The sequence below is a fragment of the Nipponia nippon genome, unplaced genomic scaffold, assembly GCF_047370975.1.
Source record: "Nipponia nippon isolate SJK-2023a ecotype South Korea unplaced genomic scaffold, ASM4737097v1 scaffold_4, whole genome shotgun sequence".
NCBI classification, from domain to species: Eukaryota; Metazoa; Chordata; class Aves; order Pelecaniformes; family Threskiornithidae; genus Nipponia; species Nipponia nippon.
Window position 1 is genome coordinate 39,674,090 of NW_028262358.1, and position 71,563 is coordinate 39,745,652.

The 71,563-nt window shown below is 42.3% G+C and overlaps 1 protein-coding gene across 2 annotated transcripts; it reads left to right on the forward strand.

Moving 5' to 3' along the window:
• The first annotated feature begins 4,067 nt into the window (after positions 1 to 4,067).
• On the forward strand, positions 4,068 to 43,672 carry ADSS2 (adenylosuccinate synthase 2). Of its 2 annotated transcripts, none has more exons than XM_087776462.1 (13): positions 4,068 to 4,374; positions 20,991 to 21,093; positions 23,624 to 23,692; positions 24,451 to 24,501; positions 26,760 to 26,826; positions 30,010 to 30,117; positions 30,418 to 30,499; positions 32,318 to 32,444; positions 35,292 to 35,446; positions 35,887 to 36,011; positions 37,079 to 37,176; positions 41,979 to 42,128; positions 42,892 to 43,672. In XM_087776462.1, the coding sequence occupies exons 1-13, from the start codon at positions 4,207 to 4,209 to the stop codon at positions 42,942 to 42,944; spliced, it is 1,356 nt and encodes a 451-aa protein (XP_087632588.1). In that variant the 5' UTR covers positions 4,068 to 4,206; the 3' UTR covers positions 42,945 to 43,672. The 2 variants fall into 2 exon arrangements, with proteins under 2 accessions (XP_087632588.1, XP_087632589.1); XM_087776463.1 differs by lacking the exon at positions 4,068 to 4,374 and adding an exon at positions 5,376 to 5,405.
• The last annotated feature ends 27,891 nt before the right edge of the window (positions 43,673 to 71,563 follow it).

Below are 71,563 nucleotides of genomic sequence, written 5' to 3' on the forward strand. Positions count from 1 at the left end.
ATGTGGCCTGACATTTTCATTGCCAAGGGCTATTTCTTCAATCTATACTTTTCCTGAAACTCAGAAATTGCTTACAGTAGGAAAAACAGTGTCAGAAAAGTATTAACATCGTTCAGGAGTTCTTCAACACAATTAAGAAGTATTAATAAGGAGAAAGAAATAGCTCTCTATGACCCATCGGCCATGCTGAGCATTAGCTAATAGTCCAGTTGGCCTTCTTGCTTGTTACAGCATTTTCCCATCATTCATGCCCACCCTTGATGTTCTGAACTACTGAAGTTCTTACCTAAATTCTCCTCTAAACTACTTTGTGTGTCAATTTTTTAAAAGTACATAATCAGAATATGTGGGATACTTCATCAGCATAATTGAACACATACAGATGTAAAAATTCTGCGTATCTCTTCAACACATCTGAATGAAATGCAGATCTCGCACTGCGTCCGTTCAGTGTTTAACTATTAAAAATTCCTGTGTGAGTCTCTTGCAATTTATTGGGAGGCAGGAAATGCAGTCATATGAAAAGCCTGAATGTACTCAAATTAGAGTGAAATTTGTGATAAATGTAACTGCCTCAGTTCTTCGTGTCCAGTCAATAACACTGAACAATTCAGAAGACAATACAACCTAGACTTTATCAGTGTACACGTCTACCATGGGTTCAGTTTTACAAAGTCAGTCCCATATACCAGCTTGCTAATGCCAGAAAAGGCAGTCACATTCCTCCGTTCCTTGAACATGAACTCTTGCCACTTCATGCCACCTCTGAATGCCCACCTGACCTCTCACAGAGCGGATTCGGCTTGCTCAAATAACAAAAAAAAGTTAACATAGTCCATACATGTTAGAGGGAGAAAACAGTACTGTAACACTGCATGCTCTTGCTGGTTTTCTTGCTTATAGTAAATGAGCCAAAATAAGTGCAATCGGTAGTTTCTGCATAGTTTTATTCTAAAGTCTTACTTACACTACAGCAAATGCTTGTTTTTGACAAGGGGCATTGGACACCAGTTGTGTTTGTACTTTGGTCAAGAGTTACTATGTTTTAGAACTATACTATAAATACAGCTAGTGAATCATGTCAATAAAGAGCATTTAATACCTTTTACAGTATTAGAATGAAAGCTTCCATTTACTTTGCAAAGAAAAGGGGGTGGAGGAATGACAGATCCATAATACCATATATTAAATAAAAATTGTAAACCTTGCAGTACCAATCGGTATTGATTAGATTGATCTTCGTTAAATACTTAGAGGTTTTCTGGAAGTGAAGAGTTGGGCTGAGGCTATGAGGTTCAACGAGGTATGAGGTTCAACAAGGCTCAGTGCCGGGTCCTGCACTTGGGTCACAACAACCTCGTGCAACGCTACAGGCTGGGGGAGGAGTGGCTGGAGAGCTGTCTGGCAGAAAAGGACCTGGGGGTGCTGGTTGACAGCCGCCTGAACATGAGCCAGCAGTGTGCTCAGGTGGCCAAGAGGGCCAATGGCATCCTGGCTTGTATCAGGACTAGTGTGGCCAGCAGGACCAGGGAGGTGATAGTGCCCCTGTACTCGGCACTGGTGAGGCCGCACCTTGAGTACTGTGTTCAGTTTTGGGCCCCTCACTACAAGAAGGACATCGAGGTGCTGGAGCGTGTCCAGAGAAGGGCAACAAAGCTGGTGAAGGGTCTGGAGCACAAGTCCTACAAGGAGCGGCTGAGGGAGCTGGGGTTGTTTAGCCTGGAGAAGAGGAGGCTGAGGGGAGACCTTATTGCTCTCTACAACTACCTGAAAGGAGGCTGTAGCCAGGTGGGGGTCGGTCTCTTCTCCCAAGTAACAAGCGATAGGACGAGAGGAAACGGCCTCAAGCTGCACCAGGGGAAGTTTAGGTTGGATGTTAGGAAAAATTTCTTCACCGAAAGGGTAGTCAGGCACTGGAACAGGCTGCCCAGGGAAGTGGTTGCATCTCCATCCCTGGAGGTATTTAAAACACAGGTAGACGTGGTGCGTAGGGATGTGGTTTAGTGGTGGACTTGGCGGTGTTAGGTTAACGGTTGGACTTGATGATCTTAAAGGTCTTTTCCAACCTTAACGATTCTATGATTCTGTAAGTTCATAGTTTTCTTCACTGGTTTTATACCTACCAAGAAAACATACCAAAACATGAATCTCAAAACTCTTCTACACCAAATAAAAATAGCAGAACAATGGATTTGTGTGCCTGAGACCTCTTTGGGAAGTGGCATTACACTAATACCACATTGCTAGGACACTACCACGACAGGCTCAAATTTAGAGATTCGAGGGAGTATTTGTGTTGGCAATGGTGAGGTGTTAATATGATTCAGCTATACTGGAAAATCATATCCTGGAAGATGGATCTAGACCATTGTTTGGGGAGTCACGAGAGGATCTATGGCCTTGGAAGTGAGTACACTAAAACAAAGTTTGCCACTGTGTCAGCAAGACTGGAGAAATCGACTTCAGCAGCTCCTTGTGGCTTTTACTGACTTCCCACAAGTGACTTTTAGTGACTTCCCACAAGCACAGAGCTTGTGGGAAATACAGACATCATGGCTATGGGTTTTTTTAACACAAGCAGACAAAAATATTAATACTATGGACTATACGGAATGCTTAAGGAACTATTTGCTCTTTGAAGTGTATACACACAGTTGCCTCATATCATTTGCAAATTGCTCAACATCTTTGTACTGAACTACTTTGTCATTGCATCTCTTCGCACTGACATTCAGGATTTAGATGCTTTCTGTTGTTTTTTGAAAAAATCTTCTCTGTTAACTTTGTATTTAATTCTCCATTATATATCTCCCTAGCTTTACAAGAGACAGTTAAACTTTTCTCCAGTGGCTTTTAAAGATCCTCAAATTCTTGGTAAGAGTAAACCTGAAGGAGCGAAGCAGCCGCTAAAATCAAACCCTGCAACCTGCCAGACAGCTGCAGATTGTGACTGCTCAGTGACTCAGGTTTTTGAATAGCTGTCTTAGCAATAATTACATCATTCAGATTTATGTCTTTTTAATAGCTACTTTACAAAAAGAAGTCTTCCCCCAGGGGTGTCGATTCTGTGAAGCAGGAAAGAATGAAAACAGCCACTGAGACATCAGTTCCACTTCTAAACCCTGAAGTATGCATGATGAAGGCATTTCTCTGCTATGGGTTTTTTCCATTATTTTTTTTTCCTCATGAATAAGCTTGGGGCCACGTTCCGTTGCCGCTGGAAAAAATGCCCTTTTCGATTTAGCCCCTGGTTCTACAAACACTAATCTACATTCTTATCATTAAGCCAGCAAAAGTAACCACGTAGGCAAAGCTGTGATAGACTGCAAACGCAGTTTGGAGGCTTGACGTCTGTGACAGGAGCCAGAGAGCAGACGTAACCTGAGGGGGGACGGGGAGCCGCAGCGGCACGCAGCCCCCCGGGCTGGCAGGGGCCGGGGCACCCACTCGGGTCAGGAGCGGTGCGGGGACACCTGTAGCGCGGCGGGCTGCCGCGTCCCGGCGAGCCAGCTCTGGGGACGGACACGGGATCTGCGGCCACCACACCCAAGGCCGCCGCTTGAGCACATTTCCAGCCGAGGCCGGACCGGAGCCGAGGCCTCCCCCCACGCCTCGCCTTAGCGCCCCTGGCCCCCGCCTTCCACCTCCGCGAGGCGCAGCCGCCACCCAGCCAGGGCCGGGCCGGGAGCGCCCGCCGGAGCGACGCCGCCGCCGCCCCTCCGCGGCCGCCCCCTCCCCGCTCCCCAACCGACAGAGCCCCGCGGGGGCGCACGGGGCAGCCGGCAGGGCGCCGTCCTGCCGCAGGTGCGGCCGCGGAGGACTACGCGCCCCGGCATGCACCGCGCCGAGCCCCGCGCGGCGCCCTGCGCGGGGGAGGCCGCGCAGCGCGCTGGGTAATGTAGTCCGGGCTGCGAGGCGCGGGGAAGCGGCGCCAAGAGGGAAAGAAGCCGCCGGGAGCGGCGACGGCAGCTCCGGTTTTCCCGCGGGGGAGCGGGGCGGGCCTCCGCCTGCGGGCAGGGGTCTGCGTGGCGGGGAGCGGCGGGGGAGGCCGCGCTGGCGGGGCCGGTAGGCGGCGGCACCTGGACGCGGCAGCGGCACCACCGCCCGCCCGCCCGGGAGGAGGAGGCGGAGGCGGGGGGAGCGGAGCCGAGCCGCCGCGCGCTGCCGCATGTGCCTGGAGCGGAGCCGGAGCGGGCAGCGCGAGCCATGGCGGAGCATGGCGCCCCGGCGCCCGCCATCCCCAACGGCGAGTGCGCCGCCCGCCTCCCCGGCAACAAGGTGACCGTCGTGCTGGGGGCCCAGTGGGGCGACGAGGGCAAGGGCAAGGTGGTGGACCTGCTGGCGCAGGACGCCGACATCGTCTGCAGGTGCCAGGTGAGGAGGCAGCCGGGGCGCGGGGGAGGCCGCGGGTGTCACCTTGAGGCGGGCGGCCCCGCCGCCGGCCGCCCGCCCCGCCGCCCCGGCGCTTGTGCTCGCCCCCGTCCTCCCCCGAGCGCCCGCCTCAGCGCAGGGCCGGGCGGCCGGCGCCCGGTGAGGCGGCGGGGCTCCCGCCGCGCGGGGCGGGCGGCGGCGGCGGGGCAGCGAAGCCCTCCCCGGCGGGGCAGGAGCCCCTGGCGAGATCCCCGCGGCCGGGCTCTGCAGCCCTCCCGCTCCTCCTTTGTCCCCGTCCCGGCGCCGGGGGGAGGAGGAGGAGGCGGAGGAGGAAGGCGCCCTCCTCGCCGCCGAGAGCTGGCCTCCAGCAGGCGGAACGCGCCCGGGGTCGCGTCCCCCCCCCCCCCCAGGCTCGCCGCCGCAGCGCTCTTTGTCTGGGGGGCGCCGGGAAGGGGCCGCGCTCGGCGGTTCCGGCAGCATCGCCGCCGGCAGCGGGGCGAGGAGCCCTCCCCGGCGGCGGCGTGGCCTCGGCCGCGCCGCCCGCGAGCGCCCTCCGCTCTCCCCCCTCCCCCCCCCCCGCCCCGCGGCGGGCAGCGCGGGCCCCCGGCGCGAGGGCGGCGGGCGGGTGCGGGATGCACGTGAGGCTGCGCCCGCGGGGCGCCGCGGCGTAGCGGTCTTCAGCTGAAACTGGCTCTTCAGAGGCTGGCCTGGCCTTGCTGCAGGATCAGCGCTGTGCCCATGAAACCCCGTTTTCTTCTGTTTAATTTTTTTCTCTTTCTTCTCTGTTGCTGTAGGGAAGCTTTATCTCAGCAAAAGAGCAAAAAAAGTGAGTCTAGCCTGCAAGCACAGTGCTCTTACATGCCTGCGTTCAAACAGCACAGATCTCGGGAGACTTTTTTTTTTTTTTTAACATTTCTAGTGTAGTAAGTTTATACAGCACAACATAACCAACTGAAGCTATGTATGTTTTTTTTTTTTCCTTTAAGTTAAGAGATACAGCAGCTTAAAATGCCTACAGCATGTGCAGACGTCATGTAAGTGTCGTTATCTGTATGCTTTGGTTGAATGCACAAATTAAATTTGTTCTTAAATAAATATGTTTTGGAAGAGCGTACCATTTCCTGAAGAGTACAAACACTGGAGCATTGTATTATCTAACGAGAACTGCAAGTAAAACTGGTGTTTTCAAAGCCAGGTCAGTTGCAAAGCTGACAAATCAAAAACTTAAGAACTTAAGAGCCTTTAATTTTGAAGTAAAGAAACATATTCTTAAGTAGGTGTTTTCACAATTGAATAATTTTTTCCTTTTTTTTTTAATAAAATCTGATGTGATGCTGTGGCATGGTTGCCTGGCTTTGTGGGTTACCAAACACAGTGACTCAGTTTGTCCTTTGCAACTTTGTCCTTGAAACTTGAAGGGCATCTAGGTGAGCGGGTATGTTTAATGCTAAGAAGTTTTGCTGGGGAGAAAGAGGCAGACAGTGAATTTTTGTGTGCACGTGTTTTAATGTGTTTGTTACTTCTTTTGAATCAGCTGGGTAAAGGATCAAGAAAAGGGAAAAATTATGATGCTGTCTCAGGCTTGAATTTCATGGCCACTTCTGCCATTTCTAACAGCTTGTTGCTCCTGCTGAAGGAAGGAGTTTTTCTTCCTTCTTTCTTCCCTTTCCTGTTGATGACTGTGCTGTCTGAGTCTCCTCCCATGCACTGACTCTGGCACTTGAACACTTCTAGAAGTTGATTTAGCTCACCAAAATGGCAGGAAGCTATTTTTTGTTGTATTTACTTTCTACTGTTTTAGTAAATAAAACTGAATTTAATTGGCTCAGAGGACCTCAATGAAAAGAGGAGAGGGTAAGCACAAAGAACAATTTCTCAGAACGAGAGGGGAAAATAGGAATAGTCTCCTTCGGTGGTACTGAGCTGTTAAATCATCTTGCTATGTATGCAAGCGTGTTCTTGATGGTTTTGTTACTGCTGGTAAATTAGAGTATGACCCTTGTGCTTTTCATAGTGGTACAGGTCCAGAAAGAAAGATTGTAACGAACTTAGTCTGCCCCTTGCTAATACCAACTTTCTGTAATTGGAGCTTCTGATTCTTATTTCGCTGTTACACTCTTATTCATTCTAGGATGGTTCTTTCTCTTCATCGTGCCACAGAGTCGCTAGAATGCCTGTGGATGAGATCAAATATTTCTAGCGCGTTCTTGTGAAAGATTTATTAGTACGACTGTTTTCTTGGAGGACTTTGGAAGTTGTTGTAGCAGGTCTACAATGTCTTGGAAACTTGCATTGTATTTGCAGTGAAACAGTCTAGTGTGGCTTTCATATCACTGTCCCTGGTTCTGTGAAGATGCAGAGCATAAAAATGGTCCTGTCCCAGAAGCAAGAACTGACTATCGCTTACTTTTACGATGCCTGTAAAGGCATTGCAGGAAGTTGTACTCTGAAATCTATGGCCATACCTTCTTGTCTGCTAGGTAGCAGGTGTGCTAATGACTTCAGTCACTTCTTTGACTAGCTGACTGTGGTACCTGGAACGAGGTGCTTGCTTAGGTACAATTAGCTGAATGAGTGTGTCAGGAAATAAGTTGTATTATGGCTTTACTACTTCTAAATACCACCCTGCAAAGTATTTTGTCTTGGGTTTAGAGGTTGTTGAAAGGAGTCTTGTGCTCAGAGCAAGAGCATGGTATTTTCTTTTCAGGAGACAGATTCACATTTATCAGTAGTAGTATTACGGTTTCAAAAACAACTGTTAGAAGAGACTAAACTAAAATTAAAATACATCCAGGGGCTGCATGTATGTAGTTGCTAATACAACTGCACCGGCAACTATGATAGTTTTCTGAGGACGCTGCTAGTACAGAGGGTTCAAATGCAGTTAATAGAAACATATCTATGTGACAGGTGAAGTATGTACTTGTTCTTCCACTGTTAAATTTGAATTGGTCTTCATTTACCTCTAAGAGATGGCTGGTAAAATGATGCTATTGATAAAACAAATGCATTGGTGAGACTTTTGCACTTAAACCTACATCTGGTCTTTAGTGGCTTACAGAGCAAAGTCTGCTTACCTCCTATCACATAAATCATAGACCAGACAATAAAACAGAGCAAGGGTTGGTTTGAGATTCAGGAGTAGTTGCCAGAAAAACTGTGCTTTTGTGTTTTTTGATTGACATAGTTTCCTCTTGGTAAGCAGCTAGCCTTGCCACCATCAAACCTGGCAATTTTTAAAAGTCTATGTTGTATTTTTGTCAATTCCACAGCTAATGGAAAGTTAAAGGAAAACATTTCTTGTTCTGATTAAGGGACTTCCTACCATTCCAGAATGCGACCAAATTAGGGAATTTAATTACCAGAGTTTTATTTGTTAGCGGACATGGGACTGGCAAATTAGTGTAAGCAAATTACATTAGATAATCATTTGATCAAAACAAATACTTTTTATCAAAACAGTACGAAAATATGCTATATATCTCTTATATTAACACCGCCCCCTGCACCCAATCTACCAGTGTGTGCAGTACTGCAAAAAGATGTCTGCACTGCATGGTTCTGTTCTCATTTACTCATTTCATCTGCAAAGTTTTGGTCACTTCCTGTTCTTGCTATTGGAGGTAGCTGGTTTATTTAGAGCGTATAATTCACACAGGTGAATAAGATTTCTAAGTCTTCAAGTTCTTTTTAAGCCATGCTCCTTATGCTAAAGAATCCTTTCCTGCTTCTTCAGTTCTGTTGTGCATCTTGGTACTACTTCAGAACAGACTCGCAGCTTCTTACCAGATCTTCTCAACTGATTTCAGTATGGTCTGCCTGTGACTTACCATCGCTGCTCTGCCTGCTGTGGGGTCACGCCATTCCTACTCCCAAACTGCTAATGCGCGGTAATTGCAGTGCGTGGACTCTTCCTACTCCCTTTTCCTCTTCCTCCCGGCAAACAACAGTGTGTGTAGTGAGGCCACCGCTGATCACTTGGTATGTGGCAGTTACAGTGCAACAATTAGTAGAGAAGTTTTCAGTGTGCGGATTCTTGTGATTAAGCAGTTACGTTGATCAGCTGATAACTGCCGACTGAAGTCCTCAGACCAATGCTTCCTAATACCTCCGTATCATGTCTGTATATAGCCACTTTCTTTTAAAAGCTGGAATTTTCTTATCTTTTGTTCACCAAGCCCACTTTTTTATTTTTCTAAATATTCTCGTTTGAAAAGGTGGTTTAGTCTAGAGCCTTTGCAGGCCATGCAGAATTAGGAATAGCAGAATCAGTAGCTAGAGCTATTGGTGCTTTTTTAGCTGCTCAGGCATTCGATATGTGATGTCTAGCTAGAGCTCTCATTTTTTTAAGTGCTGGGTGCACTTTTGGACCTTGTAGTGGTTGGCAGCATGCCAGTAATGTGCTCTGGTGAGGAAAGAGAGGTCAGTAAAATGAGTTCTTTGGCCTGCCCCATCAGTGAATCATACGCTTTACAGACCTGCTTTAGAGCATCACTGACAGGTGATCTCTTGTTATTGTAAACAATCACACAATGTCTAAATTATTTCAAACAGAAGAACAGTTGAAATCTGATTTTCCAGTTCATAAAGTTTGTACTGTTAACAAAGGAGATCTTAATAGCACTAAAGAGCAAATTACAATTTGATCTAATGGTTTCTTATTGTTCTTTCAATCTTACTACAAAAGCTTACTATGTGTGTTTGGTTGGTTAAGATGCAGTGCTCTATAGCAGCTTATTAAGAATTTGAATAAATTTTTTATTTCTGCTGTACTACCTCACACATTTGGAAGATGTTCTCTGTAAATATTCCCAAAGTCACTTTGTTTTTCATGTCCTTTCTTAGATATCCTTGTGAAGTGTAGCAAACATCGGTGGGGTTTTGTACACTGAAGCAATGTAGTGCTGGACCAATCTGTGCTTTCAACATTTTTCTTGTTCCTTATCTGCCTGCCTCACTTGATCTCTTTTATCTCTGAGGGATAGCTTGGTCTTTATTTTGGGCCTGGATAAGGAATCCTGTTCCCAACCTAGCATATGTAGGCATTGCAACAGTATAAGGTTTTGCAGATCAGGTGAAACTAAGCCAAAACCAGCTCTAAAGAGTCTTTCTGAATATTGTCTTTCAATAGCAGTTCTTCAGAGCAAGTTCTATCAATATAGAGAAATGTATGGAGTTTTTTGAGATTAATAGACTTGAGTAAAGTTAATGTTTTCTTTTATTTGTTAGGAGAAAACAGGTAAATGTGTAAAACATCATGTGCTTATTCTGTCATATTCTGCCTCAAACCACGCTCTTGATCTTGCTCTGATGTAACAATTCTTGTACTACACGTTCAAAAACTTCTGAAGTCTAGCCAAAGTTTTAGAAACTTGTATTAAGTGTGTAATGTGATGGCTCCTTGAACTAGGTTTAGATCTTAAAAACATGAACGGATTGTTAGGGAAGAAAATTGCTAGCTGCTGGATGTTGTTTATACTGATATCCAGGAGTAGGTTACACAGTAGAGTTTGTTAGCTGCTAATTCATTGCAGGCGGAGGGGGGAGAAAGCAAGAAATTAATCCCAGTCTGGGATGTGAGAGAATGAATTAGTTATCAAAACCTTGGTTTTTTAATTATTTTTTTTTAAGGAGGTGGTCTGAATTCTGAAGTTCGAAATAGATTTTTGGCAATATGTATTGAAATGAGAAGCAAATAGCCTAATAATTGCAAAGCTATGTCTAGTTAGGGTACCTCACAGGGGTTCAGATATGTCTCTTCGCTAGACTGATCAACTTTTTAAAGGTGTGTTCAGCATTCCCAGAATCTGATTGTGGCAAGAAGGAGCCTTTCTTATGTTTCTTGTAAGTAATGGGAGTATCCAGATTTCTTGATGTATTTTTGACTTTTCATCTAAGAGTTAAATGAAAATGTTTACAACCATATGATGCCAAAGCAACATTGACTTGCTTCTTGCCCAACTTGGCAGTCATTTGTATAGCTAGCTCAGAAACAACAGTGGTTGCCCTGAGCTAGAAATGAATGCTGGAATGTGGTAGCAATAAAAGTAAACTGTAGAAAAAATTATGCACACACACATCTGATGGGGAGAGTTGAAAGGAGTGTATGGCCTCTTCCTTAACGTAGCATAAGATAACATCTCTTTAAACTAGGCAACTAATTTCTATTCTAGAGGAGATAACTTGAAAGACTTCTTTGCTCTACCCTGAGGCGTCATATTTTTGAGATAGACAGCTTGGCATGATCACATCATAAGAAAAGGCAGTGATTGTCATTGTAGACTTTTTGGGCAGATAGTTCTCTTAAATGCATATGTCAGTATTTCAGAGCTGCTTTATATACTTTAGTATCAGTATAGAGAGCCACTCACAATATGCATTTAATAGTAATTTCAGTCTGTTTTTCTAATAAATCTTTTTTTCCCTCTGCACCTCCACTGTTAGGTAAAGTTGCAGTAGCATAGACCAGTCTTAGCAGTTATGAGAGTACTGCTGCAGGTGAGGCTTGAACACATCTTGTCTTTATGTGTTCAAAACAGATTTAACTGTTGTGGTGGTTATACTAACGTCTAATCTGCCCTTGACTAATGAAGATATGCTCTGAAAATAAAATGCATATTTTCAAACTTATGTAGATCTAAAATGGAGAAAGATATGTTGTTGTTCCTCCATCTTAGTTTCAAATGCATTGTATTTTTAATGTGTTCCTGTAGTGATTTCTTACTTGCATGTTCTACTTCTGTATGTACATATGCCTCATACTTAAGCGTATGCTTCCTTGGCTAGCACACATGGCACGCATTTACTCTTGCTCTTTGTGCTCTACAAAAAGGTTTTAAAAAGCAGAGAATGTCGTATTTATTTATTTATTTATTTATTTATTTATTTATTTGTTATGAGGAGTAGTATTTTTGATTTCAGTTTATGAACAAGCAACTCTGCTTTCCTTTTTGGTTTTGCTGATTATCCAGGTTCGTACATTAATGTTTCCTATTAGACTGTTTTCACTTTTTTCAAAAGAAGGAGGGTAAAACCACAAAGTTTGAAACTAGAATGAATTTAAGATTAAGAGTGAGGGTCTTTCAGTGAATGATGGATATATTGTGTGTACATTTTTTCCTGGGAAGAGTCCCATGTGCCAGGAAAATGGAAGAACTGCAAATCCTTCTCCCTTAAACTGGAAGGACCAGCGGTCAATTCCTTTGCATATTTTTCAGGTAAACCAGTGAGATTGGCTGCAAACCCAGAAGCACGGAACTTTTCTGAGAAACTCACTAGAGGAAAAAGTTCTGGTTCAGGATTTCTGTATAAGCATTTGAGTATGGCTTTGTATAATTTTCGGTCTTTTTGAAAAATGAGATTCCATGCTTCCTCAATTGTTGGTCTCACTTGGCTTCAGATTAAGTTAGCAGGCATTGCGTATAAAATGTACTGGAGCTTGTAACTTCCAGTTTGATTTGATGTTTGTTTTTTTTTTTTTGGTTTTTAATTTAAAATGTTTATGTCCTTGGTAAACATTAATACTGTTAGTATGTTTATGGAAAGCCAAGTAAGTTATTCTTGAATAAATGACTTCTTAGGAAACATTCTGGTTGTACCTTCATATTTAGCAAAACCCAAAACAAAACCCCCGGTGGTGGTTATTTCAACTTCAGTGTTCTGTTAGCTGAGTTTTGGTAGTGGCTGGTTAAGCACTGTAAACCTGAAGTCTTACCTGATAAGCTTTCTTGCACTATTTTAATTCAGCAGGAGAATAATCTTTTTGTCTAAAAAGATCATCTCTCTTTAATCCTGACAATAAAGGTAGTCATCAATTAGACTTTGTGAAGACAGGCATAGGTCATTACTATTTTGTCAAATTAACTTCATTAGATTATCAAGACTCTGCTATAATTCCAAAAAAGATTGGCTCTTATTTGTCCAGTGAATCAGCTCAATACGTGAATGTTCCCTGGGGGCTTTTGACTAGTACAGCAGTGCAATTCCAGAAGAAAAAATGCTGTTAAATATTATTGTGAATGCTCCTTCTCCATGCTTTATACACGATTTGGAAACTGTTCTGCGTGGACAGAATGTAACAAGCGGAAGAGCTCTTGTGGTATGGGAAGGTTCAAAGTGAGAAGACTTGTCTTGCTTCAGGTTGTTCATACATTCTTTTGAGTTTACCAGTCTGGTTCCAGAATGCACCTTTCTAAGAGTTACACTCCTGAAAGTTGTTTCAGTCTTCAGAGCTATAAGGAAAAAAAATCATAAAACTGTAGTCAGGTACTTGAATTAATATTGTTGCTAGTTCTGTTCAGTTCTTTACCCAAAATACTTTAGCTGGCAGTTAAGATATTTAAAAGCTATAGAATGCAAGAGAAAATAAGCCATTTCGCATAGAAATGATTTACCTTAAAATTACTGTAGCTGTCCTATTAGAAATACTGTTCAGTCAATATGTTTAAAATATTAGTATGCAATGTCTTTGATTCTATTGATTAGTCTTCAGTATGTTTTCCAGTGATGCTGTCTGGACCAGGGTACAGTATTGCAGTAACTGGTGTGTTTGTGTTACGTGCATGAGTGTATTGTTTGTGGTAAGTATTGCCTTCCAGTGCTTTTTGATAGCGGTTTTTGGCTAGCAGGAGTCATTTGTTCGATTGTAAAATGTCAGCTGCAGATAATGTCTTTTTTTCTCCCAAATTAGTATTTTCAGGCACTCAAAACTATTGCAAGAAGGGTGTTTCCTAAGAATGTTTATCAAATGGCCCCCAGATGTGCAATACTTGCAGCTGCCTTTGCTATCTTCTGCCCCCTCTGTGCATGTGTAACTGATTCTGTTCACATTTGCCAGGATAGGTATGTTTTAGAATAGTATCTTCTTTTGTGTGTAGTACTGACCAACCTATCTAAATTGAATATATGGGTGCAGATTCTTGGGTGTGGTGCTTAAACTGAGAAGGATTTTTAGGCTACTTAATCTTCTTTAGCAAGCTGAAGAAAAAAACGTGTGTTTTTTGTTTGCTTTAAAAAAAATATTTCTGAGAAGTTTACCACTGTAAAAGGAATATTTCAAAAGTGGTATTTCATAGGGAATGTTTTTTGGAATGATGCTTCTAGAAAGCACGTAAATATGGGGTTTTGTTACCACGGTTGCTGTTGTTCTAACAGTACTTGTGTGATGATTTGTCTATTAGCATGCACCTTTCTGTCAGAGTCCTGTGTACTTAGCCGTTCTACATGTTGAATAGCTTGGATATTTCATGATTACCAGCTAGCGGTCAGGGATTGTATGCTTTTTCAAGGAATTGATTTAAGCATATCATGCCAGTAAAATTGGAATAATGCCTTTTTAAAAAGCTTATGCATTTAGTTATCTTACAACAATAGGTATTCCTTAAAATATTATAGATTGGGTAATGATCTTGTGCCTGAGCTTACTTTCACTATTCCACTTAATGACTTAAAATAGTGTAAAATAATAGTACAATTTAATAGTGTCATGATCATGAAAGGAGAAAAAAGGCTACTGTGTCTTAATAGGATTTTAAATTGTTCATCCATCAGAGCATCAAACTAAAAATTCCCTAAACTAAATCCATATACTGAAATGCGTAGGTTGATGCTTGTTGTTCATGATGACTTTCACACTGCGTCTCCAAATAAATGGAAAAAAATTTTTTCATTCCAGTCCAGCTGGCACCCTTTTGAGCTGGATATGTGCAGAAGTTTTTAAAAAAACCCAACACAACAAAACAATAACCATACAAACTCCCCCAAAATAACCCAACAACTCTTTATTTAAAGAGTACTAGGAAACTTTCATGGCTGAGGTAGTTTTTTGTTTTGTTTTGGTTTGTTTCTTTTTGCATCAAGGCTATGATTAAAACAGCTATTTCTAAGATGCCCAGCTTCATAATTCCATGAATTGTTTGAACCGATATTGTTGGGGGAAAAAAATAGGTGTTTGGTTCTCCCTTCACTTTGAGCAAGCTCATGTTTTTCCCTGATATCAGCACAAATGTTCAGTGTCACCTGGTGGCAGTTACTCCTCCAGCATTGCTGGCAGCAGCGTAGGCAGCAACTGGTAATCTGGAAACTGGAGACTGGGTCCAACCGTGGAACCAACCACCCTAACTTTGGTCTGCTGTTTCAAAGTCTTGAGCAACAAAGGTGGGCCTAGGTCTTGACTACAATGCAAAGTCAAAAGTTAAGGAGGGACAGCATTGTATTACTTTCTATTACAAAGTTCATGCTCCTGGCAGTTGAAAAGTTGGGGAAATTCAATTAGAGACACAATTTAACATTGTAATTTGGTAAAGCTGTAGGCTGCTGAAAGGGCTGAGCCGTTGGTCACCAAAAAATCCTTAGGGAGAGGAGAAAGAACTGTTCCAAATGCTGTGTTGAAAGATACGAGGCGAAAAAACAGTGCAAGGAAAAGAGAAAGGACAAACAAACTGAATGCTTTTAAATTTTTTTAATCTACCTCAAAATACAGTGCTAAGAAGTTTGCTGACTTCTGAAAATCCAATTTTGGAAACCTCAGAGTATGCTAAAACTGCAGTGCTGTGCCTTGATAGAGATGCACAAATAAATGGTGCTATATCTAAGCAAAGCATGCTTGGGACTTCAGGAGCAGTAAGCCTGTGTTAGCCTCTTGATAGGAGTATGGTGTGTTGTTACTGGTTCTTATTGCCCTTTGTTTTGGGTAGCTGCTTTGTTGCTAGATGGAGAATCTGTTTTATGTTCTGTTCTTTAGCAAGGCGTGTGCCTATTTTTCCTATATACTTAGTTTTCTGCGATGAAATGAGCCCAAGTCCAGAGGCTGTTTTCTAATGTAAAGAAAACCCAAAGATAAATGATTTGGCTTTTTTTTAAAATAGCACTGTGTCTTCTAAGTGAGCTTTATTAGGACTTAAGGGAGAAGATTGTTTATAGTCTTACCTAAATAGCCTAGTAATAAGCCAATCTAGAGAGATATTTCAGTATTAAATCAGCAAAAGTTAAGCATTATGCGTATTAAATTTACTAAGTCCTTAGTCTCTGGTGTGATATTAACAAGAACTGATTTTTTCTAGTAACTTCCAACAATATACTTCCAGTTCACAGTATTTGAATGCTAGGTGATTCAGCCTTTTGGGCAATAAACACCTATTTTTCTGTTGTGTTTGTTGTTTGACTTTGTGTCCTTGGTATGTTTCAGGGATGATGCTGTACTAAGAAAATTTTCAGGTAACTAGCAGATACCTTTTGGCATGAATTCCAGAATGAAAAGACTTCAAATAAAAAACGTTGGGATATTCTAGACTGTGTCTATCGAAATGAGAAGCTCATGGCATGTAAGGATTCTGCTGTATGTATCCAAACTTGAAGGATGTGCACAGGGGTATACTTAAGTATGCAAAAAACCAATTTATCTCCTCTGTGGTAATTGTATGCTTAAGAAAATAAATATACGCAGTTGTTGGAGGATAAAAATCAGAATTAATTTTCAGTGATTAATGTTTAGAGTATTATGAATTTTTTATTATTTTTTAAATAATAATTTTTTTCTTAATAGCTGTTTCACCTGACAGAGACATGAGGTTTGGGGAGGAGATAGGAAAAAGGTTCTTAAATTACTTTTAAGAGAGACAGTCTTATTTAGGTTCAAAATTTTGATTCTGCTGTTCTGGCAGATGATCCGAGGGTTTACAATCCTGTATCTGATATTGTAACATCCTGTGAGATGCAGCAGTGAAAAAAGAAGAATTTTCACAAAAACGTTTTTAGGAAGCACTTAAAGAAACAAGTGGAGTTTTTTGTGTGTGTGGTTGGTTTGTTTGGTTTTTTTTTTTTTTCCCTCCTTAATAATATGTTAGATGAGTGGGTTTGGACACCCCTCATATCAGAGCATGGAAACCATAGAAGCAGAGGGAGAGAACACAAAACTTTATGAAGTTTGTGTTTAGCAGGTATTTAGGCCTTGAAAGCTCTCTTCTGGTCCCACCTATACTGCCTATCTTGAACTGATTTTTTGGGTCTTTTGCAAGTTTAACTTGCGTAAAAATTGCTAAAAGGATCTTTCTTTTTCTTAAAAGGGCTTTCTTGCTTGTCTTTTGCAGTAGATCTTTGTGTCTTTGCTGTCCTTCAGAAAGCCTCTTTTGCATAATTTTGGAATAAAATATTGCATTGCAATTTAGTATTGCAAGTTAAGTCTTGAGTCTGTTAGACATTCCTGACTATGTCATGCTACTTAGTCTTATTGATTATCTTTCTACTTAATTTTTGTTTTTTTTAAATCCACACGATATTATTTCTCTTACTCTGGCAAAGCCAGCTCTGCCTTGGCTGCCTGACCTCCTCTACAGCCTGCATTCTGACTTCTGGAGGGGCTTCCTCTGCTACTGTTCTGCAGAATGGGAAGAAAGCATCCCAAGTGAAGAAGTTTTGTTCAGAGTGCCGCTGGTGCCTTCTTGTACCACTCATGTATAAGAAGTCATTTTTTCCCTCCCCCCAGTCCTTTTGTGCAATCCATCTATTTGTAGCTGAATCCAGAGTTGCACTGCTGTAATGAGTGAGTATGTTGGCTATGGTACACTTCTTGGCTCAGCTGAAGGAAATCTTGCTGTTGTGCAGGGAGAAAGGGAAAAGGAGTCACTGCTACATGCACGTAGTGTATTCCAGACTGAGCAAGAGCATCTTTTGGTCTTGCCGTGCACTTGGCCCCTTTGTGTTGGCCCAAGGTAGGTGTTTCAGCTTCCACGTGCCTGGGGGGAGAACTCCTGTAGTTTGGGTACCTAGAAGTTTACTGAGATATGGTAGAATGATTACTATATTTAGTTAACCAGGGAGTATTGCCAGCCTCAAGAAAGGACTTGTATATATTAATTTCCCTCTGGCAAAAGCTTTATACAATGTATTCAAGATCATCTGAGCGTGAACTTTGTTTAACTAATAGTGAAAATAAATTCCACAGCTAGTTCTCCATTAGTTATGTTTAAACATTTGAATCAAAGGAGTGTTAGCTTGAATGACCTAACTGGTCCCATTTGGTTTAGTGTGATCAGGAAGGAGGAGCAAGAAATCCAGATGGAAAGCACCAAAGCCAGGAGTGACTTCACCAGTTTATATCTCGAGTTATGCCCAGAGGCAATAGTTGCCTCCATTATGAGGATGTTGGCGTTATCATCAGTTTCTGGGGGAGATAAAAAAGAAACAAACCAAACCCGAACCCTATAACCTAACAACAGCCCACCCCTCCACCCCACCACCACTAGAACGCTGAGTTCAGGTTTCTGTAATTAGAATTGTTTACCAAATTCGTGTTGTGCAATGTCTGAGCACACAACATGTGTACACTTTATTGCTAGTTTACTCAGTGAACAGTGTATTTTAAATATATTACAATTCCTAACTGTGTTACTATACACTTGCACTTCTGCAGTTAGGGTAGAGCTTACCTGTAAATCAACAGCAGAATTTTGAAAACTGAATTGATAAAATGCTGTTGTTTTGATACTCTCCTAAAATATGGTTTAAAATTAAAAATATTTTTCAAAATTACACATTTTTACAGAATGACATCCAAAGCAGGGTGGCGACTGACTTACTGTTCTACCAGACAGCTACTATCAATAGCACTTTGGGATTGAGTCTTTTCATGTTGTAGGCATCATAATATTATAAAAAACTAAATTCTGAGATTCAAATTTGGGTCTAATCTGAAAACAAGCATTTGGAAACCTTGAGGTATTAGTATGGCCTAAGAGTGTGTTCAGATGGCTATTCATCACACAATGTCAAGTTTTCTACTTTAGTCTCTAGCAAAATCCCTTAAAGTATAACTGCTCACAGTAACATGTAAACCTGCAGAAGTATATGTAACTAGCTTGCTTCTGGATGAAGTATGAGCTGTGCTGTGTGTGTAGTTCAAGGTTTAAAAGGTAAAATACCATTTTCATTCTGTCAGCCATGGGGTATTTTTCAATGAGCATGGAACCGACACACCTTGGCAACACACAGCAGTGCAGGGGAGAAATCTTGACACCACCAAAAACCAGCAGCTATGTTCTCATGATTAACGGAGTCTGAGTCTGTGTGCTGTACACCTTGCTCAAGCAGATGTGACAGCTGAACTTTAAGTCAGGACGTCTGAATGGCACCAGTAGCTTGGCAAACTTTTAAGAGACTAAGAATTTATTGTTAATCGTGATCTAATCTCTACAATGGCCCAATTTTTCTTTCTCTTTATTTGACATTCATGATGCTAGAAAACCTTTTTTTTTTTTTTTTTTTTAAATAAATTGAGAAATAAAACATGAAATTAAATCATCCAGTTAGTAGGGGATTTCAAATGAATTGTCATTCACTAATCTTAGGGTTGCTTATGCAGTGGGAGAGTTTGGACTCGTCTTCCCATTTGTAAACTACTACTACCTCAGTCCTTCAGTGTTGCACTTAGACCTATATGTTGAATTTTCATTTAAATGTGTCTAGACTGTTAAATTTGCCTAGACTGCTACTACTAGTGGATCTAATAGAAAGGAGTGATTTGAAGGAATCTGATGAGGAAGAAGGTAACTACCACTTTCAACAGATGTACTTTACTGTAAAATGCTACTTTAGTACATAACTGTTCTTTCTTCTCCAAGAAAGGTTTTGCTTAGGTTCGCAAACACTGAGTAGAAAATCAATGTTTTTTTCTTACTAAAAAAATCTTCTGTATGTATATACCTTAATAGTTCTTAGAATTTTGGAGTTTTGGAGTAACTTGCAATAGCTCAGGAGTATCAGCATTGCATTTCAAAAATAGTTGTAAATTATCTACCTGCTAATGTAGCTGGTTAACATCCTTTTAAATCAAAGATACAACTGTAGAGTTGGTAGACCTCTAAGTAATCTTTCTTAACAGCTACTGTTGAGTAGAAAGGATGGGAGGAGGAAGGTTATTCCTGAACGTTTATTATTTTCATAAAAGAATAAACTTGAAAGGCTTGCTTTATTTATGCATGCAATGTGTTTCACGTGTTGTAAATCGAAAATTTGGCATTCTCTGATTAAGTCAGATCATTTGCAGTGAAAACCATCTGGGTCCAGAAATCTTTACAACTACTTCAAGATACTGTTCACTACATGGAAAAAACTCTACATTATATTACTAAATCATTTAAACTTTTCTTAAATTCAGACATATCCTTTGTTGGGTGAAGGTTTGTAAGTCTTCCCTCTGTTTCCAAAGGAAGTGGAATGGCTGTAAGTCCTCAAATAAATAATGCTGAAATTACGAGAATTTTCATTGCTAACTTCACCGAGATTAGGCTTTTACCTGTGGCACGTGTGTTTATATACTGGCGCAAATGTTTGATATCTAAGAATATTCTTTATTTGTAATGTCAGATATATGGCTTTATGTATTGCATTCGTGCTTTGTAAATGTTGTTGAAGTAGTGAGTAGCTGTTGAGTCCATTGCTTAGAAAAGATCTTCTCTGTTACATTGTTCTGAAATATTTCAGATTTTTAATTCTATAGATTAATATTTCATATAGTTTCTTATTTCTTCTTCTTTTCATCAAATGCCTTTCTTCAGTTTGTCTTGTGCTGAAAGAAGGATTAGATTAAAAGTCTTTCCTTTAAGGCTTTCCTTCTATGAAGTAGTTTATTTGTTTCTGGTGCAGGGTGCCTGTAAAGGATGTTGTGACCAACAGATCCATGTTGTATGTAACCTTGTCTTACAGAAATGACTGAGTCACAAGAGAGTGTAAGCTTATTTTCAAAAGTACAACAAACAAGAACTGGGGATATTTGGCAACTATTTTTGTAATCTTTTTAGTTTCATAAGCTTATCTTGACCCTCTTTAAGACTTGGTCACAGACTTCTTTTTGTATTTTAGACATATTTCACAGTTTAACAAATCTCTTAATACTCTCTTTGTGGTAATGAAAAAAGCTAGAAGTGTTAAGTGTTAGTTTGATGTAAGTGGTTTCTGGTATCTTATGAAACCACAATCGTCTTAGTTGCCTCTAGATTCACTCCTTAACAACATGTTTCAAATGTAAATGGCTTGTACTATTACAGGCCTCTCTTATTGCTGAGGAGGTATAGAATGAATAAGTTAACTTTGCCGGTTACTATTCATAGAAAAACACCAAAAGACTGAACCCAAAATTCGGAACAACAAGCCTGCATGTTGCCAAACAGCTAGACTTATCTTTCCCAATAACTATATGGTTTTATATACTCAGTTTAACTGGTGATTTTTTTTTTTCTTTGCTAAGGTTACAGTTCCACTTCTAATATTTACTCTCCATAACTGTAATAGGAACCTAGTAAAACTGATGATGGCTCTTATAAATGTTTGCATGTTCCTGAAACACTTTAGTCTTATTCCAAGCTTTTGTACCTCTGATGAACCAAAGTACTGTCCAAAGTCTGTATGACAGATAATACTGGTGTTGAAATTGTCAAGTTTTACAAAAGAAGTTTGACTGATTTCCTGGGAGGAGGAGATCTCTGAAAGATCTTTTGTCAGTAACAGAGATGCAAGCTGCAGAATTGGAGCTGGAACCAGTCTATTCCATCTCTATATTGTGTGTTCATTTGTCTTTAGTATCAAAAACTATTAAAACTTTTCTTCCCCCCCCCCCCCCCCCCCAGGGAGGCAATAATGCAGGGCATACAGTTGTTGTGGATTCTGTGGAGTATGACTTTCATCTTCTGCCAAGTGGGATCATCAATCCAAAAGTCACTGCATTCATTGGTAAGTGGGACATCTCTAAAAAATAGACAATACTGTAGTTATAGACTTCTGACATATTAAAATAACAAACTATTTCTGAGGACATACAGGATCAGGATTTTTCTTCCTCAAATTCTCATAGGCCTGAACTGCTCTACTGTCTTCTTAATATTGTCTTAACTCAACTGTGAAGTTTGGATTATGGAGGTTTCTTTTATTGTCTTGGATAGTTCATCTTTGTTCTTATCTGTCCTATCAATGCAAACAGCTAGCTGCCCAGCATATCTTCATTTTCCCATTCCCTCTTATTTTCTCTACCAATTATTTCTTTTATTCTCAGAATTCCTCCTCTATTTTAATCTTTAGCCCTGCTAAGTAACTACCAGTACCTTTTGAAACATAGATCTTTCCTTCCTTTTCCATTGGATTGTGAAATGAATGCTGACTCCAAAAGACTTCTGCATTATATAGTTCTTACCAAGAAGTCCTCTCAGGAGAGTACATTAGAAGGTTTAGGGCAGCAGCAGTACTGTGTGATATCAGGATCTATGATCTGTTTGCTTTCTGAAAGGGGGTTTAGATTGTTCTGTCTGTTGTCTCTACAAGCCTACTTACTTACCCCCCTCCCTCTCTTGGAATCCTGTTACCAGTCCTATGTGTTTGGTTTTTTTATTTTTCTTTGGATTGCTTGTATGACCAACCTATTTAATAATGCTGTATAGCCCTTAAAATTTCCTTCTAAAAATGAAGGTAAATATAAAGCATGTCTACACAGAGTAATAACTATGCATGTGCTTGTGTGTTGTTTCACAAATCAGGTGAGTCTCTGGGTCACTAAAGGCTATGACCTATCAACACTTCTATCCTGCTTTTTTGATACCCAGAACTCCTGTCCCTTACACAGTGTGCTTCTCCAAATCAAGACGCTATTGCCATGCTCTTCCTATCACTTTTTCCTGCATATCGCATTGCTTTGAGCCTGTAGTCTTGCCTCTCAGCTTGGTACAGGTGCCGAGAGTAAGTGGTCATTGACAGTTTGCTAAACAGCATAGCAATTAAAGAGCCTCTGTCGCTAGTTACTTGATTCATAAACTGTCCTTGCTGAATTCTTGGGTCCAGCTTGTAGTGACTGTATACTCGCAGTCAGCACTAACTCTTTACTTGATGGGAATTGGTGGTTAATTCCCTCTTTTCAGCTGTTATATTGTGACTCGATAGTGGGATAGTTTTGGATAAACTTGCCCTGCCTAATACTTCTACAGCAATTGAGCCAATGGGCATGGAAATAGATTCCCTCTGATGAAGGGGAGGTTGGGATGTTAACTGCTTCTAGTTTTGAGGGCTGTGGCAGATGATACTACTTTTAATCTCTCTTGGATGTGTTACTGTATTATGTTTCTTTAAAAGAAACATTTTATTGCTTGAAAACAGTAAAAATGGATGCCCATTTGCCATGTTTTGTTTGGTGAACTCAGGGCTGAATAGGAGAGACCCCATCCTTTAAAAATACAGTAGGTAGGAGAGAGCTTTTTGCAGATCCTCTTGTCTGTATCTGCTATCTCTTGGTCTTGTCTCTTCTGAAGTTGTTTGTTCTAGCTTCTTTTAGGTCTGCCTTGTGTTTAAAATCTCCTTCAGAAAAAAATTTATCTGGCTTAGGATTCCACTGAAAGGGCTTATAGGTTAAAAAAAAAAAAAGGGCAAGGGCAAAATGATTGGAGTATTGTAATAGATTATTACTATTGATTAGGACTGTACCATGAAGGTTATAGTGAAGAAGTCTTAAATACTTTGTATTTTGGTGTTTAGAATGCTTTTATCTATGTGAAATTAGGTGATATGCAAATAGTTTCAAATGGCAGGTCCCTTCATTCTTTAACTAGATGTTATCATATTGATAGCTTTGGATCTACTGAGTTTGGTATGATCTTAAGGTGGTTCAGTTTTGCTATATGGAAATGCTCCTTCTTCGGCACTCAGTGATGCTGGTTAATTGTATGAGCTATAGTCTTTTTCTGAGCAATGTGACAGCTGTAGGAAAGTGAGCTTGCTTTTGATAGATCTTTTTCCTCTGTTATTTTTGCTAGTCTGTTAACAACCCCAACTCTATATATGGAATATTCTGTGTCTATTTACAGCAGAAGGGCGCCTGAGGAGATGCCAGTGTTTATAATGGTGGTAGAAAAGTGCTAAGCTTTTAAAAAACAATAGCATTGTTAAAATGAAATACAAAGAGGGAAGTTAATTTTAGATATGAGGAAGAGGAAGTTGCATTCTGGACTGTCCCACAATGCTGTTACTGTTTGTCCTGATCTAAATTGAAAGTTTGAGTTTATTAAAAAGATTAAATGCATGTAGTTAGAAAGGCATACTTTAGGTGTAAATCAGTCTTTTACAGATGAATTCTTAGGAATAAAAATTGCAATGTCTTGAAAGTTTAAAAACTTAAATAAAATACTCTGCATATAAAACATGAAGTGTGTTGGAATTGTTTGGAATATTTTTTTCCATGCTCAACATAATTCATGAAGTTTTGTGTAATGTTTTTTTTCAGGGAATGGCGTTGTAATTCATTTGCCAGGACTCTTTGAAGAAGCTGAAAAAAACTTAAAGAAAGGAAAAGGTGAGAAAATTTTAAGATACTACTCTTAAAATAGTTTGTCAGGCCCTCCTCAAAAGATTTAGATAGAGGATAGTAACCTCTATAGAGGTTACGTACAGTGTGTTTTTCCAGAACTCTGTTTAGCTGCTAGTTTCTGACAGGAGTCTTGCTAAAAGTCCCAGGGCCCTCATGGGAAGACAGACAAAAGGAGTCTCTGTACTGTTTCAGAAGAGAACATGTTCTAAATATGAATTATCTGCAGACATTTTTCTTTGCTTAAAGCAGTGAATTTAAGAAGTGAAACAACTTGTTGAAAGTGTGTTACTTGCTTACAGTCGTTTTACCTCTTACGATATTAGTGTACAGTTTGATGATACATGTTAATGTAAACAAATGCTGTGGTAATTGCTTCTTGATTCAGAATTCAATTTTTGGATACTTTTATGTTTATGGCCATGCTTGGCAGCAGTCTACTATAAGTGAGGTAAACCAATGGTCTAGATTATTCAAAACCAAAAAGCTACTAACTGATTGCTGAAACTGAGGAACTAGTAGAATAGCTAGAATTCTTCCTCAGAATAAGCCTGACTTTCTCAGCTTTATAGGCTGATACCAAGTTTTAATTATTGAAATCTACTTTTTTTCCTCTGGATCATGATTGCTCAATCTTTAAATAGATTGACTGAAGACTAAACATGAAAAGTATTTATCCTTTATACATCAGAAGACAAAAATGCTATACAAAATGTAATTTGAACTATTTAATTTTGTCTTTTAAGGGCTAGAAGGCTGGGAAAAAAGACTAATAATTTCTGACAGGGCTCATATTGGTAAGTTCCTGTTTGTGGCTTTTTTTTGTTGATTATTTTTGTTAGTCTTTGTTTGGTCTGAACTTTCCATGGCAGTAAAAGAATGACAATTTTTACTCATCTCTTTGTATAGGTATGTACTTTTCTTTGGATTAAGTCTCCATATACTGCTTTCGTTTATTGAATATCCTAGAAAAAAATCGTTCACTACTCAAGACCCTCCCAGGTTTATATTCTAGTGACTCTTTAATCCTATTCCGTAAGCATAACCTAGCCAGGAGAGCAGGTTCGCTTTCCAAGCCAAAGATTAGATGTGCAAAGCAGTCAAAAAGTAGCTCAGAAGTTAATTGACTGAAGGATTCATTTCCACTTCTGGTGTAAAAGCAGTGTTGCTTATAGCAACTTTTCTGCTGGGAAACCACATGACTGGGCATGACTTCCAAACTAATGGGCTCCCTACCAAGTAAAATGCCACATACTTCAGAAAGAAGGCCTTATGGGAAGGACTCTATAGGGATGGAGAGAATGGCTGCCCTCCTCGCAGGGACCTCATCAGTCAAGTGTTGATTCCAGCCTATGTTCCAGACAACTCTGCAGTTCAGAGCCTGGAGTAAAATAGTGTTTAGAGTCCAAACCACCAACACAGAGCGTCAGAGGCTCTTCCTGTATCACTCCTAGGACATCTTTATTACCTAAATTCATCCTTTAAATTAGATCTTTAGATATTGTAATATAATAGATATGTAACTGCATGTATTAGGAAATGGGCTTCTTGCTGCTCTGGTAGTCATCTGCTGAAGATGCAAACTTTTTAGGTCTTTATCAGATAAAAGCTTGTAACACCAGAAAAATGGTTTTACTTTTGGTTTTGTGTTTGGTATTTTGGCTGGAGTTTTTTTGTTTTGTTTTAAACTGATCTGGAATAGCTTAGTGAGTGAACATTTTATTTCAGAATAAACATGTTTTTACTTTGGAGTAACTACTGAGTTCGAAATAGTTAAGTAACTGTTCCTAAGTTACTAAAATCCTTTCTGAGAGTAGAATCACTGTAGGTGAATTACTTGGAAATGACTAGATTATTAGAAAAACTGTCCTGTGATGATTATATGGCAATGGCAATACTGTGAAGTTTTCATAGCTAAACAGGTCCTGAGTAAAAAGGACCAGTTATTGACTGTCACTCATAATCATTCCACCTCTTAACATAAATGAACTTTCACAATGCTTCTGTTTAGAAAGTGTTGATGACAGTCTGGAGATCTGTTGCCACCCTAAATATGCCTTCTGTAAAATGGTGATCTGTGAATAAGTCTGTAACAAAAGATCAACCAAAAATAGGTTCAAGCTGCTGGGGATGATCTAATCCTTTAAATGATGGGGATGTGTGGAAATAAACACAAAAATAAATTGGTAAAGCAAACAAGGAAAACCACTCTTGTTCTAGAGAGACTAGAGTAATTATTAAATGAGTCTGTTTCTTGCAAGTTTTCAGTCTTTCGTCTGTAAAGTGTAGATTAGTTGTTTAACTTTCAGGAGATAGTACTTAAGAAAAATAAGCTGGCTTCTGTTAACCTGTAAACTGTTGCACCACTGTTTATATTTGATGTGAGTCTTGTCAGATTATTTTTTTTTTTGCTTTTATTGTAGACAAAGAATTGGTGCAAGGAATACTTTGTATAGTCTTTGTCATTAATAATATGTAATGCTTTAAAAAGAATCGGGGCTTGTGAAGATTGACTTCTGTTTACATAACAGACATTGGTGGGAGCTTTTGTATTTCCAAATGTATTTTAATTCGTGTCGTCTAAAACATAAAAATATAATGGTGTAAGAAATCTTTAGAATGAATCAGAATGTTTACTTAAAGTTCCCACCTGAAATTTCAGCAGTATGATGTTTTTTACTATTAACCTGTTTCCAGGATTTTTTTTCAACTGCATGTTTTCTTTGTTTGTTGTCCACACATTCTTTTGGGCCACTACAAACTGAAATGGCTTCGTTATTCTGTGGGAGGTGTATACACAGTCTGCAAGTATTTTACAAAATAAACACTTAAAAAAAAACAAACAAGTCTCTGAAAAAAATGAGAACTCTTCCCTGTGAAAAAATGTAACTTGTAAAAGAGGAGAAGAAACTCTTGTCATTTTATTTGCCTCTCTTCAGTGTGTATTTTTTTGTTTTCCACATTGATAAACAGGGCTAGAGTTGGTTTGAAGAAATAAGTTACTGATATGGTAATTTGTTTCACACAAATTTTCTACTTATTTTTATTTTCTTAGTATTTGATTTCCACCAAGCTGCTGATGGCATCCAAGAACAACAGAGGCAAGAACAAGCAGGAAAGAAGTAGGTAGTTTTATTTTGTCAAACATAGGATGACTTAGTACAAACATACAACTTAATACATTGGATTTCTATTATTGTTTGTCATCGAGTTTAAAAAAGTATTAATTATCCCTGTAACTCTTCAATGCGGGGTATGCAGGGATCATTTCTTACTCTTTTCTTCTCCAGAGGCTAGCAAAAGATTATATTCTTAATGAAAGGGTTGTATCTTGATATTTTGCCTTATGAAAAAAGTTCCTGGTTCCTTATTTGCTTTGTAAAAAAGGTTCCTGCTTCCTAATGTTTTAATTGTTTACTGGAGCTATTTGTTTCTGTGAAAATATATTTCTGTTTATGAAGATTGAAGGACCCCTTTGTCGTCTCCAAATAACTGGAAGGTCTGATATGACTAATTTGGTATCTCACAATGCTTCATTGTCAGAAGTGGCATGTAAATGTTCACATTGTCTACTAAATGCTGCTCCTGACTTTCTGAAGCTTTTGAAACTTTGAGAAACTAGCTGCTGTGTTTCGAACTTGTGATTTCCAAGCAGCTCGCTAGTTCTTGGGGATGGGGAAAAAGCCGGCAGAATTAACTGTTACATGTCTACAGCTGGAAAGTAATGCAGCACTTACAGATTTCTGAGATACCAGTAAACTTAATCTCTCTTCTTGGAATTTTGTCTACGTGGATGAAAAGTAATTCAGTCTTCCTTACTGAGACCCGTAAAAGGTATCATCCATGACAATAACCTTTAAGAGTGTCTGTTTGGGGCATATGTTGCTTCACACAGGTTGCTATTGAATGATAACTTGTCAGTTATTCTTACACTGGGTTATTTTCACACTTGACTGTGCTGTACCAGCTGTCTCGTTACCTGTTATGTAGGAATTAAAAAGTAAACAGGAAGAACATGCATATATATATATATATGGAAGAATATACATATATTTTTTCAATGGGCCAGTATATGTATATCAGCTATTCTTGAATGTTTATGGAGCGCAAGCTAAAATTGTTATATGACAATATTTGCAATTAAAAACATTGTCAGTCACTTAGCTACTTGTGAGAAGGAACCACTTTATTAGTGTTAAAGATTGTAAGGGAAAGCTCAATGAAGAAATAACCACTTTTCTCCAATGAATTGGTTTAAAGAAACCCAGGAAAAAAAGTTACATTCAAAGCTGAAAAACTTAAATCACTCTTAAAAGTGCTGTATTTCTTCATTCTGTGTGGTTCTTGAAATTCTGCAACAATCATACAGTTTTCAAGCTTGTTAAAACTGCTGATGGATTGAAAGTACTAAGCTATCTATTTCCTCCAAAATTTTAAGGCTATTTAAGTGACTGTAGTGGGGGAAGTACTACTACAGGCTGGCTAAGAACGGGCTATCATAAACTGGTTATCAAAAGACTGTCTTCTGTTTGTTGAGAGCGGGGTGGGGAATTGAAATAGCCTGCTAGCATGTCTAACTGTAGATTTGACTGCATAGCATATTTGGTATTAAAATTCTTTTGTGTCTAACACTTCAAAGTTGATCACTATAAATAGTAAGTTTATTTTTTTAACTGAATGCTTTTATCTGTTCAAACATAGCTCAAAAAAAGTCATAAGTAAGGCTCATGTAGCTTCCCTTGCAGAAAGGTTATAGAAAAGATAATCTAATATAGTATATTATGCTTATACAATTGTTTTAACTTCTATAAATACAGTCTTCTGACAGCTTAAATCTTTTATGAATTGGCATGTCTTAATGAAACAAAATAAATGGAAACCGACGACGCCTTAAAAAAATTCTCTGCGGAGGGTATGAATTGGGGTGGAGGCTGGAGTCGGTTATTTAAGCTACAATGTCCTGGTCTGGTTGAATGCAAAGTGGATGATCTGTGTGATGCAAAGTGGATGAGAATGTCTTTCCTTTCGGAGTGGAGGCAAACATATCACACCCTGAGGTTACTCAGTATTGCGTCTAATTGGAAGAATTTGTTTGTTTCCAAGATTATTGTTTTGAATCTACTCCAAACTACTAATGACCTAACTAACATGAATTATGTCCTGATTATGAACTGTATTTCCATTCACTCACATATCAAATGATACCCTTTAACATAAAGTTCAGATATGACCTATACCTTCTACTTGAAATGGAGTCCCTCTCGAACTGAGTTACGGTGTGGTACCTTCAAGGCAGTTTGAAGAAATCCGGGCCACTCTGTATATGCAGAATTTATAATTGAAGAAGATGAGGCTTTGTGTGCCTTCTCAGGGGAAAAAAAGCCACAACAGTTAAAACTAAGAGCAAAACTAAGCTTAGCAACGTACAGCACACTTCTGAAAATGCTGCCCACCTGTTCACTTTTCCTTAAAAAGTTATTTAATCTTCTAAGAGCAATGGGGAAGATGCTTGATAATCTTCCTATGATGAGTGCAGTTCGGCTCCATTTTGATAGCTGTTTAGCAAGACTCTGGCAGGAGACACTTTGTGAACTAGCTGTACTTCCCTGACAGTAAAGTCAGTGCAAGCTAGTTGTGTCTTATAATATCACTGGCTTAAACTGAAAAAGGCTTTTCAGGCAGAGTAGGTAGGTAAGGGTAAGAAAAAGAATTCAGGTTTTCAGAACCAGCCACAGTGGAAAATCTGTTCCTGAACCCTTTCTAACATACAGCATTTTGAGTATCGTTGTCACTTAGATGCTTGGCAATGATGTTCTCTGTTTTCCTGGCTCCAGCTGAGGCATTTAGTACTAAATGAAGTATTTCTTACGTACGAACTTGAAATCCAAACTGTTAGTGCTGTTGCTCTATTGAGGACTTTCTTTAGGTCTTCAGGACAGTTTTTTAGGAAGGTATTTAGTTAGCTTTAGTTCATAGTACTGAAGGATATTGTCTTGGCATTCAGTTCCTTAAGTATAAAAGCTGGGAATTATGTACAAATAAATCCGTAAGAGTTCACTAAAGTATGAAAAGTTATTGGCTTAAAAACAGAAGTGTGTAGAATGTTAATGTATTTATGTCTATAATCAGTGATGTTCTGAAAGTAGGTTGCATACTAAAAGTATCTCATGTTTTCAATGCTTAAAACAAGGTTCTAAATGCTCACCATTAACAACAATTCATTTTATGCTAAGGATGTATTAGCTTTAAAGAAAAAACACCTCAGTTTTATATCAAGAATAACGCCTGTTATTATCTTTTGAAAGTTTGGGAACTACCAAAAAAGGAATTGGTCCAGTATATTCTTCAAAAGCAGCTCGAAGTGGACTCAGAATGTGTGATCTTGTTTCTGATTTTGATGAATTTTCTGAGAGGTAATTTCTGTATTTTAATGCACAGTTGTAAGCATAGTTTTCAGTTTCTGGGCAGTACCCTGTGTAAGCAGTTACATCTGTTTGCTGTTACTTTTTTAATTAAAAAAATTGTAAAATATGAAAATAATTTTATTTATAATTGTATTAAATTATTTATTAAATTATAAAACATTTTATTGTTTAAAATTGTTTAATCACCAAGTAATTGCAGATATCTAACCAGTAAAACCTAAGGTTGAGGGGGGGTTGAGGAGGAAAACAATCAAACAAAAACCTTAGTGAAACACTTTTGCCTTCCAGGTTCAAAGTGTTAGCCAATCAGTACAAAGCGATATATCCTACCTTAGAGATAGATATTGAAGGGGAATTGGAAAAGCTCAAGGTAAGCCTGCTTCTGTCTGTTAAACAATATAATCAGTGTGCAGTTATTGATGTGTAAATCTCGTGGTGACTGATGCTCGTGCTTGTGTGAGGAGTTAAAACATAATACATATAATGTGAAATTGGTATGTATCAATTTTAAAGAGTCTGCTAGCATCCTTGAAGACGCTTTTGACCCTGCTTCATGCAGCATTTCAAAACTTGGTTTCAAGAGAAATATTGTAAACTTAAAGAAAAAGGCTTGTATAGGGAGAATTATTTTTGACTTACACTTGCTCAAACATCCTGGCTAGGAGAAAAAAACCAAGATTGTAGCTGGGGAAGGTATGTTTCATTATAAACCAGAATGTTAATTCCTTGTGTCAGAAACTTAAGAACTGAAGCAAATTATTATTCTAAGTAATAAGCCTTAAGGAAAAAAAATACTGTCTAACAGCATAGAAAAATATAAGTTGATAGCAGCAGAACTAATGAAGCCTGATTGCCAGCAAACTAGTCTTGTGGTTAATTATGAATTCTGATTTGATGTTTTCCCTGCAATTGGGACAGTTGTGAGATTTCTCACTACTATTAATTTTCTTATGCCTAATAGTGCAATTTTTGCGGTGCACCCAAGTTCTTATTTGAAAAAATTGTCAGGTGTCTTACCCGTACCCAGCCGTTTTGTTCATGAATTTTGTAGCAACTTAAGTCTATGAGATTTTTTTTTTTTTTTTTTTTACCCCTTAGAAAACTTCAACCAAATTTGACAAATTGTTTAAAACCATTGAGGCCTGTGTGGAACAGGGGAGGGTGTGCACAGTTACATGTTTAATTCTTCCAGAAAATCAGGCCAAAGAAATCATCCTTCTTGTGTCTTTAGTTGCCACTGAACTCAGTTTACCAGCTCTAGAATGGAGTATATGGGCATTCTTAGCATTTCTGTTTGTCTTACTTTAAATAATATCTGTTACACCTGTTGAGTTGAATTATTTTTATCAATATGTAGACCTAAAAATCAGATACAGTTGAGTGTTTTATAATGCTTTATAGTTTACTTAATACACATTAGGATTACAGAATATCTGAAACTCATTGTTAGGGTGGAAACATAATATGTAGCTTGAGGAAAATTACTTGCGCTTAATGTTTGTTTTATGCTAATGCACTTGATTAAATTCTGAAAGACGAAGTGTTATGTTTTATGTGAAGTGTATCATTAGAATGAGAACTTCCATATGTTCTCATGGGGAAAAAGGCTGTGTACCAAGTGTTAATGTGAACATTACTGGCTTCTTACATCCAGCTACTCAGTGGTATTCAGGCACTTGACCCTTAATTCCAATAAGTAACTTTTTACTTTTACTTACAAGTATACCTGAATATGTATCACAAATTAATGTTGCTTTACAATTGTGTGCATTTGTTGGCTTCACGTGGCCAGAAGTAACCCCCCACATGCTGGTTTTAGGGGAGAAAGTTCGAACACTTGGAAATGAAATACTGAATACAGTAAAGTATTGTCATTATGCTCAAGCTTGAATATTTCTAAAACATTTCAAAAGTTTGGATTTTATTTCTTTTTTTTTTTTCCTTTTTTCCTTTTTTTTTTTCTTTTTCTTTCCTCCTAGGAAGAGCATACATGTCTATTGTGTAAATCTGAGTTTAATGTTCTTCCTTCCGTTGTTCAGTTATTATGGCATATTTAGCATTTCTTTATGTTTGCTTTTCCTTTTCAAAAGGAATAAGAGCATTGTTATGAGGGAGCAATAGCACTTGTACTCTGGCTGGCTTTATCATAATGAAATTATACTATACAATAGTCTTTTGTATTATTCAGGGCTGCATGGAAAAAATAAAACCAATGGTAAGGGATGGTGTCTATTTCATGTATGAGGCTTTACACGGACCACCAAAGAAGATTTTAGTAGAAGGTGCAAATGCAGCACTGCTGGACATAGATTTTGGTAGGTATAACCTTTTTGAGACACACTTTGCTATATACTTATGTTGTGAAAGAGGAAAACTAAATATAAGCTCTTCTGTACTTAGCTGTTCTTATGGCAGAATTGTTTTGTATTTTGGAGGAACAGTGCTCAATGACTAGCAAATAATTAGAGGGGGGAAAAGAAAAGTTTGTAATTAAATTCTTTCAAAAAGCTTCAGACTTTCCCAAGATTAATTATTTGAATGACAGTAAAGACCAGGTGACTTTTCTTAAATAGACTGTAGCTATTACTTCAGTGTCTATAAATTTTATGTGAAATAACTCACAGTTGTATACATCTATGGAAAACACTTGAGAAGAAAAATGGGGAGCTTTGAGAGGCAAAGTATATATGCAAAATACTTGTTGACTTTTGATGAATCAGCTTGCCTTTTTTTTTTTTTTAAACCCCTTTATATAACATTGAGTTTTCCACTGTTTCACGATGTAAGGAAAGATGTTGGAAATCTGGATTGCTAATGAGGCAAGAATGAGAAGATGGTCCCAATCAATTTGAAATTATAAATGGTGTGGGGTTTTTTTAGAACACTGTAATTTTGCTAATAAAATTAGAAGCTTCTTGATAGAAGCAGCTTTTTTTTTTCCATGAGATTATTATGTTTGTTACCAATATATTGTAAGGACAGATAAATTATTATACCTCTGTATAGGCATAAGCAGCCTATATGATTGGCTCCTGCATTTTGTTCCATTTTTCTTCAGTCTCACTAGTCTTGTAACTGCATCGTTTTTATTGTTGGAAAGATGCTTAAGCCTGAAATTGAAGCCTGTAGGGACTACTGTCAAACAAATACAAAACTGGCACGCAGTCTGCTTTCAGCTGATAGGAGTTCTGATATTGGGCATTTTCAAACATGTTGAGTTTGAAAGCCTCTTCTTTTAAGAGGAAGATATGTCTAAGACTAGTCATTATAAGTGTAAGCACCAAGTTTTCCCATGATATTGGAAGAAACTTCATTTTTTAACAAGTCAAAAAAAAAAAAAAAGAGGAAAAGTCTTCAGATATGCTTGTCACAGGGAAATGTTTGATGCAAACCTGGGATGTTTGCAGAAAACATTAGGGGAGATGTTTTTTTGTAAGCAGTGAGGATTTTAGATTTCTTGTAAGTAGAGGAAATGTAAATAGTCTGAAACTCATCAGGTATGTCTATAATATGTACAGAGTTGTTTGGGTCACTTAGATTTTTCTCCTGCCTGTGCTGTGAGACCGCCCCACAGAGAGAATATCTGCTCTCCTTAGGTAGATACCATCGGTGGATTGGACACTTGGGTTAACAATAGACAAGTCCTAGTCAAAAGATGTGACAATGCCAGATTTGATTACTGAGCATTCTGAATGATGCTGTTTTCTGTGCCTCGGTGCACAGAAGTCTTAATACTGAAGTGAGTTTTATCAATGTGTGTCTGCTGGCAGGGAAGATGGTAAATCCCCAGCCTCGCAGTCCATCCCGCTTTTCTGGAGCGTATAATGAAGCTCGCGTGTGCATGTGTCTGGGATGGGGGAGTAGGTGTGGGGGTGTGTGGTCTTCTGTGTTTTTGAACACTGAGTGAGGATAAGCCAATGTCAATATACCAGGCTGGGAGCTGAAAATGAGTAAGAATTGTCTCATTGACTCTGTTTGTGACATCCACTAGCTATATTTACCTGTCAGTAACGAAAAACTCAGCTACTGTGTCCTAAGAAAGATAAAGACTGATTAGTGCTTGCAAACTGCTGTTACATATCCCCTGTAGGCCTCTGTCTTTCTCTTGAGAGATCTGAGTTAAGCAGAAGCTAGAGATACCTGAAGCTAGTCTGCAAAACCTCACTGAACAGTCTCTGAAGGATTTTTACTTTTTAAAGTTGTCTGTATTGCTTTCGGTTCCTTTTGTCTTGGCTGTTCCTCTCTTGCCCATCTCTGACTCTTATACCGAAAGAAAAAAAAAAATTCAGAAGCATGAGGTAGAAGTCTCTCACTTACACGTAGTTACTGTGTGGCTGAATCATTTGTTCACAATTCAAATCAACTAAGAACTGGCATACTCTGTGTCATCTTCCATTACTTTAAAAACAAAAAAAAGCATAAACCTAAGGATTTTGAGATGTTTAACTCTTTTAGCTTTGCTGTCCAGACTGCTTTTTAAATGAGGGCTGAATACTTAACTAGAGACAAACTCTCACCACTAATGAACTAGACTATATTCCAGGAGTTGTGTTTTTTTTTTCTTAATTTTCTTTAATTGTGGAAATAATTTTTTTCATTTGATTATGTAAGCAAAAATGTTCTTTCCAAAATTCTACATTTCTTTGCAATTTCTTATCCTTATAATGTGCTGACTAGTTTGTAGAGCTTGTGTTGTTTTTTTTTCTCCCAGAGTGAAAAATGGTAAACCTGTATTTTCTAACATTTTAATACTCTTTTCTTAAGAGTCTCCCTTTAAATTTTCACACTGTTCTATTAATGAGTATATTTTATGTAAGATATCAAGGCATGGTTTTCTAGTGTCTTACTCCAATTTTTGACTTGTATGATCATTCAGAATTGATATGTAGTCAACTTTTGTCTCTGTACCAGTTGAAGTAAGTGGTAAGATTTCTACCTTTTTCAATAAAGAAGGATCAGACAACGTACGTACAAAGCTAAGAGCTCATTAAATATGTTCTTGACCATAAAATACATTTATTGTGTGTTTTGGTTTGGTTTTTTGTGTTGTAAAGCCTAGGTAAGTGCAGTGCAAGTACTATTCCTCACCAGGTTAGATTTTTTTTTTTTAACAGTTTAAAACCAATGCTTTAATAAGTTTTTAAACTGAACTTTTTTAATAGGCACATATCCTTTTGTGACTTCATCAAACTGCACAGTTGGAGGTGTGTGTACAGGTCTGGGCATGCCACCGCAGAATGTCGGGGAAGTGTACGGAGTTGTGAAAGCATATACAACAAGAGTTGGAATTGGTGCCTTTCCTACAGAACAAAATAATGTGAGTATTATCAGCTCTAAATGTGACCTGGGTCACCTGTAACCGGGTGAAATAATTTTGGTGTGTCTGTGTTATGTTAAATCAGTGCTACTGGATAAATGCAAGGAGATGACAGTGTGTTTGGATGTCTCATTCTTCTGCTTCTAGACTGAGCTTACGGGACTGCCAAATCTGATTGTCAGTTTCTCAGACCCTCCTATGGAATAGAAGGCTAGAGCAGGAACAAATTTTAAGAGATTTGCTCAAATAGTGTTCTCTTGAATTAGAAATAGCATTTTGTATTTCTGTTTTCATCCCAGTGGACAACTTTGTGAAAAATTGGGGGAAGAACTTTTAAGGTAATTTACAATACTGTAAAATATTGTTAAGTATACACCTGCATCATGTATTGCAAGTGAAAAAAAAAAAAAGGCTCATGTAATAGTATTACTCTTTGTTAGGAAATTGGAGAATTGCTGCAAACGAGAGGTAAAGAGTTTGGTGTGACAACTGGTAGAAAGAGAAGATGTGGCTGGCTGGACCTTGTGTTACTCCGATATGCCTACATGATTAATGGATTTACCGCGTGAGTTATTTTGACAGCTTTGCTGGCAACTTGACATAAAATCATGAAATGCTACAGATTACTGTAAATAGTACATGTACTAGTTAGTAACATTCAGACTGTTAGTATTGATTTGTTGATTTTTTTGATATTTTGGTAAATTAACTGTCCTTCTTTTTTCCTAGCATTAAATGGTTTTATATTTGACTTTTTCATACACATAAATTTTTCTGTCCTTTTCTTGTAGCACACTGTTATTTCTCATTTAAAATGATCCAAGAAGCACTTAGGTATCTTAGTACTTGATGCTTCAAGCTACTTCTGCCATCCCACCAAACCCAAACCAAATCAAATGCATTACAAGGGCCTTAAAACCTGATATAGTTTGTGGGGTTTTGCCTTGTTAGTTTGTTTTCAAAATGAGACAGATGGGAACCCATCAGTATCTTCAGCAGTATGTGCAAATGTAGAAAATTTGGATTTGACTTTGGGATTTTAATTAAAATGAAAAATATGTGTCTGAAACAAAACTGGTATAAAATTTCTAGTAGATCAAGCTGTGTAAATACATGCTTTACTTAAATTTTCCTGGTTTTCTTGTCCTTTGTGTTTTTTATTTAAAATAGGATGCAGCAGCCAGGTATTTACAGAGCCAGTGTTTGATTATTTTGCTGCCTTCACTGTAGGACAGGAACACTTGGCAGAGGACAGGAACAGACAGCAACAGGCATCATGCTATGAAACCATCTCAAATGAATGGTCATAAAGTATCCTGGCAGCACCCAGACCAATTAAAATTCTAACACTTAAAGCTATAGACTAGTCACTTTAATTGGAGAATACCTGCTCTTTGAATTTTGCCACTTTTTTATAGTAGTAGATCTAAGGATGCAACAAAAAGGCTGTTGAAGTTTCTTTTTTTTTAAAGTCACAACAGATAAAATTGATTAGTGCCATACGAGCTGTTTTTCTAAGGCAAGACAATTAATTGCAATGTGCAGGAATCAGTTTTTCTTTTGGTATTTTTACAATGTGTTAAGAGTTGAGAGTTGTTGAACTTGTTTAATCAGAGTACTGTTTCTTTACAGATTGGCACTTACCAAATTGGATATCTTGGATGTATTTCCAGAAATCAAAGTTGGTGTTGCATACAAACTAGATGGTGAAATCATACCTCATTTTCCTGGTAAGACTGCTTGTTTAACAATTTTAGATTTTGGTGAAATGTAATCTGATACTTAAATACATTTGACTTTTACTTGTAAAATTTATGACAGGAATGTGTTACTTCAGCATCAAGCCATTAATGTCTTCCCAGGTGCACCAGAGACACCCTGTACCCCACCTGTACCTGCACCCTAAAGACACATCTACCAAATACCGTCATTTGTCTACTAGAAAGATGCAAAGTGCTATATAAAGCTTCTTAAATGTAAATGTTGTTACTGCTTTATCCCTTTCCTTTAATACAGCCTGCATTACCTTCAAGCTAAATTGGAAGCTCATTTCACAGTTTCAGCCCAGTGTCTTATTCCCACTACTGCATTCATCCCCTTTTCTAGCAGGACAAGTCTTCATTTAAGCATGTGGTGAACCACATGAAAGAACTGATCTGGTTGAAAAGCCAGGTTTTTCTCTCCCTGTGTTATTTTTCTAACAGTTCAGTTCCCTTTAATGGTTCACAGAGCAGCCAAAAGCCTGTCACACCTACGCAGTGGAAAAGAGGGAAAAGGGGTGGGGGACGAAATGAGCAATTAGTTTAGGTGAAAGCAAGACTATTTTCTAATGCAGGACCAATATACATCAGCTTAGCATGATAAAACTATAGCTGCTGAGGAGGACAGTGATCATTTTTACTTGAAAAATGTCTCTGCATGTTAAAATATTCAAATATCACAAAACATTGTTTTCATGGATAATGCATCCTTTCGGTTTGCTATAGTAGAGATACTCCAGAAAAAGGAAGAACATTAACTAGTACTAAAGATTGGGCTTCCTAATTTTCTCATGTGCTCATAGATGCCTGTTTCCATTCTAACTGCTACCTCAGGGTTTGAGACTGGTCACGGGTTACAATTTTTCATATGTATCATCAGCAGAGAACTTTTTGTGGGTGAGATCAACTGTAGTAATCAGATACAACTCACAGCAGGATTTATGTAGTATAAAGATGGAATTATGTATAAAGGAATAAGTGATGATCTGCCAGTAGTCCTTGAAAATAGCACATATCTGTTAGGGAAATTCATAAGGAATTAACAAAAAAATCTTCTGTTTCTCCATGTGCTTGGGGGAGTTCTCTAATTGATATGCCCTCCAGTATCTTCAAACAAAAGTGCCAGTTACAATCTGAATGCATACTGAATGACATGGCATGCACTTTTATTCAGGAGATTTAGTACTCATCTTGAACTAAACCAGGGAGTGCTTTTCCCTTTTTAAGACTCAGATATTCCCTGATTGATACCCTCATCAAAATATTAAGGAAATTTGTGTGTACTTGGAATGGCCTTTGAACATAATGGAGATTGCACGTTTGAATTGAAAACTACTCAGTAAATGCTTCATCTGTAGCCCTGTCATCTAACCTGGGGACTATTTGGACTGTCTTGCTCTCAAGCCAGGAGGACCTTCTCTGGCAGTCTGTCATTAAAGATGAAATAAACAGGTAGCCATGTTTTCCAGTACTAAGACTTCAGTGATTATTCCGCCCCCACCCCACCCGCCCCCCCCCCGCCATGGTGTCTCTCAGGTGGGACCAGAATCTTGTTACAACTCCTGAGTGCAGACTTTGCTCCCTGTATATGCCCAAGTAACATGTAGCTGACCTTCGGTCATAGCAGCACAAGGTGGCTCACCTGCCTAACTGTATTTTTCTTTACTGTATGAACAATTAAGACTTCTGGTAGAAATTTAATAGAAGCTGTTGTCTTTGCTGTTGACATGCTGTCTTCCTCAAGTGTCAGGAAGGAGTTTGAGCTGAACTTCTGGTAAGCTGGAGGATGCTGTCTCTCACAGTGCCTCTGTGTTCCACACCTCTCTCTTTGCTATACTCCTCAACATTTGGCAGCATTTTCAGCACATATGCTGTAGGTTACTTATTATCCCTACCCCTGGCATAAAAAACAAAAGGTAACTTTCTTCCCACTTTGTGTTTTGCAGACCATTAGATTATTTCTGATGTCTACATCTCTGCATGCTGTGCACTTGTATAATTTATTATTTTTTTTAAACTTGCCACTTTGACATTTTGAATTTAATTTAGAAGAAATCTAGTCTGGGAATTTCTTGCTGGCAGGGTATTTCTTTCTCTCTCCCCTCCCTACCCTCCCACTCTCTTGGAGATGTTAGTGATTTACCCTTCTTGTGAAATGACTGTCTCTAAATTAGAAGCACACACAGTGCCCACCATCTCAGGAAAAACATGCCATATTTCATATATTGTTCCTTTTTCCAGCTGGATCAGAGAATCATACGAGTCTCACTTAGTTTTTTTAGCTTAGATTTCTGTGGGCATTTCATAATCTCCTGTTAAGAAAGAACTGAAAATGTCTTGTAAATCTACAGCTGACTTCAGTTGGTATCATTGAGGCTATAGTCTTTTGCTATGGAGCTGGCCAGTATCTCCATTTGTGTTCAGTCATAGGAGTTCATGGAAGAAGGATAGAACTCCCTGCTAGCTCTGAGCTGATCTGTTTAAAAGGAATGTGAAAGCCATGGTCTAGTCCTGCTAGCCCCTCCTGTCCAAGTTAAGGTGTCAGTTGATCTCAGCACAGACAGACACAGCCTCTAGCTCAGGAGACTTTGAAAACACAGATGCTTAGGAAACGGGGAGATTATTTTGGCGACGCTTTACTTCATGCTTGGTTTTCCTTTTCTTGTTCTCTTTCCCTGGGCATCTACTGTAGATTAAAGAGCTAGGACACTGTGCTAGATGCACCTTTGGTCTGACCTATATGACTGTTTTTATATTCAGGTTCTGGAAATTGCCGGAGGATCTTTCTCTTACAACGGTGCCAAGATCACAAATTTCAGCTGTTCTTTTTGAGTTGGAAGTAACATCACATCATTCCCTCTCCAAATTATAGTACCAGACTACCAGATATCATTATATCTGCTCTCTCTGTTATCTAATTCAGCTGTTAATAAGGAATATTCCAGAAAGTCTAAAAGATAAATCCCCTAAGGGAAGAGCTAAGAGAACTCTAGATGGTGGCTACATCTGTTACTACACTGAGCTCAGTTTATGGCTTCTCTTTACCACACATCTTTTACCAGACATCTTTATCTTTTGTCACGCCTGCTGGAGCAAAATGAGAGAATCATTTGAAACATCAAGAAATTTATCCCTTCTTTTTCTTCCTCTCTTTTAGGGAAGTAAGGAATTGAACTAATACAGAGTAATGGAAGATTGTAGACAAGATTAGACGATTGAATTCTAAGTGCTTTCAGGCTTTCTCCCAGCTAGCCTCATCAGAGAGGCTTCAAAGTAAAAAAGCCTGTGGACATCCAAGATTAGGTGTTCAGTCACTTTCCCTCTTCAGAAAGAGGGAGGCTAGCGTCTTATTCTAGACCATCTGCAGTGCTCAGAGATTAGTTTGTGGTTTTGCACTTTGAATATAGCTATTCTGTTTTACAGATCACCTGGACAGCAGACAACTGTTGCTTTAATGTCATCAGTTGTTACTGCTGATGACATTAAAGAAAGTGCTTATCCTTGGCCTCTGCAACCCAACGTCCTTAATGTGCCTGTCTGTCTGTCCTGGTTACAAGTATTGATTCAGGATCGTTTGCCTTAACCTGTGAACACCTCAGTCCAAAAATTGTGCATTTCTTCACTGTTGTAGTCTTTGAAGTCACTATAGCATAGTCCTCTGTCACCCTTACTCAAAATGCCTAGTTCATAAAGGCTGTCCTTACAACATTGCTAATATTGAACTCTTACCTGTACCAGGACAAATTTTTCAATGTGCTGAGCCTGAGTTTGTTGGCTACATGCCTGCTGTGCCTCCTGCACCTAAAACCCTTTCCTAGGTTCACTAGCTGTCTTTGCAGGAGTGACTTGGTCTGAGACATGGAGCCTACATAACATTAATTACAGTGCCTTTGGCAGAACCCTGTATTGTTCAGGAAGGCAAGAATGCCTGACACCTCCCGTTTTTTTAATCAATCTGTTTTGGCCATTTTCAGGCTGAAGGCTTTTGTTTTGCTGGCCAGTGTCATTCCAAGACGAACGTTCGTGTAGTTTCTGGAATGATTCAGTTCCAGAACAATGTGCTTAGCATCTTAGCAGTACTTGAAATCATCACAGGATTCAGAGTTAACAGACAACATTGTAGCAAGTTACTAAATGAAGGACAAAATGTAATATACTCATTGCTTCTATTCTGAGAAGTAATTGGAACAGTTACTGTTCATACATGGTGTGGGACTCCACACTGGTTGACAAATTCGTTGTAGAGTTTTGGGGCAAGGGTCTGTGGGCATCAGAAGTCCATTATGTATAAACTGCATCTTAGGACTATGTTTAGTAAAAAGTACGCTCCTATGCCATTTTAAAATATGTTTTAACTGCCTGATGCTTACAAGCTGGTGCCTAATTTTGCTTTCACATCACCAAATTCTCTCATGAAGGGGGACTTGGATCTTGGTATTTGTTCAGAAAAAAAAAAATCAACATTTTGGGGAATTAGTTTTCCTGAAAAGTTGTTTTCTGAACTGAAAAGATTGTGGTTTAAGCAAAATATATGCATGTGACTGAGAGTACTGGAATTCCAAAAGTCTAAGTCCTCATAGTTACTGGATTTTTTTTTTCTCTCTGCTTATATTAACAAAAAAGGACACTTCAGCACCTTCAGTGCTGGTATTATCTTATGAGTAAACCTCTTTGTATAAGAAAAGAATAAAAAGCTTTACAGTTATGTGTTTAGTGGTAGAGAATGTATAATCTTTGTAGACATAATATTCTTGTTCCTGTTTGCTTCTCAGCCAACCAGGAAGTCTTAAATAAAGTAGAGGTTCAGTATGAGACACTCCCAGGATGGGATATGGACATATCAAATGCAAGGACATTTGATGAGCTGCCTGTAAATGCACAAAATTATGTTCGCTTTATAGAAATGGAGTTGGGTGTTCCTGGTAAGTAAACCAGATTTTGTTGTTGTTATGTTCGTTTCTTGTTCCATGAAACCTGTCTTGTACTTTGCCTTACTGAACATTCAAAATATTGAAAACTAGTTTGTAGCTGTGCTTATTCTGATGTACCTGGTGATACTTGTAGTTATTGTTTTACTTCTTTTTATCTATTTAGCTGTTGAATTGAAAATTTTCAAAAGTTTTAATATGCATTCTTTCTTTGGCTTATACTATAGTTCTTGTTCAACTGAGATTTTTACAACTTGCTTAAGTGTTTTTCAGATGGGTTAGATAGGGGTTTAGTTCTGCTGCCATTATAAAGTCAGTGGGACTACTGGTATATTAATGTAAATAAATACATGTGACAGTAAGAGGTCCTAAACTAACAAATTTCTCTTATGCTCCCTAATAAAGATGATCCTGTGGTTCCATCCAAAGCTGGGAATTAGGAGATGATGCAAATCTTAATCTTTACTTTTCTGACAGTTTCTATGTATCTTTTTTCCTATGATCTGGAAAACTGATTTATTTATTATGGCAGCTTCAAGACCCTTCCTGCTTTTCTAAGTTACCAATGCATTCTTACTTTGAGAATAGACATAGTTATCATTTCTTAACATACTAATAGTATATGCTGTGTTTTTCTTCAGACTATGGTACTTAAGATCTTAAGTGCTTAAGAAGATAAGTCTGTATCTTATCCTAAGATACAATCCGATCTTGCTTTGTATTACTTATAATAAAAGTTTGCTTTTCTCTCCTGCAGTTAAATGGATTGGAGTAGGGAAATCCAGGGAATCAATGATCCAGCTGTTTTAAAGATTTCAGATGCATGGAAGAAAGCACACTCCTCAAAAGACTGCTCATTCTTAAATGCATTAGTAGCCCGCAAAGCAAAGATGTTGGAAAGATAGATTTTTGCATGGAAAGAAATGCTAGAGTTGATACCCCCAAATCAATTGCTACTCCTGAAAGAGACTTTAACATGAACCTGTATCAGTTCTTGTTCAACTGCAATTTCCAGGACACTTGTCATTGTTGTTCAAGGTGCCATCAGATTTTTTTTTTTCTTTACCTAATATTTACTTCATAATGTAAGTCCTCTTTGAAAATCTAAGGTAGCATTACTTTCATGACTGTTTGTTATCCTCTCTCTGCTTTTGGCGGTGTTACTTCCCTGAAATTTTAGACAGTAAAAATAATGCAGTTTTGCACAGATAGTTTTACATCCTCATTATTTGTATTCCTAAAGCTGTTGTATTCTTAATGGCTGCTCTTGTGAGTGATTAAAGGGGGGGATTCTGATTTTATAATGCTATAAATGCTGTCTAAATTATTGTGTGATCTGTTTTTTAAAAAAAAGATGTGATGCCAAGTTGTTAAGAATGTCCAGGTTTTTTTAGCTGTGTAACACAGAAAACTTACTCTTTGTAACTCACAGAGGACACTCAAGTGTTTACCAGGAGGTGTGCCCAGAAAGTTAGAAAACTGATATTGTAAAAAGTTCATTTGCGATTATTAAAGAACCGTTCTGATTTTGAGTTAAATGTTTTATAATGTTATTCATTTTTTTTCTGGTATTTTAAAAACCCTGCACTTCTCTAGTTCCAAGGCACATGTCTCAAACTGTTTCCCTAATTAAATGAGGTTATATTTATATTTGGTGAGAAGTCTAACATTTTGATGCCCTTTTAAATTCCTTTCTACAGAGCCAATAGAAGATCTTTCTCTGGAGAACTGGCAAAGCACAGACACTTTTGTAATTATAAATTGAAGATGCTTTAGAAATAACATTTAAAGTATTCAATGCGTTTGCTTCAGATGTAGGGAAGATAACAAGTACTCACCTCATGACATCTGACATATTTTGGCTTATTAGTGTTGGGAAATGTTCTAGAATTATTTTAATTTATAACCATTATTCTATATTCCAAAGAATCTGATTTCTTTTGACAACAACCCAATAATTACATATTCCCTTTCCAGATTTTTTCAGAATGACTTCGTTTTTAGGCACTATACTATGGTATTTGTGTGCTTCCTTTTCACTTCAAATAAAACTTACTTTGTTTCCTAAAAACAAGTTTGTATCGGGATGAGGCAGTAGTTTTAGATTGTTTAGTAGATTTCGGCTATGCAGGGGAATATAAGAAACTTCTAACGTAAAATAAAAGATATGAGGCCTTTGAGATTATGTCTTAGGTAACCAGGTGTTGCCTGAAATGGAATAGATTTATTGGATGGATGCTGCTGTCGAGGTGTTCAGCACAATGTTTATGTTCTCAATTGGCATAAAGTAAAATTGCTTATCATGAGAGAAGGAACAGGAGGGTTGAAGGATAAAACTACTGATATATAAGGAGCATTTACTGTTGAATTGTTTGCATGCGACAGAGCAGTTAGCAGGGTGTGTATTTTACTTGTGTAATATGTGGAAAGAGGAGGATACCGTAGAATGCTGGAAAATTGGCAAATACATCAAGAGACCTTTGTATCAGCATCGCATGTAAAGATCATTCTCCTCAGCATTAAAAAACAACCAACTTCATACTCATTTTTTTCTGGAGGGGATGAGAGTCTAGTTCGGCTGTCAGCCTCGTAGTCCAGGAGAGAACCATACCATCCCTCCCTAGCTAAGGGACATCTTGAATTAAAAATCTCTTCCTAATTCCCTGATGAAGAGAAGGAGGGACATAACTGTGTGAAACATAAATCCCAATGTTCATTTAGAAGGAAAAAATAATATTACTATTTTCTAGGCGATGGAGGGAATTGACCTTGTGATGTGAACAATAGGTAATAATTACGAAGTATTTTTGTCTTCCTGTAGGTGTAGAAGGCAGCACGGGGATTTGTGCTGTCAGTGAAACTACCAGCTCAAGGACTGGGGGCCTGGCTGGTTCAAGGAGTGAGTAAATAAATTAATGAGGGCATGTTTTCCTTCTACAATGAGTGAATAAATGAGGGCTTACTCTATGTAGTTGTGTTTCACTTCTGCCAAGGAGAGAGCTTCATGTTCAAGGCCTGTTTCAATTCTGCTGTTGTAACTCCACTGTACAAAGTACCCTTGGTTCTCAGTTGAGGAATTCATATTCCCAGATGCAGCAGGATTTCTAAGCAATATAGCTATAGCCTAAAACGATACAAAGTACTTGTGCAGTTAAAGAAACAAACCAGAATTGTCTTGGATGCAAGAGTGATTTATGTTCTTTTGCTTTCTTTTAAGTTCAGCTGAGATTTTTCTTTGATTCTTCCATTCAAGTGCAGGCCTGCAAAATTGAAAACATCCTCCTACCAGTACTTGTCCAGATAACATGTGATCCAGGATCTGTTGGTGTATATTTACTCTCATGACCTGGAATGAAGACTTTTTCTCTTTAAGTTTCAGGTGGTTAAACTTGGCATCTGTAAAGCTTATTATATGGTCCCTGAATGCCAGTTTCATGTAAGCTTTGCTAGAGTGAATTCTTGGACTGGTGCACAAACACTTTTCTAATCGCAAAGAAGGGTTATAGAATGGTTATATTCTACCAAATTCTCCCCTCCCACAATGCTACTCATTTGTATGTATGGGGAAGTAGGCTGGGATGTATTATCACCAATCTGAATGTTGTGGAGACAAATGTGAGAAGTTAAGGAGATCGTTTCAAGCGGTGTATGCTCTGCTCTTGAACCCATGCGATGGTCAACTAGCAAGGAGGAAGAAGCAAAGAACAGCCTGATTTTCTACCACCAGCAGTGTGCTGAGCAGGGGCAAAGTTACATATCTCTGATGGCACTTGTAGTTTTTTCTCTAGCCAAAATTCACTGTTCTGCTTTTTTTTTCCTCCCTTCGTTAGTCAAGAGCCCTTTGGCCTCAAAGGAATTGCCACATTCATTGGCAAAAGGCTTTTGGTTGTCAGACACAGGCTAGTAGTAAGCTGTAATAAAAGGAAAACCCTTTGTACTTCAATGAGAAGCATGTATTTCTCAGGCCCTTCCTGTATACTCCTTTCCTCTGTGAAGTCTCTTCTGTTGCTAGCATGTTAGGGGAGAGGATGGCAGCATAGGATAGTAGTTGAAATTGATTCTCCTCCAAGTGTTCCCTCCTGCTAATGGGATGTTTTCAGGAGGCACGGATGCCTGTTAGACCTGACAAGGCCGGTGGCAGACAAGGTATTTTGATCTCATGCCATTCTTGCTGCCATTGAAATATTTACGAGGTTGATTCTCCTAGGCTTGTGCTGTGCTGCAGCATTTAATAGCCCTTATGTCCCTATGGCTTAGTGAGCTCCTTTACTAACTGATAGGAGGGGAAGCGAGGGATACTTGGGCTGCTTAGCTTTTCCATTTGTATTCCATGTGTAATTGGGTTTTGGCATGTAGCTAATGGACAAAACCTTCAGATAAAGTGGCAGGCAGATAATGTTGATGTAATGCATGACAGCTGCTTTCGTCTATCATCATCCTGGAAATCTGCTTTCTAATAGAAGATTATAGTTTCCTTTTGCTGTCACGGCCAGCTCCCTTAATGAAACATAATCAAAGGTTTGGCTGGTTTAGAAAAAGTAAAAGGCGAAGTAGCTGGGAATGAAGATAAGGGACGACTCAGTCTGGTGATTTTTCTCCTGCCGATACCATTCCTAGTGTCTGAAACAGTGAAACTTAATATAACCTATTGGTATAGTAATCAAGCACGCTTGGTGCATGACAGCTTTACCTACTTAAGGCAGACTGCTGTGCATACATACGTACACACGGAAGATGCATTATTTGCAGAGACTTAAAATTTTACACCGTTTGTTGTTGGTCTGAGTGTTATAACTCATTTGACGTGTCATCTTTAAAATAGCTTGCAATAAATATGCATTCAAATATCTTCCATTCAACTTTAAACAGATAAGGTTGGGTTAAATCCTAATGTTCTTCACTGCCACTTTACAACTATTAAATCAAGTGTCTCGAAGCAATGTATTTTCTTAGACTATGTTAGTTTTTTTCAGTGGTGAAATCAATTTGTGCATACATCCAGGTATTTAGCTCTTTTGATACACACTACTGGCATTATCAACAGTGTGTTTGAGTAACTATTTCTGGATAACAATCTGCACAAGTACAAATCGTTTGCCACCTTCTTGTTCATTGGTTGCCTTCTGCATATTACAGAGGGAACTGGGATACCTGAGTGTTGGTAGTGGAGAGAGAGTATGGCTTTGGGGGACAGGTGGCAGCTCTTCTTTGGGTAAAGTGAGATGGCTATTCACTTTTGTCTCCGTGCAATTTAGGACTAGTTTGCTTACAGCAGAACAAACCTCCTTAGTTCATCTCTATGGCCTTCTCAACAGGAGAAACAGCATGGATTACTTACTTGCGTTGAGATATGGCAAGTCAAACGCTGCTTTGTATGAAGTGTGATTGTACCAGTCGCTGGTGGTGTCTTTCATTATTTTTTGAAAATGCACGTACTTCCTGAGAGCTGGATTGTCAGGGTCGGGTTGGAATGGAGTTTCAGCTTTGTAGTTTACTGGAGCCGGTTGCAGTTTACTGAAGGGTCTAGGCAAAAAAGCATAAATCATTCTGTAATCTCATGCTGACACATGGTATGTAAATACCATGATCAACCCAAAGGCTAGCCAGCATTATAAATGTACTTTCTAATCTCCTGCTGAAATGAGCACTCAGTATAATGCAGCTGTAATCTAATAGATATTAACAGCCTGAGAATGTACAGTAAGACCTTAATAATTCAGTATTGTTCGATTGGCTCCATCTGACTTGTAATTAGCATGATAAGGGCTGTGCCTCTTGCAGTCAAGGAACTAACGGCATTAGTTTAGTATTACTAGAATTTTTAAAGCCTTGACTTCCTAACAGAAGTAGCCTATGACGTTTTAATTTTTTTTTTTTTTAAATTAAACATATTTTGAAGCTGATGTGCAATACAACAGATTTTCGGGGGGGGGGGGAGGGAGGGAACCCAGCGTGTTTTTACAACAATTTCCATTCTAGATTCTCCTAATAAATTCAGGTCATGCAGCACTCCTGGTATGGCCAAAAACTTTTGGATGTAGTTTTGGTTTACTCTGCCCGGATTCCCTTGTTGTTCCTCTTCTAGGCCAAAGTCCTAAAAAATGATTAGAAGTTGTTGCAACGTTGCTCACAATAGGCATAAAAAGGAAAGGCTTATTCCACAGGTCTTATGGGTTTACTTTGACGCACCCGCTTACCTTGGAGCTCTTCCAGACGCATGTGCCTTGTGGGCCTGCCCTAGTTGCCCGGGATAGAAACCACAGACATCCTTTCCAGGACGAACAACTGAGCTGCTGAAGCAAACAAGTAGAAGATAGTGAAGGTACAAGCAGGAGAGACTAGAGAACAGGGATCCTGCCCAAGCTGTGGAAAAGCAATTTTTTTTTTTTTTATATGGCAGTTATGGAAAAGAAATATTTTTGTCCCAGTACAGAGCTTACAAGTGAATAAGGGAATGACATTGATAAAAAGGCAAAATCTTGCATCTTTTGGAAAAAATGTGAGTTTGTGCAGATGAATGCACTTTTTTTTTTTAATTTAAGAAATAAAAGCTGGGCAGACTTTTTTTTTTTATCCTTCTTTCCTCCCCCAAAGTACCTTTCTGAAATGCTAGGAGGCTTGAGCAGATTTTTTTATACAACTAACTGATAGCCTGGCCTGTGTGCTTCATGTGTGCTCTGTGGTTCAGGAGGCTTACCCTCGTGGCAAGGTGGGTGCAGGATCTATAAACTCCTTTCGTTTCTTTGCGGAGTACAACATGCCAGATTCCTACAAACAATGATGTAAAATGTCTTGGGTTTTGGGTTTTTTGTGTTTGTGTTTTTTGGTTTTTTTTTGTTTTGGTTTTTTTTTTTTTTTTTTTGTTAAGGAGCTGCTGATGGACCTAAAAGAACTTGCTTACGTGGCTTGAATGTATTAATCTCCATTTTGGCAGCGAAATCCGCTATGGAATAGCATACCTATGAGGAATCCCCCAGGAAGAAAAGAACCAGTGTATGCATGTAAAAGTAAAGGTTCTGCAAAACATTAAATTTGGCAGAGATATGGGAGTTTCTAGCATGAGTTGCACAATATTAATGGCAGGTCTTAAAGTAGAAACAAACGCAGGAACCTGTTAACTTATTTAAACAGTATTTTATAATTCAGGACAACAGTGTGCTGTTCTGTGACTCAAAGCGGAATTTCTTTGCAGAGTGATTCATTATATCAGTGGGTCTGACGGTCTGCTCGTTTGTCACAATTAAGTAATAATTTATTCTACCTCCCGAGGAATGAAATTTGGCTGCCGTGTATAAAACACTGACTCACCAGTATTTGGAAAACAAAGTAAATGTTTTCTGTATTTTGTTGCCCATCAGAGTCGGTGAATTATGTTTTGGCCACTCCATGGCAACTACTTCACTGGAGCGTGAATTAATATTGCAGCTCCAGGAGTTTGATGTTAAAATCGGTTCTCACCAGAGACCTTAGTCAGACTATTGTTTTGAATAGTATCATGACACAGCTGTCTTCAGAATTCCTTGAATACATCCACAGGTCGATTTTTTTTTTTTTTTTTTTTTTTTCTAAAACTAAGACCATTGCATCTTCCACTTAGTTGTAGAGCACGATGTAAAAACTCCTTATCCAATTCAGTCTACAAAAGAATGTATTTTCATGCTTTAGATAATTTCAGTCAATCTTGGAAAATGTAGCTATACAACATACAAAAGTGACAACTCCAACACTCACACACAATATGAGCTGTTGAGAATCACTGTTATATTTACCAACATTTCCATATCCCTGTCAGCCAGTTCTGCACAACTGTTGTCCTCATCATAGTCAGCAGCACCAACAGAGATTCCTCTCCCCGGCTCCTCCCCGCGGGTGATTCTTCTCCAGTTTTACCCTTAGCCTGGCTTCAGCAGGCAGCGTTCCTCATCCCTCATCTTTGGGAAATGGGGGATGTTGCATCTTCCTTCCTCCGGCAGGAATCATGTATTCAGGTTGCCAACCCAGCTACCTGAGATGGTGCCAGTAGCGACTGTGTCCTACCACAGAAGCGACAAGCTATATTCCAAACCTCGGGTTGCTTACCTGTCTCCTGGTGTACGCTTCAAAGGCCCTCATGTCAGAATTTATCTTCCATCCTGGATATGTCCAGGAATATTTTTAAAATTTGCCATTTGAATGTCTAGGTTATAGCTTTCTCTTGTAACTTTGCACATAAAACTTTAGCTACAAGTCTCGGAAGCTTTTGAGACCTGATGTATTAAAAAAACCTCATCATGCTGTGAACTAAAGTGGCTTTGGTCTTAACAGAAGGGTCGTAAAGCCTAGTAGGAATGAGAGCCTAAGATGGAGGTTAAATAGTTCATGTAGGGGCCTGCAGGGAGTCTGAGAGACAAGGGAAAGCAGTATATCCAAATGCTACAGCCATACAATTAAAATTGCAGGACCATCTGTAATCTACCTGCTCATGCTAAATAATAATCATCCATTAAAAAATATCCCAATCTTGTTTTTGAAGCTTATCAAACGTAAAACACTGAAAAAGGAATCTTTCTCCAGGATGAAATCCATTCTGCTTTTGAAAACCGAAGATAATAAGTTTAATAAAGTTTATTTAACTAAGTGGTATTTCTGCTTACAGATTGGGTGCAGACTGAGGCTGCAATGTGAGCTTACCTTTCCTGGTTCACGCAGTGTGGTTACAGACTTAGATAAATCACGGAACGAAGATCGGGAAAGGCAAAGCTTGCAGGGACTGGCGTGGGGGCCGTCTGCCTGAGCTCCCTTTCCCTTGCTAAGCTGCTGTGGGCGAGTCCCTCTGCCTCCCTAAGCCTGGCTTTGTGACGGTTCCGTGCCCCTCACCCCTGGGGCAAGGGGAGCAGTCCCACCAGTGTCAGCCTTGCGAGTGCTTTTGAAAAAAAGTGCTGTTTGAGCCGATTCACTAGCAATGTTACAGTTGACTATATACGCAATAAAATGGAGTGGTGTCACACTGAAGATGGGGATCTAAGGAGAATAAGAGCTAGAAAGGGGAGGGGAAAAGCTAATCACTTGGAAACTTCTGCCCCTGCACACCCGAGCCACCATCTGAGAGCTGCTGTGCTTTGGTAAATTAGACTGCAGTGTCTGCTAGTCCTCAGGTTGCCTTCTTCTCGAGTTACTCCTAGATCTGAGTGCAGGAGCGTCTCCTGCCAGTGGTGAAGTTTAAAGAAAGTCAAAGGGTGAGGAAACAAAAAAGAAGATCTGGCACAGGAGAGAGTCCAGGGTTGGATCTTTAAGCGTAAACCTTCGTCTGATGGTTTATTGGACATGCGCTCCAGTACGTCTTACTTGCTGTAGACAGAAGGTAAAGCTTTCTTTAACCTTTCTGGAATTAGAAACGTAGGCGTAATTTGAGTCTGGATTTTTTGATGCACCCATCTGCCATATGAGCTACGACCTACATCTTGCCACTGAAATAGGGAGACTTCAGGAAAGACGAGGTGGGGCAGGGAAGGAGGAGCTTTGTTTGCTTCTGAGACACAGACCCCTGGAGCCAGGAGGGACCATGAGGGGCCTCGAGTCAGTGGGGCCTGGGATGGGAGGAGGGTCTCTACCTTTGCTGATCCAGACAGACACCGGCCTAACCTCCTACCCTGAGACTTCACAGCCTCCCCAGTGATCTGCTGCGGCGTTTCACCCTTAGCAAGTTTCTCCTACCATCCACTCAGCTCCCTCCTGCTGCAATTTAACCTTGCGGTTCAGCGATCTGTTTGCTATGGACAGGGAGGACAGATTATTCCCTTTTTCTCTGCAGCAGTATTTTGGGTGTTTGCTACGTCCTGGTTGTTTATTCCTCAGGCTGATCAATTATCTGAAGCTCTGCTTGGAGGTTATTTTTAGAGATGTCCAAGGCTGTTTGCTTGGGTTTTTTTTCTCTGTCACTTGGGAGTTGGGACCTGAAAGCGATCACAGTTTGTTCACTGGTGTTTGCAGTGCTGAGTGGAACGGATGGATGACATCATGTATCTTCCATCAGGAAATCTAGTTATGGATTCTAGTATGATATTTCCCATCCTTCCAATGGCGTAGCTTTGCTGATTCATGTTTTGGTCCATTTTGCCTTTGCTCTATTGATATTTTTTTTGCTTACACGTAGCAACTTGCCCACAGCCTCACTGCATTGCAGCCTATTTTTCTCAAACCATTTCTCCAATTTGTTAAAATAATTTTGAACTCTTACCCTGTTTTCTAATGTACTTTCAGTTCCTCTCAGCTATGCATCATCTGCACATTTACTAAGTAGACTCTCTATCCCATCGCTGACTTCACCAATGAAAAATTTAAACTGTACGGAAGCAAGACCCGTTCACTGAATACATTTTGCTGTTTTGATGGGGAACCACTGTCCAGGGTGTGATTTTTTTTCCCCTGACCAATTCTGCACCTGCCCCAAAGCAGTTTTATCTAGACCACATTCCTTCGTTTGCTTATAAGAACATCCTGCAAGTCTGAACATGTCACTATTTGAGCTGATACCAGCAGCTTGCTAATGCTGTGAAGAAAATACCCTGATCTTCACCTTGTGGTTGCTGAGCCTTGGGCCAAACCAGTTTGCCTCGCTAAATAGGCAGAAAATGAATCAGTGAAAAATAAGTGAAGAGGTGCCTGGGGGTTCAGCAGGTTGACTTGGCCCAGCAAAGAGTCCAGGGGGCAGCGGAGGTGCCACCAGGGAGGGGGTGACACTCAAGCACAGCGTGTAACTTCACACTGAGCCAGCATCAGGGCCTTGCCGAAGCCAGGAGGTGGTGTTTGCTGCTTCCCATGAAGAGGAAGGTTAAGTTTGCCTGTTGGATAAAGAATTGGGAGGCGAATACAATGTTTTCATTAATTTCTAGCTAATCGTAACTTAAACTTAACTAATGATTAAGGTGATCTTAGGTAATCTTCTTTAATCACATGATTTTTTGTGTCGCTTTTTTTGTGTGAGAACACCCTGAACATACTTGTTCAGTCAACCACAATTCATTAGTTAATATGGATGACAGCTCTGCGTACTGAATCACTGAAAAGCAATTCCAAAAAGGACATACATGTCTCGCACGTGTTCTCTCTCGCTCATCTCGATATCAAGCTGCCTCCACAGCAGGAGGGAAAGATGGGTTTTCTTCACATGGACCACCCAGCTCGCTCCAGGCTCTGGCCATCCCTGTGGCACCCCAGTTCAGCTCTCGCCCACAGACAGGCGACGACGGTTGCATTCAGTCCTGGCGTTTTGCAACCCTTCTGTCTTCCCGTTTTCTCCCCTCAGACAAAATTGTGTCAACCTGGTAATCTTCGCACAGGTGGAGATCTGATCCTGGAAGAGCAGCCTGCAAGCGATGGGGCTGCATGGGAGACGAGAGGCCGAAAGTGGTAGTGGCAGAGGGCACGTGCCTGAGCTGGTAGTTTAGAAGAGAAAGAGCAATTTACAATTCAGCACAGTCAGTAAGGGAGAAAATCAGACACAGCAAAGTTATTTTTGTAGTTATTTTTGTAGTCATTCTTGAGGACAGAGCTGGAATTTAAAAGCTCCTTGGCTGTGACGCTGGTCCTGCTTACGGTCATGGTCTGCGCCCGGTAGCAGGCGAGTGGGAGATTTCATTCCTTATTGTAAGAAGTCCAGCTCATTCTCACTATCTTTTTTTTTGTTTAAATAAAGAAAAGGAAAGGATTGAGATTTGCCTCTTTCCTGTCAACTTATCCCCCCAGAAGTTTCCCAGCGCCGCACTTGCATTGAAGCTCGTGCTAAGCATTGCCCTTTAGATGCTGCCCTCTGCAAAGGCCTTTTGGACAGAGGCAGCTGGAGAGCTGAAGCTTGCTGGTGAGCTGAAAGCGAGCACCTTTGCACCTGAGAGCCACCATCCTGGTCCAGCGCGGGGCGGCTCGCCGTTTGCCGGGAGACAAAGGGAGCCGTGCCTGAGCCGCGCAGAGGCCGCGCTTGCCGGAAGAAACCTAACAATTCTTATTTACCAAATTGACAAAATCCTATCATTGCAATTAAGGGGATATGTAATTAACTGTGTCTTAATTACAGCAGCTGCCACTTCATCTGAATGCAGCAATTTGTGGAGAAACCGGGGGAGATGCTTTAAATTCGTGTGTGTAAACAGCGCAAGCACAAACAGTGCGGCGTGTGTGACTCCTGGGGGTGCGATGCCCTGCCTCGGGGGGCATGGGGCGAAGGCTCGGGCTCCCTGGCTGCTGGCCTGCGTGGCTGGGGTGGCCTCTGGAAATCCCTCAAGGAGGCAGAGAGCTTTTGAAAACCCTGCTGTGAACATATCGCCCAGGGGTTTTCAAGCATTTTGCTCCACCTTGGCTTGCCAAGCTGCAGGGCTGAACATTGCCCAACGCCGCAAAGACCTCCTGACACAGAAACATTTTTAAAGAGCTTCTTACTCCTGACTCCCAGCCTCTGTAGGAGCGTGAGCTCCTGTCGCGTGCACTGAGATGTGCTGGGCGAGATTAATTTCACTTGGTCTCGTGTCGTGCACTTTCATGGCTTCATCGCTCTTGGCTGGCAGGAGCAAACCGTGCAAAGGGACGGCGGTAGCGCATGCTCTGCCAGCCTCTTTCCTTTCTGTCCCCTCACCGGCTGCGCTGCCGGCGAGCAGGCTGACTCCATCCAGCTGCTACAGGTCTGCATGACACTGTCCAAGCGCTTGCACCCTTTGCTGCTGCAGCCTTCCCTGGCTTATGTGACTGAGGTCCCAGGAGCTGCTATGGGTTTCTGAGGTGGATGAGTTTTCCCACCTGGGGTCCCCAGAAGGTGGTGGTGTTTGTGGATCCGCCTGGGTTTCGCCGCCTTTCGCTGCCTCAGCGGTTGCCTGCTCCTGCTTCCCTCCTGTAACCAGGACGTGGTGACTGGCTGTGCTGGTTTAGGGCAGTGAGCTGTGATGGGATCGACATGGTTTTTCCACACCTGGAGAGACAGCATGAGGTTTCCTGTTCCTCCAAGGCAAGAGCCATGGGTGCTTAGTAGGTAGGAAGAGGGTGCTGATCCGCTGAGACCTTCCAGCTCTGCTCCCTGACAGCAACTCCTGGAGATCATGCTGAGGAGCCATGTTATCCCTCTGTGCCTCAGCTTGCCCACCGGTAACACGCTCAGAGAACTCACTTGACCTGGGCACACAGCATCCGTGCCTCAGGTACAGCTCACAAATACCGAGCTAAGCCCAGAACACACTTATTGCTGAGCTGCAGCTTGCAAGGAGCCATGAGCCCCCCTGCCGCTGCTAATCAATAGGACTGATGCTACAAAGACTAAGGACTGCACCTGCTGAAGTTGGTAGACATAATTTGGGCTCCATAATTCAGCTTCATTGACTTGTCCCGTACGTTTCACACGTGAAATAAAGCTGCTCTCTATCAAGCCAGCACAGGAAGGATATGCTGCCCAGTACCAGCAACGCTCCTCCGGTTTCCCAGCTGAAACCTAAACCATTTTGCAAGTATTTCAGTACCATGCGGCATCAAAAAAGACTGGCTTATTAATATGCACATCAAGAATTTGAAAAGAGGGGATGACATCCCATTGCTATTTAAATGACGGCATGAGCTCCCGTGGACACTGGCGTGACCAGAATTTCATCAACCACCGCTACTCAGCTGTCACAAGCTATCTTCACGTCACGCTGCGGGCCTCCGGTTTGCAGTCACCGGCACTTTGAGGAAAAGAAAAACACAGTTAAAACTTGTTAAAACTTGTCCATATTAATCTCTTAAAAAACACTTAGTCCTAGTAGATTTACATGCTGAATGAGGCTTCATGGAAAACTTTTGAAGTACATTTCTCTTTCTGTCTTCTTTGGGATGGAGCGCCACCCACATGGTGTTTTTAATACCAGTTATATTTGTATGAATACATGCGCTCTGTTTCATTGACCTTCGTGTTTTGCTGCCCACATATTCAAAGGTAAAATAATAGGATATTCTGACGTGGTTATTTCCACAGCACTTCTCTGTGGTGTTACTCGCTGTGCTTTGGGTATGGTCTTAGCAGGAGACATTAAATAAAAAAATAGAAGAAAACAAAGCAGCCTTTCAATTTGTTTAACCAAAGCAAAGCATCTAGGCAGCAGTGATGTAATTTTCCCAGCTGTCGAGCACTTCACCTTTCACTGATGTCATTTGTGGGCTGCAGTATGGGTGCCAGGCATCTAGCTTTTGGTAACAGGATTTGGAAACACCACTCAAAGGTTCCCATTGCCGCCCAAGTGTCCTTAGCAACGAGCACAAAAGAAATGCAGAAAATATGAGACGCCAGAAGAATGTTTTTTCTCCAAGTTCCCTGTTTGATAGGTGCAGGGTTTCGCCCCACCCTACTGACACTACCGTCTTCATGGGATGCATAAAATGCTGTCAGCACAGTCACCTACTGAAGACCTCCCTCGGCCCTGCCATAGGCTAAGTGAATTATGTTTGCTCTCCAACTCATAAACCTGGAGAGACAAATCCGTGGTTGGTCACACTCAGGCAGTTTATATTTGAGCATCTGTTACAGAGTTAAAAATGGGGTTTTTTGCCATCAAGGTGTTTGACAGCAGCGAGCGTCCGACACCCAGGAGGTGGTGTGGCAACGCTGTCGGTCTATGAAAGCCCTCGCTACCCCCTGTTGTTTCAGTGGCTGAGATCCCTGGATTAGAGGGGCTTGCTGGTTTTTGCTGACACACCTCCCCTCTGCCCCACACCATCTCTGTTACCCAAATGCCAGCCCCTCTCTGCAGGAGGCAGGCAGGGGCCACCGGCTCTATCAAACGGCGGGGTGTGAACAAAGGACCGTGAAGAACTGGAATGAGATCACCAAATCCATTCGATTTATCCGGGATTTGAGCCTAGGTCTTCTGGGTGAAAGTGAGTGCGTTAACCCACTGTGGGAGTTAATTCCTTGCCTAGTCATTATTCAGGCATCATTAAAGTATGCATTGTGCTGGAGGTCAAATCAGATTACTCTAAAGAATTTGGAATGGGAAAAATGCTGGGGGTTTTTCATCAGCCTAAGTGTTTGGTTATCTCAGTGTTTAGCTATTTATATTGTGCCTGTCACTGTGGCATGTCACTGTATAAACAAAGGGATGCTCCGAATCTCTTATTATTTTAATGGCATTAAAATGGGGAAAAAAAAGAAAATCATTTCCCCCTGGAAGATAACAGAGTAAGTGGTTTAACGTAAACAGCGGCTCTGGGAAAACGGCTCTTACAAGCTCACCCAGGCAGAACGGTCCCGCAGCTCTGCGTCGGCTGGCACCAACAGCCGCCCGGGTGCACCTGGAGATGTTGGTGCCCGCACCCTCTCCTAACACCAGGGACAAGCCCCCACTGCTGCAAGAAGGGCTACCCTGCAAGAGCAAAAATGCGAAGGAGGATGACAGCCTGGATCTATTTCACACTTAAAGAGAGAAAGAGGAGCAGCGCTGCGTGACTCTAAGCTCTCATGCACGAGTGTAACTTTGAGCAGAGCTCTCCTCTGCAGAGGTAAGCTGGGTGCCTTGTTCAAATCATATGCTCTGGCACCAGGGGGGAGAAGCAACACATGGGCTGGATCAAGGAGTATTCATTTCTTGGCGATTCACAAAGATACAACTTGTAATTGCAGATCCAGACATATGCTGCCCTTATCACAGAAAAGAAAAATGCTAGGATAATAGCTCCGTGCTGGAGGGGGATCAGCGAGGCAGAAGCAGGAGCAAACGAGGGGTGCAAGAAGTCAGCTCCCACCCCGGGGAAACCTGTCTGGCTTTCTGGTTGTGGCAGCAAGGGGAGAGGAACTGGAAACTGGAAGCAACTTGGAAACCAGATCAAATTGGTCTGCAACTGTAAAATAAGATGATGGTCCCCCTTGGGGACACATGATGGCTGGGGAGGAAGTCTAAATACTGAGACTATTTTAGTCCTGAGAGATGGTGCTTGGAGAGTCTTGGTGTCTGGCACACTTGTGTGAGGAAGGGCGAGAGCACCAGCTGGCCGTATTGGGGATGACAGGCAAAAGGACCTGCCTAAAGCTGAAAGAGGCCCCCATAAATTTGAATCTGGGGGGGGTTTCTTCAGCCTTGTTTCATGTGGAAATAAGGCCTAGATGATCACTCTGCTAGCTGCCTCCAGATGACTCCCAAACTTTCTGACCAGCTTGATGAAGGTGGTGTTCTCAAAGACGTTCAGTCCCCGCAGCTCAGTTCCTTTGTGCAAACAAGCCCTTGAAAGAAAGCACAAACCCAGACCCGCAGGAGCTCAGGTGCAGCATTAACCAGGTGCCAAAAAGGAGAGGGGGTTTATGAGCACTGCAGCTGCAGATCCGTGCCTTCTGCAGTGCAAAATGGAGCAATTGCTAAAGGGAACGTGTTAGACAAGGGGTAATCCAGGAGCAGGACACACAGTTGTAGGGTTCGAAGCGTCATACGTTCATCTGCTCAGCAGTACCTATTTGTAATTAATTTCAAATTGAATCAGGAATTTCCGTGAGTTTCTCCATCCAGGGACTGAAACACGTTCACGTACTTTGAAATCCACAAGAGGATACGTGTCCTAAGCACAGGACTCAACGCAAGCCCCATACTCGAGGAGTTTAGGGGACATCAGAGGTGTACTGAGCTGCACTAAGACATAGAGATGTCCTGAGCTGCAGTGCCTGGTCAGCATGGGAGAACAGGACCAAGAGGCGCATGAGCCTGAAAGCAGGAGGATCTCCCTCCTGGCATCTTTGCCACTCTTCATGTGTGAGGGGCTGAGATAGACTGGAAGTCCTCTCAAGGGACTTCCAGCCCCACTGGCTATGAATCCGATATAGAGCTGAAAGAGTGTATATCCAAAATATCTTTGTTCCTGGCCAGTAATGCAGGGAGCAGAGACCACTAAAGACCAGACAAGGATCCAAGCCGTGTCATTCATGTTTCAGCCTAGCACGCAGGGGGCTGGCTCTGCGTGTTAAAGGAGGGATGGATACACGTGGCTGCCTCTGTTTCTAAATACCCTGGTTCAGGCCCTATCTTCACCCTGCAGCAAGGGATCCTGGAAGCACAGCGTAAGATCAGCTTCCCGAGGAGGAAATTATTTGGCGCATGGTGTCCCAGTGGTGAAAAACACTTTGTGCTGTGTCAGGGATGGTCCCGCTCTTGCATGCACCTGGATTTCACCCCAGGCAGATCTGTGCCCTCACAGGGAACAAGAACCATCTAGCAGCTGTGTGCTTCTGTACACTGAACCATGCAAAACCAGGGGTGGTCACGTACTGGAGTGCCAGACAGACATTCAGATATTGAGGAAGCCTGGGAAAGTGTCCTTTGTGGCAACTTTTGCCTTCTCCCCCGGTTCACCTGGACCAGCTCCTCGTTGCCTACCCCTTCATTGACCTAGTGGCCATATACCTCCAGTGCAATGCTTTTTCAGGATATCGGCAGGAGTCTCCTAGTCTAGCAACTTCTTCCCCATGGTACATGATGGCCTTCGGGGCTGACCTCCCCCAGGTGGTGGGATGGGAGGCTTGTGAACCAACGCATCTCTTTGGGGCAGGACCCCTAACACGCAAATACCTGTTGATCAGCATGGCTTTGTTTTTCCAGTAGCATGGACTCATTTTACAAGGCAAACTAGGATGATCGCACTCCTACGGTGTTGCGCCTGCCTGCTTTGCCTGCCTGCTCCAGCCTGGCAGGTTGACAGGGTCTCGCATTGGGCAATAGTCAGCCTGTAGCAACTGCGGGAGGGCGGGAATGGGAGATGCTGCCCTGTTCTCCCATAGGGGTAAGGCTGCCTGAGAGGGACCTAAATGCGCTTGATGCTGGCTGGGTGTACCCGTGGGTATGTGAAAGCCAGGATCCCGCTGACAGCCTGCCCTGCACTATTGTTGGGCCATTCATTTTTGTTTTCAATGTTAAAGAAATGTTGCAAAAGAATTACACTGGGGATTGCTAATTTAACCTTTGATGGAGCCCATTTAACACCTCGGTGGAAGACTGTGATGCTTACCTCTTGTTCTCCAGCGGTAGCACTATCTGGTGATATCTTTTAAAAAACAACTGGGGCAGAAGTGATGCTTATGCTGTGAAATAGGTCAAACGTGATGCGACACCTTATCCGTTTAGCTGTGAACCCCACCATTGCTACTTGGCCTCTGTATTGATTATCTGACCGTTTTAAAATGCTCCTGAATCCTTTGCCTGTTGCCTCGTATAATTGCATTAAGGAGTAAGCGCTGGCCCTATGTCCTTTCAGCTCGGAGGATCCAATTATTGTTTCTCATTTCTGTAGCCCAGGAAAAGAGAGAGGGCCATCTTAACGCACAGATGGCCTGTGATTTACATCAGGAGCCATGGGGTTAGGGACCATCCCAGCAGAGAAAACTCACTAGCCTTTCTTTTATTGAACGGTCTGTGAATGATGTGTAGTCGAAATCCCGGCCACCTGTGGCCATTAAAGACCCAGTGGTGCCTTTTGCAGGACTAACACCCACGTCCTCAGCACATGTGGGGGGGGAGGGGGGCGTGCGGGTGGGAATACACTCCAGCTTCCTAAATCCGACTTCCTGACTAAATGGCGAGGAAGAGGCATTATCTCCTTCCTGCCCTGAGTTTTCCCATAATGTTATTTAAATTGTAGGCAATCAAATAGTTACTGCATATTGCCCCAGAGCTGGGAGCGTTTCCGCTGTGAATTCAGGAGATCCAAACGTGTCGTTTCAGTTTGTGAAGTGCCTGGGAACGGCGCTTACTGCCTTGAGAAGAGCTCTTCAGTCCTGCAGGCATTTTTATGAGGCTGTAAAATGTCCCCGAGTCTGCTAGAGACTGAAATATTAGCAAAAAAACCCCAAAAAATTAAAAAATTGAATGTGCTTTTCAGCTTCACTTTAAATCATTGGATTCGTATGAAAGATTAAAACATCCATGGAGGAGCTGAACTTTTGGGGAGGAGGCTCAGCCCTGACAACAGCGGTGGTGCAGCCGTGTCATGAGTAGGTGCTTCGTGGCGTCGGGCAGAAATGTCTGGAAGAGATACCAACCGCGTTCGGGCTTGTTCTTCCCCTAATTGCATGACTTTTATTGAGGAATACACAAAATGAGCACTTAAAATTAGACTCTGAGAGCTCTTGCTTAAATGAAGAGACTGTCAATATTTGCAGAGCGATGCTTGGGCTCACCCAGACGGTATCCGAGTACATCGCACTTGAATGGCTGAATGCATGGAGCACTCTTCCCTTTCTCTGCTTAATGAAAAACAAAATGGGGAAAGCCTGATTTTGCTTGTCAGATTCATTGTGTTCACGTTTTTTGCAGATGCTCCCAAACTTGGTCTTGACTTTTCAGCAACTACTTCAAATAGCAGACTCAGCACAATGGCACGTACTGGCCTAAGACTATATGAAACACAAAAAAAAGGGGGGGAAAAAAACCCAGGCTTTTTTTCCCAAATATTGTAAGTTTCTGCTGCTGTAATCTCCCTTTCTCTCTGGGTTGTTAGATGAAATACCCAGAGCAGACATTGACTGGTTCCAGAAGCAGAGCGGGAGTGCGCTGCCTGAAGGCTGACTTGCATTGTAACACGATGTGATCTTGCCAGGATGGCTAGGTAAAGCATCCCATACAACAACCTTGTTTCTTGCACTTTTATCACTAAGAAATCATACTTTTGAAGCTGATGGGCATTACCGTCCCAGGTGGCTTGCATCTCTCTGTGAATTTTCTATTTTACTTTGCTGGAATAGCAGGACATGAGAGCCTGGTCCGAAGCTATTTCATTCTTCTCAGGTAGAGCCAAACTCTGTTGGATCTGTAGTGCTGCAGGCTCAAAGTATCCACAGTGAAGGCTTCTGCCCTCTAATCTTTCTGTGCTCAAAGCATTTCTTACCCATCCCTGACCCCCTTGGTATGTCTGGATTTTGCAGGCGGTTAGCGGCCCTCCCTGGCAAACCCTTCCCTGTCTCTGTCTCCCAGATGACAGGGAGGCTGATTCCCACCGCAGGGGACAGAAAGTCTTGCACTCCCCAGCAAGTGCGGCTGCTCCCCTGCACCACTGCATCCATCACCCTGCACGTACCTTGTTGGGTACCTCCACTGGAATCGGCAAGAGCATGGGCGCAGTTCACATAACAGCACTTCCCACCACTTCCATCTAGATCTCCATTTAATAAAAGTCTTGTAAGCCTCCGAGTACTTTATAAAGCAGGCTGAATATTATTATTTCCCCCATACATCTGGGGAAACTACAGCTCAGATGCTTGCTAAAAGTCATATCATGTGAGGACCTCGTTTTCCATTTTCCTGAACTGATGTCCTGGCCATAGCACCACGATGCATTCACCGGTTCCCCCACTTCTTCCCACAGCAGGTCCCCAAATGCAAGGAGGTGTTCCCCACCCTGGGAGCGCTCCCTGGCCCATCCCTGAGGTCAGGGGATACAATTTCCAACCCTGATTTCCTGGAACAAACCAGCCATAAAAGCAGAAGTATCTGACAAATTTGGTCTGGCACAGACTGTTCAGTGCAAATCTTAATGCAAATATGAGAAATGTCAGTGCTAAAAGAAAAAGAGTGTTTAGGAAAAAAAATAAAAAATCTTGTGCTGTTTTGTGGCATTTGTGCATAAAATAATGAGACCAAATATATCACCATTGGATTTGAGCCAGATAAGTTCATAACGTCTAATCCAGCTGGTGGATCATGACTCCCTTCATTATTTAAAGCAATGCTGTGGGAAAAGACACACAGCAAAGCTAACAAGATGGTGCTTGAGCTGCCATACTCCTGGCAGCCGAACAAATGCAGTGTGCGTTTTCTCACACCAGCAGGGAGAGGAAAGGAAAACGTGGAGCTAACGAGGAGCCCAGCATCCCCTCACGATGCAGACTGAGCCTCACCCACTGCCATCTCCCCTGCAGTCTGGCTCTGCTTGCCTCAAGTGACAGTGTTTCTCTGCTCCTCCTGACCACAGTCCGGGGGTTTGCGAGGCGGTGTGACACCCAGCCAGGAGAAGGCTGTGCTGGAGCAGAGCGGTCCATCCAGCTCTCCAGCCAGTCCCTCTGATGCTGGAAGACAGGCAGCAAGCACCTACCTTGCAATGCTTCCCGTAAGCACGCTCCTCGGCAGCTCAGGGATGGAGCCAGGGGTGGTAACTTTGCACAGATCAGCCCTTCAGTGACTTATTTTCTTCTTCCAATTCACCCAGTCTCCCACGCAAACTTTTTGGGTCATGGCATCGGTGTGGAGATCATGTCTAGGTTGCATCCTCTTGCATCCTCAGCCGTCTTCTCCTCTCCTGGTATCTGCATCCCTCCCGCACTTCTGCCTCCTTGCTTGTGCCTCCTGCACCACTCAGCTGATGGGACCTCCCAGTTTTTGGCACTGTTGATTTGGGGACGGTCTATAGGCCCCGCCACAAGCCTGTCCCTGCATTATGTCCCCCGTGCCTGTCCCCTGCCAGTCCTGCGGGGCCCCCTTGCAGGAGGTGGTGGACATTGCCCCAGGACCGCCGGCATGTCCCTGTCCCCAAAGAGCCTCCAGCAGCTTTCAGCTCCAGAAGGCGTCATGCTGCCTTGTGTTTAAGATGATGCTTTTCAGGTCGTGAGCACTGTGGGTCCAGCACGGCTGCCACGGCAGGGAGGACACGAGGGCTCTGCGTAACTTAGGCTGTACGGCTTGGCTCAGGGGTGGCCATGTGTGCCCGTCTGCATCTTTCTGTATAATTATGGGGAGATTGATTCGGGTGCAATGGCATTGGCATGCACAAGTCTGCTTCTCCTCCTCCGTACTTGGGTCTTTCAGCTCTTCTTCTCCTGTTTTGGAAGAGGCTTTCTGTGGAAAAAAATAAAAGGACGCCCTTGCTTCATTGCCCATGATATATAGCTGCTAGGACAAAGCATTTTTTATTTTTCTAGGTAAAATTAAAAAAGATACCCTGGTCATGACATTTGTTTTCCCTCTGAGGTTCGTTTTCCAGGAATGTTGATTCTCATCTCAGAGAGCTCGTTGGGCACCTCGGAGAGCTTGGCACTTCTCAGCGTGGTCCTTAATTGATGCATCAACAGAGCTGTCACGTCTCTCAAGCATCACCCAAATATATGAGATACACAGATATAAACAAAGCTCAAGGCACAACCAAAAGTACAAAAGTATGATTAACTAACTTCCTTGCAAATCAATTTTCACCTGCTTTTTTCCTCCTCTGTCTCAGTCTGACAAGCTCCTCTGTCATCCATCCAGGCTTCCAGGAAAAAAAGCAGGGCAAGACAAACATTACCTTCTATGGTGGGAAAACAAATGGACCTTTCTCTGTATTGTAGGTGAATTTTTCCAGTTCTCCTTCACAAAAAGCAAAGAATACGACGTTATCTGTGTATTTGTACATCAGCATCTGAGTCTTGGAGCTCAAACAAGAGGAGACCAAGAGCAGGAAACAGAAATAGCTTTATTGAAGTGCTGGGTGTTTCAGCAGACGGGTGGAAAACGAGGAAGGACGAGAGAGGTAAAAGAGCTCATAAACACCCAGAAATAGGTGTGGGGCTTTCACCCTGTGCTCAACAGCTGCCTGGGCATCGTTTCCTCGGAGGGCAAACATTGAGTGCCCGCAGGCTGAGCTCAGGCGGCAATCGTTTTGGGCACTGATTTTGGGTGGAGGGGGCAGAGGCCAGGTCTGGACTGTGGGGAGAGTAGGAGGGGCAGCGGGAGCGGCAGAGCCCTGAGGCTCGGGAAGCCGAGCGTCTGCCTGGGCACCGGCTCCGGCACTGCGGTTGCTGCTGGCTCTGCCGAGGCAACTTGGGGGGGCCCGCCAGGCTGCTGCTTTCCTCAGGCTCCCAAATCTCAAAATGCACACAGTTTGAGGTCCCCCAAGATAACCACCAAACCCCCTTGCTCGCTCGGGAGGGAGGGAAATGCACCTCACAGGTGCCGTCCAGAGGTCAGCGGGAGCCCAGACGCTGCCGCTGACCCCTGTGCGAGGCAGGGGAACCCGCACAAAGAGCACGGCCACGTTTCCTGCCCAACCGGTCTGGCTTAAAAGCCCTTTCCCAGGAGAAGGGTGAGCACAGTAAATGCCTGCTTGCTGAGCCAAGAAGCAGCACCTCTCCCGGCGGCACTCTCCCTGGCTGCTGTCTGTGTGTGCCGCTTCCCTCTACGCTTCCAGCCAGTGTGGAAAACTTTCTTTCCTTGTTACCATGTCCTCCCTCCATCTTCTCATTCCTAGAGTGAACAAACACAACGCCATTGACCGTTCCTGAAAAGCCGTGTTTTCGGTAAGGCCGGCCTTTCTGGTGGTTCGGCAGCGGCCACTCGCTGGTGGAGGCTCAGCGTGAAGCGGTATCAACACCCCACGCCGAGGGCTGCCGTGGCCTAACCTTGGGCTGAGCTTTGGGAAAAGCCACGCGCTTGCGCCTGCACGGTGGGGTGCCAGAGAAAGGGAGCGGGACAGCTGCCACAGCATCACCTCTTCAGTCCATGTGGAGAGTTACACAAACGCAGCCTTTCTACTTTTTAAGACCATTTTTGGGTTTTCCTCGAAGGAAACCCCTCAGCTTTTGCTCTCCTGCTGCTTTGCATGCAGCCCTGCAGGCATGGGATGAGGCTGGGGGGAGGACGTGGCAGAGGGCAGGGGCAGGGGCAGGGGCAGGGACAGGGAAGCCCATGAGCACACGAGATGCTACCAAACCACAGAGGAAAAAGCCAAGAGGCCTCCAGAGCTCCTTCCAGCAGCTGCCCCGAGCAAGTGTTAGTACGTTTTTTGTTTCTGGACATTGGCTGAGGGTTAAAAGTTTTGCAAAGTGACGGGGGCTGCTCAAGCACAAACTCTGCCGCCATCCCTCCAGAGAAACGCAAGGTGCCGTGCAGGCTTGGACACCCACGTGTCCTCCCGGCCCCGAGGAAGATGTCGGATAGGGAGGCCCAGGCCCGGTGTTAATTGGCCCAGCCTGCCAATTACCCGAGGTGCTAAAGGTTTGATTTTGCAAGGGGGGGAGGACCCCATGGGGCTTCGGTTGCTTGTGCCAGGCCCCTGTGGAGAGCTGGATGCTGGCGGGGGGTAGGGAAAGCAGAGGAGACATCCTCGGGGACTCACAACAACACACGGTCAAACGGATTGTTTATTTTTGTTTGTCGTTTCCCGTCCAGGGCAAAGGACCCGGAGCTACGGGCCGTCCCCGCGCCCACCCCCTGGGTATCCCAGCGCAGGGAGGCACGGGCTCCTCCCCACCTCCGGCACCGGCACGGCGCGGGCAGCACCCCCGTCCCCCCCGACTCCCGCGGGGGCAGCGCTGACCCCCGGCCCCCGCCGGCAGCCGCAGCCCGCCCGCCCTCCGCCGCCGGCAGCCCGCAGCGACGCGGGCCGGGGCGGCGGAGCGACGCGGGCCGGGGCGGCGGAGCGGGGCGAGCCGGGGGCCGCGGGGCAGTGGCGGGCGGGCGGGCGGGCGGGCGGCAGGTGGAGCCGCGGCGCCGCGGCGGGGCTGCGGGCGGGCGGCCCGGCGGACGCTAGGGGTCTCTCGCCGCTCACGGTTAGGCCGTGCCGGGGCGCAGCCGGCGGGGCCGCGCCGGCGAGGGAGCGGGCGGGTGCCGAGGGGCAGCGGATCAAGGGAGCCGCCGCCGCCGCCGCCTTCCCCTCCGTCGCCCGCGGCCGGGGCAGCGCCTCCGCTCCCGCCGCCTGCCAGCGGCCCCGGGGAGCGGCCGGCTCCCGCAGCGCCGAGCTGCCCGCTGCTGGCCACCGCGGCTGCCCGCAGAGCGCGGGCACGGGGGCCGGGGAGAGGGAGCCGGGGGCGAACGGGGGTCTTCAAAGCAAGTGAACACCCAAGGCATTGATGCGCTTTACAAAAAACCCCAAACCAATCCCCTTTTACACTGTACTGCACAAGGTAAATTTGCAGCCGGCTTCCGAGCGGCAGAGGCAGATCTCCCGCGCCGGGGTGGAGGAAGAGGCCTGCCCACAGCGCGGGGCAGGGGCAGCGCCCACCCCGCGCCCCGGCGGCCGGCCGCCGCTTCGCCTCCTTGGTAGCGGCCGCCGGGCGCCCGCCGCGCCCGCACTGCGCGGGGCTGGCGCCCCGAGGGGGGAAGAATTAGAGCAGTGACCGGCTCAACGGGGGATTTCACTTCGCTGGCTGATTTTAGGGCTGTGATGAGTCTAAACTATAGAACCTGACGGAGGACTGAACGACAATCGAGACTGCAGGAGAGGGTTTTTTTTTTTTTTTTTCTTCCCCCAGAGACTCTGGGTTTTGTTTCAGAAACTTCCTAGGCGTAGGAGCTGGCTGCAAAGGTTGAACCAGATCTATTCCAAGTTTTATCTGCCTCACAAAAGTCATTTTGGCAGCCAGGGAACCGACAAGACCTGAATCCAAAACCCAGCAGAAGTTCCCTGTTAGAAACTTTAGAGCAGGAAAATGTCTAGCACTTCGAAACAATGTAGGCTTTCATGTGAAGCTCTTCGCAAACTTACAACGCAGTAAAAAGTTCTTGGATTAAACACTGTTTACGCGCATCGCACGCTGACACCAAGTCCAGGTCCCCGCACCCAAGGCGAAGGGCCGGCGAGAGCGTGCAAAACTGGCTCTAAGTGCGTATTTGTGTATGGCACCAACACAAAAAAGCTGTGACAAGCAACTGAATGAAATAAACGCTTTTCCTACCGGAGTAGTTCAGTGAGTGCATCTGAGGCCATCCTCTTCTCCTTTCTAGTTTGACATTTTCCTGGCCCCGTATGCTAATGGAAACCATCCTAAACTAGCAGGTATCACCTGCCCCTGCAGGGAAGCAGCATCTCCCTCTCCTAGTACTTGCCACCAGTGAAAATTTCTGGAAACAAGTGAGAAAGCTGAGTTAAAAGGCTTTCTCTTGCACTCGTAACACTGCTGCTGAATGTCGTTCAGACCGGTGAGAATCTGAACCTGTTACAAAACTGCTGTTCAGCATGGAAGCAAGTTTCTGGAGCACCACGGCGTGTCCCCACATTGCCCTTCTGAGGTCCCCGGTACGAGGCTTCCCTCTCGCCAAAGACCTCTCAGATAGGGCAGCGATTGCCGGGGGAAGAAATGATAGCCAAGGAAAGTGGAATTAGCCGTAACACAGACAGGGCTTGTGTGGCACTGGTTCCCCTTGGAAAATATGTTCATTTTACTTGTGAGTTGAATTATTTGAATAATTAAATAGACGGCGTGTTCTCCACTTGATTGCTACCCGAGCGGTGTTCTTCCTCAGCCCATCAGCCTGGCTGTGGGGAGGAAAACCTGCTCCGCTGGGAGCAGAGTGCACAGTAATTTGCAGGAAGAAGTATTCCCAGTTTGTGGAAAACTTCAGGATATCATAGGAGGCTGCAAAACAAAGAAGGCATTTGGGTAAAGGATAATGCTGCAAAGAACAGGACTGGAGGATATTGGCCATATAACTTTGTGCTCATCAAGCCGTTTGATTAGACTGCTTGCAGTCTCACGGGGCTGAGGGTGCGTGGTAGCCATCAGTAAGAAGGCTCCAGCTGTGTGGGGACATCAGGACTTTGGGAGTGACACCTGGAAGCTATTAGGCTTCATCCAAACAGTTCTCCGAGCTGCTCCAGGAAGACTGCCGATTAAAACCAACATTAACCTTCAGCACACATACTCCATGACTGTCTGGACATGGTAGCTCTTAAAAGAACATCCTTGATCTTAATGACATCTTTTACCTAGGGAATCAAAACATCCTAACGCATGACCCCATGGCGTAGGGACTAGCGGGGGAGTTAGTGCACGCAGGGGTCCCAGTTCGGAGGCTGAGGCAGTCTCATTCCAGTGCTTTTTCTAGTGGTACATATACCTGCTTATGTGGGCCATGTAGAGTGCACTGAGACATTTTAATCAGAATTTTCAGATGTTTCTTGTCTTGGCCTGAGAAGCCTTGCCTGCATCTTGTTTCGGCTGTCCATCTCTTCCTGTCTCATAGTTGTTGTGTTACAGAATTTAGGTTTGAAAGCAGGAAAACGGCATGGACAGATGACCCAGAAACTTTCTGGAAGCACGATCGACGCAGACACAGAACTTCTTTGATGACTTTTTATGTTTAAGTGCTTTCCTCCTCTGCTTTATTTCTGGGTTCACATCAACAGAGCTTTCTTATTTATCTGTTTCAACCGTGATGTCTCCTTCCAGGGCTGCTATTTAATTATTTTCCTGTAATATGCATCTGGAAGCATTGTAGTTTCTTTCCTCTGTATTGCAGTGCATGTGATTTGTTTTCTTGCTATCCAGCTGGATCATGCCTTTTTATAGACGGAGATTTACTGAAGTGAGAATCCTTTCTCCAATTAAAGTCTCTCAGTTTAAGAAATCGTTCTCATTTCACGTGCAAAAGGATCTTGAAGCCGATCCAGGCAATACAAGGTAATCGATGTTTCCTCCTTGGTGAGGTGTTTTCTTTTCAAGTTGTTTGTGCTGTATCAGTCAGCGTATCAGCATTGCGTGCTTAAAAGGTTCTTCATAAATAATGAGCATACAGAAGTCTTGGCCATCGGCCAAAATTAAAATGGAGAGAGAACAAGCCCACAGCTCCTCCCGAGGCCAAGTGTCACCATCAACATCTGCCCCGAAGTGTTGGCTCTCATGATGGATTTGCGCTTTCCAGGGAGGGTGCTCCTGGGCGCGGGGAGTCCGGACCCAGGCAGGGTGATGCTCTGCCCACACCAAAAGGCATAGTCCAATTTTAAGGCAAGAGATCCCTTTAGTACTGTAATCTGGGGAGACGTCACAAATTTATGGATGCTGGAGCCACTCTTTATCATTTGAAGCTTTTCTTTGAGACCTGTACCTGGACAGCATGTGCTGAAGATGAAATGTCAACTCAATCATTCTTCGTGAGATGTTGTTGCATTTTCCTTTTTCTAAAGATACATTTAAAGGGCAACTCGTTTGCATAAGATTTTCATATCCCCAGTCTTGAAAAGGCTTAAGGAGCCAGGACTACGGTCTGAAATCTAATATTCTTACCTTTTGCAGTGGCAGAGGATGGGGGAAATGTCATTAGAAAATGTCTTGGTTCTCTTTGTAAAAGAACATTGAGTAAACTGGGGAAGACAGTCAGTGAAGGGTTAAAATAGTAAATAGCGTTACAGTTTGGGGTTTTTTTATTGCCTTACCCCAGGCGTTTACTGTGGGTTCCCTATGTGAAATGTGGTGGAATTATTGTGAAGACGTGTTGTTTAAATATTAAACATTAATGTTCTTCTTTTGATGGTGAAGCCAGTATTAAACCCGTTAATTTTTCATTAAAGCACCTAAAGCCAAATTTGTTTAAACTCTCAGTTTGCTGTCATCTTTGTAATAGAAAACATCAAGTAAAAGCCGCGCAGACCTGAGAATAAATAGGAGAGAAATGTGGGAGCCAGCTACAGGCTTCCTCACAGGGCGGAGGGGAGATGAAGGGGAAGAGAGAAGCAGCAGGAGGGGAAAGAAGAAGAAAAGCAGCTCTGGAAAGAGAGGATGAGGGAGGAAAAGATGAGCATGTACTGAGCAAGAGGAAAGGGTTTGTAAGTATTAAACACACCCGTACGGCGACAGGGCCGGTGCAACGGCCGGCTTGTGCTCAGCAAAAGGCGTAAGCTCATGTCGGGTTGGAGACGGATCTGTGTTGGGGGATGCCACATGCTCATGAGGCTGAGCCACCGCGGGCGGGCGAGGGACTGGGGTTTCTGAGCCACACTCGGTGCCCTTGCAGCATTGCCGGGGTGAACGAAAGGCAGCGATACTTCACGGCCGAGTTTGGCCCCCAGCTGCATTATTTTATCTCAGCGAGATGGCGAGATGTGTAAGTCAGCTCCTGCTCGCCGTTCCTAATGTCGAGGGCTGCACCTGTAAAATTGCGTCCAGGTGGGAGTCTGTAGCTCCGCTGTTGTTTTGTGATCGCTGGTGAGAAAAATAACTCACAGGAGGTGTTTGTGTGTGATCCTTTGGAGCATAAATGATTTTAAGCTGTGGTTGGCGGGTACGATAGTGGCTGGGCAGGGAGATGGAGTAGGAAGCGCTGGATGAGGCTGCATTTGCCAAGCAGGGAGAAGGATTTTACAGTAATTGAGATGTGAAATGCTGAGAGTCTTGACAAGAGTTTTAGCTGTACAGATGGGTAAGGAAGGCCATATCTCAGAGATGTTATGCAGAAAGAATCTGCAAGCAGCAGAGAGCGAGCTTGGATGTGAGCCCGGGGGAGGCACCCACGGGAGCCGCTGCCCAGGTGACTCTGCGGAGCGACAGCGCGGAGCAACGGATGGAGGGATGGAGGGACGGGTGGATGTCTGGGTAGAGGGATGGGGTTGTGCAGAGCTATCAGAAACAGGGATCCGCAAGAGGGAGAGGCAAAAGATGGGCAGCCGTGTTTTAACCTTGCTGTGTGCACGCTAATGGCTGCTTGTCTGCACAAAGCTGAGAGGCTTTGTATTTTGATATGGGTAGGAGACAGGTCTCCAGTAAAGCACTAGATCTAGGAGACAAA

Excerpts from the sequence above, each read along its gene's own strand:
- ADSS2 (XM_087776462.1), top strand. The coding sequence starts at position 4,207 with ATGGCGGAGCATGGCGCCCCGGCGCCCGCCATCCCCAACGGCGAGTGC. Across the intron at positions 26,827-30,009 it reads CAAGAACAAGCAGGAAAGAA|TTTGGGAACTACCAAAAAAG; the intron begins GTAGGTAGTTTT and ends ATCTTTTGAAAG. Across the intron at positions 30,118-30,417 it reads TTTGATGAATTTTCTGAGAG|GTTCAAAGTGTTAGCCAATC; the intron begins GTAATTTCTGTA and ends TTTGCCTTCCAG.